Source organism: Limanda limanda, chromosome 11 (assembly GCF_963576545.1).
Source record: "Limanda limanda chromosome 11, fLimLim1.1, whole genome shotgun sequence".
NCBI lineage: Eukaryota > Metazoa > Chordata > Actinopteri > Pleuronectiformes > Pleuronectidae > Limanda > Limanda limanda.
The window spans coordinates 2,988,604-3,060,692 of record NC_083646.1 but is presented as its reverse complement, the minus strand read 5'-3'; the positions used below and the strand labels follow the sequence as shown (position 1 = coordinate 3,060,692).

At 42.0% G+C, this 72,089-nt stretch overlaps 3 protein-coding genes across 5 annotated transcripts; 1 reads left to right on the top strand and 2 right to left on the bottom strand.

Annotated features, from left to right (window-relative positions):
* Positions 1-33,668: 33,668 nt before the first annotated feature.
* On the top strand, positions 33,669-43,770 carry tbx20 (T-box transcription factor 20). Of its 2 annotated transcripts, none has more exons than XM_061081690.1 (8): positions 33,669-33,828; positions 34,874-35,111; positions 35,896-36,060; positions 36,753-36,861; positions 38,917-39,075; positions 39,725-39,801; positions 41,976-42,088; positions 43,085-43,770. In XM_061081690.1, the coding sequence occupies exons 1-8, from the start codon at positions 33,699-33,701 to the stop codon at positions 43,411-43,413; spliced, it is 1,320 nt and encodes a 439-aa protein (XP_060937673.1). In that variant the 5' UTR covers positions 33,669-33,698; the 3' UTR covers positions 43,414-43,770. The 2 variants fall into 2 exon arrangements, with proteins under 2 accessions (XP_060937673.1, XP_060937672.1); XM_061081689.1 differs by having other exon boundaries at positions 39,725-39,808; positions 41,953-42,088.
* Positions 43,771-53,260: 9,490 nt separating this feature from the next.
* Positions 53,261-61,669, bottom strand: herpud2 (HERPUD family member 2). 2 transcript variants are annotated; one of them, XM_061080931.1, is made up of 10 exons: positions 61,583-61,669; positions 60,190-60,289; positions 59,944-60,101; positions 57,919-57,996; positions 57,548-57,655; positions 56,682-56,878; positions 56,379-56,504; positions 55,468-55,803; positions 54,555-54,666; positions 53,261-54,082 (listed from the first exon to the last, which is right to left on the bottom strand). In XM_061080931.1, exons 3-10 carry the CDS (start codon positions 60,088-60,090, stop codon positions 53,867-53,869), a joined length of 1,320 nt encoding a protein of 439 aa, XP_060936914.1. In that variant the 5' UTR covers positions 60,091-60,101; positions 60,190-60,289; positions 61,583-61,669; the 3' UTR covers positions 53,261-53,866. The 2 variants fall into 2 exon arrangements, with proteins under 2 accessions (XP_060936914.1, XP_060936913.1); XM_061080930.1 differs by having other exon boundaries at positions 59,944-60,289.
* A 2,141-nt stretch (positions 61,670-63,810) lies between these two features.
* pkdc (protein kinase-like domain containing) lies at positions 63,811-67,050 on the bottom strand. The gene is made up of 3 exons (XM_061081717.1): positions 67,013-67,050; positions 65,594-65,978; positions 63,811-64,563 (listed from the first exon to the last, which is right to left on the bottom strand). The coding sequence occupies exons 2-3, from the start codon at positions 65,962-65,964 to the stop codon at positions 63,921-63,923; spliced, it is 1,014 nt and encodes a 337-aa protein (XP_060937700.1). The 5' UTR covers positions 65,965-65,978; positions 67,013-67,050; the 3' UTR covers positions 63,811-63,920.
* Between the last annotated feature and the right edge of the window lie 5,039 nt (positions 67,051-72,089).

Below are 72,089 nucleotides of genomic sequence, written 5' to 3'. Positions count from 1 at the left end.
CTTTAAATATCATCTAAAACTAAGAGATCTTTATTTTATAGTGGGATAATTTCCCACATTTCATTCATATGTATTTGGTGAATAAAACAATAAAAATTTCCTTTGTCTTTTTAGAGCTCATTCCAGACACTCCAGCTGGGGCTAAATCCAAAAGTAAATGTCATCATAGTAAGAGAAGGTCCAGCAGTGAAGACATTTCACCAGATGAGGAGACAGGGAAGATCTGTGAGACTGAGGTGGAAACACAAACTGGTGAGTAGATCAGATCCTCAGTTCAGCCACGTCCTGAACAGAACCCTGATTTATTGGTAGTTTGGTGAAACTTGGTTGTCTCACCAGTGTCAAGCTTTTTCAGTGTGTTCATTATTTGGTGAATAAAAACAATAAAATTGTCCTTTTTCTTTTATAGTGTTGCTTCCAGACACTCCAGTTGAGGATCCATTCAGAAGTGATGATAATCCTAGGAAGAGAAAGTCCAGGACTGAAGATATTTGTTTACCAGATGGGAAGAGGAGGAGAATGGACGAGACTGAGGTGGACGGTGAGTACATCTGTGCCTCTCAGCTCAAGGTTGTGAAGAATTGAACTTCAGTTATATATAATATGCATTTAAACACTTCCTGTACATTTGTTGCTATGATAATGATACCTATATGAAATTACAATATAGCCATGAATTGTAAAAACATCCACAAACATCTCTGGAAACTTTCTATAGTTGGTTTATGTTAAATCAGTTTAGTGGATGAAATCTTAACATCTAATATAAAAATCAGGAGATAATGTTTTTACTAGTGTTACTCTTTGTCGGTGCGATTTCACTTTGTCTTTATCGTGTTGCTTGCAGACTCTACAGATGAGGATTATCATCCTAGGAAGAGAAAGTTCAGGACTGGAGACTATTGTTTACCAGATGCAAAAAGGAGGAGGATGTACGAGATGGATGAGGACGGTGAGTACATCAGCGGCTCTCAGTTTATTTGCCGGTCCATCCGTCCAATTCTCGTAAATGTGATATCTCAAGACTTTTGATCAGTTGTCACTTGGACTCAAAGATCAAGTGATTAGATTTCAGTCTTCAATGTTAAAGGTCATATTATGTGAATCTGTTTATTTTATAGATTTCCTCGACAATGTTCCAGCTGTCGCTTCATGCAGCCACGACAGACCTATGGCAAGAACACCTCGAAGAGGAAGGTCGAGGTATAGGAAGATAAGGAGGAGGAGGAGACCAAGGAGAGTTCCTGAGGAGACAGACACAGAAACAGAGACTCTCCCCAGCCAACCCCAGTGTCCATGGTCTGATGTAACGTAAGTATTCTTTAATATCAATGTCTTGATTTGATGATACTTGTAGTATTCAAGACACTAAAAGGATATTTGTCGTGTGCAGATGTGTAGAATGCGTGTCTGCAATATCCAGGAGAGACAGGAAACGGCTCCGTCTCAAGAAAAAAAAGAAAAGGAGAAAGAGGCAAAGGTGGGAAAGAAGAGGTAGATGGGACAGGTTTTCCGAATCGTCCTCAACTGACGAGATGGAATCATTTACAGATAGAGACCTGTGGGATGCTTTCTGAACTGGGTGTCCGATCACCACGGTTAACAGGCAGGACCAGCGCGTGCACTTCTGCCGCTCTAGGCGAAAATCAATGTTACCGCCCCTCTTTGGGCAACGTAGCATACCAGTCAAAAAACACAGACGCCAATACGCCCCACACATAAAGTGCTAGGGAAACGCTATTGTGCTCAAAGTGCCGACAGTATTAAAGTATGCTTGAGGCAGTATGCATTTTGCGGATTACATTTCATGAGTCATGACAGCACATGTCCAAAGGCTGTCTTATCACCAGACCATCATAAGGGTAGGTGCACACCTGTAGCGGGAACGAGCGCTAAGGACAGGAGCGCGACAAGTGGAGTTCGGGAAGTTTGTGACGGAGGATGAATTAGCAGCAACGCGTGAAGGAGAGGACCAGAGAGGCACAGAAGAGAGAGACGTCTGTCAGCCAGGGACAGATGTCCGTCGTGCGCGTGCATCCTCGAGACCTGACCACGCACGAACACGCACGACCACGCACGACCACGCACGACCATGCACGAGAGCCCGGGGCAGGAGGCATCAGAGGCAGCTGCAGGTGCCACAGTTCCACCCTTGGCTAATCAACGAGTTCGCCTACATGGACGCGCCGGAGGTCTTCTCAGCTCAACCGTTTCCATACCAGGTAAGAACAGATCACTACTCTACAAATTGTTATTGGTTGGGGTTTTTTCGCCGGGAGACTCCGGTTTTCCCCATTCCAAAAACGTTCACCCAAAAACCTTAAATTGGAAATTTGATTGATGAAAGACTCAGACTAAAAGTAAGTATTCTTTAATATCAGTTTCTTGATTGTATGATACTTGTAGGATTTAAGTCACTCAAACAATATTTGTTGTGTGCTCTTTAAGAAACGTTCAAACCAAAGGGCATTCCACTTCGGCCACAGCTGAGCAGAGACACTGGTGGAATGTTTTGGGGTTTTCGCCGGGAGCTCCGGTTTTCCCCATTCCACCAATAAAATTTTGAATTTGATTCTTGATTCCTGAAAGACTTCTTCTTATTATGTTATTGTGCTATTGTGGCCCCGGCTTCATAGATGTGATTCCCCTCCAGATAAATCCAGATATCTCAGCAGTCACTCAAATACCAAACTTTCTGGAGGTTGTGCTGACTGATTATAAACACACACACTCACTCAGTTAACTACACACACCCCTGATGCCTCCTCCACTTTACCTTCACACCACAAGGTTGTGAGGGCAACAAGCTGGGTAAGTAGCTAGCTAATTAGCTAATAACCTGCTAATCAAATTGGCAGCCACCGGCTCGCGGACGGTCCATTACCTCTGGCGACTGTCATCAGAGCTCTGATCCGTCCAATATTCAACCAAAGAGCTCAACATTTCTCATCCAAGGTTTCACCTTCATCCATTCACAACCTCCACTGATAACGGCCGTCCTGTCTGAAATCAAACGCCCCCTGAATGTCTGGCTTTACAGTAAATGACCGTCGGCTGTGTGTAAACACACACACACACACATACTCACACACACTCACAACGCCTCGCACAGCGCTGAGCTCTCCTCGCCTCCACAATTAGGCCTCTAATTTGGCTAATGGAGCATTAATGGAGAAAGAGGCTGCTGAAGACCCGAGCTCAGCACAATGTCTTCCAAACTACACACACACACACACACACACACACACACACACACACACACACACACACACACACACACACACACACACACACACACACACACACACACCCTTCCACCCCCAACCCAATACAACACATAGAGATTAGATTTCACTAACAATAGTATCAGAATGCTCCTCTCTGGAGACACACACACACAGATAGGCTTGGCATCATTTTAATAAATTCACACACACACACATACACCAAACTTACAGAAACACACTGGCCGGGCCGGGAGGTAAACAAGAAGTAAGTTAATCTTGTACAATCGTGCAGACATTTCCCCCAGAACCAAAGTTTCTATCGTAAAACACCTTCCACAGAGTCAAGCCACAAAGTGCTCCACAAAAGTAGAATTAAATTAAAACAATAAATCCAACAAACAATAAAACACACATTTGGAAAACTGCACAGAAGATTAAACAAAGGCCAGTTTGATTAAATGAGCTTTCTGCTGCTTTTTGAAGGCGTCAACAGAGACTTAGCCACTTAGCTTAAAATCTCTTTCACACACACACACACTAACACACACACACGCGTGCACAAACACCAAAAACACTCTCATTAAAGATGTGGACAGCATGGGAAATACTGCAGGGCTGCAGAGAGGAGGATGAACATGGCGCCATCACCCTTCTCCTTATCACACACACACACACACACACACACACACACACACACACACACACACACACAGATGGTCATGTACTGTATATGTACATAACCTCGTGTGATACTCTAAACATGTATGACCTGTCTAGTGGGGCTCTGCTCTGATCTGTCACACGAAAATGAAAATTGAGCAGAGATTTTTACGCGAATAATGATATAAAATTCAAACCCACATAATTTCTCTTGGTTCCTCTTAATCTGAAGCATTCGGCCACAGTGAGGTCATCACCCGCGAACCACGTTTCAGCAGCACTAGTGAATATTGGGGCTGTGTTGCGATAAGACTCCCATGGTGCCTTGTTGGGTTGTGTTGGAGTTTCCAAGCCATGACGGCGCTGGCGACAGCCGTATCTGACGCTCTGACCCTTTTCAAGGCAGCCGCCAGCACTTCAATCTCTCTCTCTGTTGCTCACACACACACACACACACACAGACACACACACACACACACACATCCTCCCCACATCTGTAGATAGTGTCGCTGCTCCAGTCTCCAGGCCTTCGATAAGGGGACCCCCTTAAAAAGAGGAGGGGAGCAGCGAGCGTTCATGCTGAGCCGTCTGGGAGGAGAGAGAGAAGTGTATGCAGTCATCCTAATCTCCCGCCCGGCTCCATAAACACTGCCGTGGCCTCGCGGAGCCTGAGCAGCTCTGCAGCTCCAAGTCTGATGCAACGCTTCACACCGCCGCCGCCACCGCTGCTGCTGCTGCTCGCCGACAACAAGCCCTGATTGGCTCGGGCCCTTCCTAATGATGTCATCAAATGCTGTTTCTGGAAACGGAGGGAAAAGTCAAACCCTGCACGACTGAGTTGCAAGAATCTGAGTTGGATGCAGAGTCAGAACTGAAAACTCAGCCTAGGGCAAAGATTTTTAATGTACAATAATCTAAATATAAGAACTCACTGTGCTCTATTTGTGGCTGTCAGGGTTACTCAGCAAAAACCAGCACAATGACCAATCAAAACTAGCCCAACGACAACAATGATTAATAACGATTCAATCACCAAAATCATAATTGCTGCTAAAACCTTTATCTTGATGATGTTCTCCTATACTATATATATCTATTGCACTTGTGTCCGTCCTGGGAGACGGATCCTCACATGTGTCTCTCTGAGGTTTCTACGTATTTTTACCTGTTAAAAGGGTTTTTAGTAGTTGTTGAAGCCCTATGAGACAAATTGTGATTTGTGAATATGGGCTTTACAAATAAAATTTGATTGATTGATGAAAATGATCTGCCAGGACACATGTTATACGCTGGAGGCTGCCGCTTGTCGACCTCTCGTAGTTGACAAAATAACGCAGAAGAAGACGACTCAGTGCACAGACTGTTAAGATTAAGATACAATTATTTATCCCACACACATGCACAAGCACACTCATGTAAGGGGAAATTTAACCTCTGCTTTTAACCCATCTGGTGCAGGACACACAGAGCAGTGAGCAGCCATGTACGGCGCCCGGGGAGCAGATGTTGTGGGAGTAAGGTGCCTTGCTCAGGGGCACTAGACAGGGTAGGGAGAATCCTCTTGGATTTTTGGACAGATCAATCCAGGTTCGTCTTGTTGTTGTTTCTCCGTGGAGTCGAACCAGAGTCGAACCAGAGACCTCTTCTGCCCAGAGTCCAAGTTTCTGCCACTAGTCCACCGCCTCAAGCAGCGTGAGGAATGCTCACGCTGGCAAGCTGGCCCCGCCCCCACCGACTGCCACAGAGCACCTGATTCAATTTGTATTCATATTGAATATCCTAGCATTAATCTGCACAAATATTTAACAGGTTCTTACTTGGCCCCATCCCTCCACAATGTTTGGTGGAAATGGGTTCAGTAGTTGTTGCGATTTTTAATTTTTGTACATTTTTCCTGGTAGACTTCAGCTGCAGCTTTATGTTTTATGTGTCCTGTGATATTTCAAGATGCCGATGTACTCAAGGCGACAGTGTGTTTGTATCCTCACTGTTCTCATCTTATCACAAGCTACATTCTTCTGAACATATTATTGTCTACACATGATTTCACGTTCACACAAAAAAAACAGATGATTCCTCCCGATCCGTCGCCGATTGGCTCACTCAGCGTCTGGAGAGTCTGCGCCAGGCTGTGATTGGTCGAACTCGGAGAACAAAGTTAGGTTGCGAGAATCGGGAACAGATAAGAGCCAGAGCCAGACCAAATAAAGAGCAGCGGTCTGTTAGCATTCCTCACGCTGCTCGATACCCCCCCCACCCTACCACACACAGAGACATTCCTCTGACGTCTCAGGAAAGTCACAAATACACCGTCTGTGTTTTTGTTTTCCCAACGTGAATTATAAATGAACAGTGTTGTGTGTTTTACGTTGCTTTGCCACAATTTGATTGGCTGGAACATGTTGAGAGCTCATTGGTGATCTAATAAAGAACAGTAATTCATCAGAGGGGGGGGGGGGACGGTGCACAGCTCATAGACGAGCAGCGGTATCACAAATATGCACAGAAAATAACAGAGAGTAATGTTAAACACAGATAACGCACACAATAACACATGAAACAGAACAGTCTGCATCATGGTTGGAAACGTAAATACAAAATAGCCTCAAATGAGTTTTGATGTTTCAAATATTTCTTTTTGCTATTGTTTTTATCAACACGTTTTTTCCATCACTCTGGGATTTGCTCAGCAGCTTTAAGATAAATCTGAGAAAAGTGTCGACCTCATGGTGGCTCCAGCAGAAAATTATCAGTGTCACATAAGTCATTTGGATTCATCCTCTGGAAATTGTGAATGTCTTTGTCAAATATCAGTAGCCAATTCAATGTGATCCCTGGAGCCAAGTTAGAAATTATATTCATATGCTTCATAAAAGTAATTTTACTTATAACAAGGAAGAAACAAAGAATATCAACTTTCCCTTTTGCCTGCTGGTGTTCACAGACTGGTTCCTATCTTTGGTTCATTCCAACAGGAAGCGGTTCATCAATGTTTCCTGTGTGAAGCGGTTTTGTTGCCTCACAACTGGCCTCGACTTTTAGGACCAGATGAATGATAAGCTGCCGAGTTCAGGACAAAAGCTCTGGACTTCCATCACCTCGACGTTTCCATCATCTTGAGACGCGGTACTGACTGGACTGAAACTTTCTCTTCCTAAACAAAACACCAGGAGTCAAAGCACAACAACCGGTCGCTGTTAAACGCCATCGAGCAGCGACGGCGACGCCCTCTCGCGCTTCGGCTCATTCATGCCGAGGGAAGTAGGATGCCGTCCGTTACCAGCGGTTGTTTGGCTTGTGTCAGCTTTTACGAGTGAAAGAGGAGAAGTTGACTTCCTGTTCCTCGCGACGGAGACCACCCTGTCTCTAAAATGTGCCTTTTAAAAATGGCCTGGTAGCTTTCTTTCTTTTAAGCATTTTCTCATATATGACTATGTTAGAAATAACCCTGAATCTCATCTAAGAAGTACTTGTATTCTGTTTACTTATTGTTTGTGTATTTATACTAAGAAGTTTGATTTCCTGGTTGGTTCTCATCAGTCACAACTGGACTACCAGCGTCTTCATCAGTCCCAAAAAAGAAATCCCTGCTCTTTCGTATCATCATAGCTTTTCCTTGTTTGTAGTTTTTTCTGTAAATTAATAAACAACTGCAGATCGACAGTTTTCCTCCTACATGGATTCATCCTGGTATATTCATTTTCAGGTGTGTTGGCATTACTGGAGATCATTTCCGATAAGGAGCTAAAACAGTTGTGAAGACGGAGATCCTGTTTGAAACTCAAATATATTAGTTTGGCTGTTGCCTTAATTGATCCCAATTATTGTGACACATCTTCGACAGTGATTTCAAACATCTCTACAAATCAAAGGAAGGAAACATTTGGCTTAATTACAGAAATTGGTACATAGTTCTTTCTTTCTTTTTTTGCAGACTCCATCTCATTGATTGAATGGTTAAGCAAAAGGGATTTGCATTGCATTACTTAAGTGCTCCTTGATTAACACTTGAAGATTTCCTCAGGTATGTCAATGCAACAGGACGTGTTTAAGTGTATAATGATGCGTCTGTTCGCTGAGGTCACTGACGAGCCGCGACTTAAACCACTTGACAGTCGCTTCACCTTTGATCTCCCAGGTTTTACCTCAGCGTTCGCACCTCGTCTGGGAGCGAGCGCCCGTGGACGGGGTGTTAACAGACGAGACGGCCCGCTGGCATCGGATGATCCCTCACTTCAAAGACGCACAAACACGTCGGTTATATTTGTGCCACAAATTGCCGTCTGTCCCGTTTCGGTATTCATCTGTTCGAAATCCAAGCGGCGCGACCGACAGCACAACAGTACCTGTGTTGTTGAGGGTGTGACTGCAACCACGGCCCCGAGGGAATCCGCTGGCTGAGAGCCTCAAAGCCACACAAGAGGAGCTAAGCCCCGGTGAAGAGAGGCTGTCATCTTCCCTCGGCTGCACCTGTGCAGACTGGCCTGCCTCTCCACGGGCCCAGCCGGGGAAGAGAGGGGAGATTTGGGAGGATTTGGGTGAGAATAGGAACCCACTTTGCACCTTGACACTGTAAATGCCTTTGAAAGGGCTGACGGCCTCTGGTATCAGCCCCGAGGCGAAGGAACGGAGCTGATTCTGGAGGTTGTTCCTGTTGGTTTCATCCTGTCTGGTGTTTATGATTCCACTTTACTTACTGAAAGAGTTTGACTTGTTTTCATGGGAACAACTTTGTAGAGGGCCGCGTTTGTTGCTTCATTTACTAGTAAGACAATGAGGTACAACCAGGGAAGTGCAGTCGAAGGAATTCATGTGCTTAAAAAAGTGTTTTGGACGCCAGATCACATCATAGAGATTTGAAATACCCTCCGACAGGATTCTTACATCTCTGGGACGTTATCACAGTGGCAAAAGGTTTATCTTTCATAACAATGTGGAGGTAAGCAGCAGAAATACAAAGTAATCCATGAGGAATGCACACTTACATGTGTGTGATCAGCCAACACAGCGTCAGATGACATCATGTTGCATTGCAGCTGAAGTTTTGTCACACCTTGCCTGTGCAAAAAGGCAAAACACAGTGATAGTGACACCAGGACATGGCAGCACAACACATCAAATGACCAGAGAACATGGACATTTCCTCCTTTGATCACAACCGCCAAACCTCAGTGATGTGTCTCTGATGTTTTGTCCCATAGAAGAATCATCGTTAGCATCGTGATAGCAATCAAATCAAACTTCTACTTCTCCAGACCGGTCAGGAGAGTTGGAATGAAACAACACTTCTATTTGTTCCCAGCTGAGCTGATCAAAGAGGAGCATCACCTCCTGCATCGGAACACCCTGCTCAATACAGGATGTCGTCATGGTAACCGAAGTTGCGTAGTAGTTTTATTATTCCTTTTCTCATACGTTAAAAGTCCTGAAAGACAGATATATGTGGCACTAAACCTGCTCGGTTTCCCCGACTCCCTCCGTCCACAGGAGAGCGTTTCACAGTCTGGTACTGCAGACGTGTTTACACACACTTAAGCCTCACTGTATTTATTACTGACAGAATTCCCAGGAAACTTATAGAGTCAAACCAACGTCCAAAAAAACACAAAAACACCCACACACACACACACACATGCAGGAATATCATGAAAACTGCACTTTGCAATCACGCATTTTTCTTCCCTGGACGAGCTCCTCCGATGCTCACGAGTACTTAACGCATTAGAGAAACAAAACAGATCTACCTCTCAGCACACACTTTAATCCTCAGGCATCCAGCTCTGGGATGGAGCGAGAGAGTCGGAGGTTGAGCTCTGTGCGTCCCAGCCGGTGCTGCGCTGACAGAGAGAGCTCCCTGCAGAAGGATAGGTCACCGGGTCATGTGACCTATCTTTGGGCGAACGACGAGCAGACACGAGATCCGAGCCGCTAATCCACCCGGACGTATTGATGGCATTGCTATCGAGCCTTGTAAGCGAAAAACTGGAAGAACGCAAATAAAAACTGTTCAAAAGTCATGGAAAATCTAAATTGCAATCCAAATATACCAAAAACATTTCAGCAGTAATAAAATAGCTCGGCCACGGGACAAGGTCAAGTACAAACCACCGTTAAGGTCGGATTCTGAGACGAGCTTCCTCGTGTCCAACGTGTTTTTTGAAAAAGACATATTCAGAGTATTTTGAAATATATTAAACTAAAGCAATTATGTTCTTTCTTTTTCAGTTAAATGGAGAAAACTCTGACAAACTTCTCATTCTGTGATCAGATAGTTGAGAAATAAGCTGCTAAAGAACATTTTCAACAAAGGTTTTGCACTTTAAAAAACATTTTATTTCAATATTTTCCAATTTTCTTGAATAAAAGGCTGCTGCCTTTAACAAATCAGTAATGAACCAGAGAGCAAAGACTGTATAATGTGGAGTTTTGTTGTTCAGTCGTCGTTCTCGGACTGTTTCTTGCGCTCGCCGCTAATCCACCAGGACGTATTGATGGTACTGCTATCGAGCCTTGTAAGCAAAAACTGGAAGAACGCAAATAAAAACTATTCAAAAGTCATTGAAAATCTAAATTGCAATCCAAATATACCAAAAACATTTCAGCAGTAATAAAATAGCTCTGCCACGGGACAAGGTCAAGTTCAAACCACCGCTCAGTTTTGGATTGTGAGACGAGCTTCCTCGTGTCCAACGTGTTTTTGAGAAAGACATTTTCAGATGTCAAACAACATTTGACATTAGTAAACTGAGATATCGTCAATCCGAAAAGAAGTAGACAATATTCTTTGTTTTAGACTTTTCTCTCGTGAAAACAGGATGTACAGTGGATAAGTTAAAACACATATTAGTTTATCTTGTCTATCACTTTCTCTCCTGAACATATGTTAATCTCTTTTCGGTAACAGCCACAATTCTTGGTTGTTTTACAGATGTTTTCCCTGGTTTATACGAGTAAGCAACAAAATAAAACAGGATATATTTAGGGCTGGGCAAGTTAACTCGTTTTAATCGAGTTAACTCAAGTGATGAGTTAACTCGATTGTTTATCCGCCAATTATTTTCTTTTTTTCTGTTCTGCAGCAGTCAGCAACAGACTTTCACAAAATAAAAGCCTGACTTTCACAATAAAACAATAAATAATCAAACCTGAGTTAATGCGAGATAAAATAATTAATCGAGTTAACTCATCACTTGAGTTAACTCGATTGAAACAAGTTAACTTGCCCAGCCCTAGATATATTACATCACAGTTTTGTTTAAGCTTAGTTCCCAGATATGGAAGTACAGTTGTTAACTTCATCCATATGTGGCTGAACAATGAGTGAAAACATTACACTCTGTTCACCACGTAGAGACGTTTGCTGCAACAAGTGGATGTGGACAGCTTGAGCAATGAGGGCGTTCACAGTGTGTGCGGGAACAAATGGAGGGCTGAGCGAGTGCTAGCAAAGTACACGATCGATCACGGGGCGCGAGGGGAGGGCCGAGGACGGAGGGAGCGTCTGGGCGAGAGTCGGAGACGCAGAGAGAGAGGGAGTGAGGGAGTCGGGGGGCCGGGGGGCCGGTGGGTGGGTGCAGATAAAGCCGAGCTCTGGAGGATTAACTTGTCTTGAGTGTGTTTCAGAGCCGACGTGGTTGAGGGACAGGCACTCTGCTCCGGGGCTCTGGAAGATCTCAGCAGCGTCCAGACGCCCTGTCTGCGCTCTGCCGTTCACACACAGCAGCAACACACACTGACACACACACTGACACACACACACAGAAACAAGCAAGTGGCATCCAAGAAAACAAAAAAACATCTAAATAAAGACGTGCACACATTCACAGCGCTCAGACAGAAAAGGACAAGTTCTTACCCAGATTTGGCCGACACTCATCCAGCCGTGAAATGATGGAACTTGGTCCGCTCCTGTTTTTCCAGATGTCGGCCGCAAGTAAACCATAGCAACACCGCACGTCAACCAATTGATCCAAAGGTGGTCCACAGTTGTTTTGGGATATTTGGGCAACATTTGCTCTTTTACCAGTGGGCAACTTGAGGCTCACGTCCATTTTGTTTGGGCCACAAGACGATTTGAAGTGGTCCACATCCTTAGGCTGTCTGGAAACTACAAGAAAATAACTCAAGAAACAGAAATTACAGGAAAAGTCGAACTTCAGTCATCAGTTATTCTACAATCAACCCAGGAGGCTCGATCTCGTACTCTTCCAGCATCTAGGTCTCCAGTATTCATCATTAGGATAATGAAACAAGATTATGTCACGCTTCTTCACACCTCGAGTGAAAAGTCAGTTTCATAAATTAAATGGATTTGTATGAGCTGGAGGAGATTTGTTTGTTTCTGTCTCCAACATCATCAGAAGCATGAAATGCTGCAATTTGGCATCACCAGCGTTCGGTGCCCTTGAGCAAGGCACTGCTCCAGTGAAGCTCTGTGTGTCTGTTAGTATTGTTAAGGTGTGAATGTGTTGGTTTAACACCTGATTCCAAGCAAGTTTCATGTGTTAGTTCCATTGTTTCATTTGATCTGGTTAGTTTTGGTTTAACTTGGTAATTTATGATTTTGTCTGTCATCACCTGCGTCTGCCTATGCTTGACTCTGATTGGTTTGCAGAGGGGCTACTATGATAATTTGGTTCAGTTTGATCTGGACAAGATTTTGGTCTGAATTGTGATAATAATCAGACGATTTCCCTTACACTCAAAAACATCTATTTCCTTTCAGCGGTTTGCTTGATGAAAGCTTGATGGTTATTAATCAATTGATGGATTTTTTCCCTCTTCGGTTCCCTGATTGTTTCGGCTTCCTTTAATCAACTGGCTGATTTTCACACCGTGACGCTCTGGGCTCTGGCGGCTCCGCTGGTGTCGGCTGAGGAAGGTGACAGGAGCCGGTGTGAAAGCACTGATAGCAGCCGGGCTTTTCCAGAACGTTCCCACACGGAGCGTCTCCAGAGCCGAGGACTCTGACAGCACGACGGGTGACAAGCGTGCCTGCTGTCACTCATCCAGGTCTCAGCTGCTGAAGGACATGAGCAGCGCTGAAGAGATCGGTGAGCTAATCGATCATCACGTCAGGTTTAATAATCAATACTTATATTTAAAGTTACAGTAAGAATCACGTATGATATGTTGGTTCCCGGTGATTAGGAGAGTTTAAAAGATTATCTCACCTTTAATGAGCAGAGAAAATTCTTCGACTTCTTATGATAAATTAACCGTTTTTCTATCCTACAATGAAATAATAAGAGGCTAAAAAGTATAGATTAATAAATAAGAAGATTTGCAACCTTAACAACCAATAACATATTTTTTAAGTTGTTTGACTTTTGTCTGAAGCCATTGTTTTGTTTTTGTTACATTTTTACAAACTCATTTGTTCAATTATCGATAATATAACTAATCATTAATCAATATCTGCCTCATGTTAAGTTTGTATTTGAACCAATGTCCTGATTTTAGAAATAAAATCATTTGGTTTATATCCATTTGAAAGTTTTGCTTTATATCAATTTATCATCAATAATTCAAGCAACTGAGAGTTATAAGTTAATTTGAGTAGATACAGCACGAAATCCACACACACACACACACACACACACACACACACACACACACACACACTCATGAACAGCAGATGTTCAAATGACATAATCCAGGCAGCAGGTAACTGTGTGATTGTGTAAATGCATTTGCATCATGTATGATTGTGTGTATTTGTGTGTGTGTGTGTGTGTGTGTGTGTGTGTGTGTGTGTGTGTGTGTGTGTGTGTGTAGTTTGGACGTCATGATTACCGTCATGTTGACAGTAGGACACACACGTAGTGCTGAGTGGGGGGTGTGTGAGGAGCCTCAGGGTGTGTGTCAGCGGTGGTGACTTAATTGAGTCTTTACTCTGATTAGAACCTGCTGTCTCTGCTGTGTGTGTGTGTGTGTGTGTGTGTGTGTGTGTGTGTGTGTGTGTGTGTGTGTGTGTGTGTGTGTGTGTGTGTGTGTGTGTGTGTGTTACATGGTGTTCAATGATGCGTTGAGGTCAACATTGAATTTTGAAGGAAAAATTCTCCCCAATAATTGAATTGATGTTATTGTAAATTCACATATTATTTTGTTCTTTCTGAAAAACAAAATAACAACAACTAAACATAATAGAGACATTAAGGTTTTTCCTGAATATTCTGCAGGAAATATATAATACATAACATTTAAAATAACAAATGAAACAAAAATTCCCTAAACAAATCTAAAACTGATATTTCAATCTTTCAGTCTTTGCTTTATACTCTTATTATAGTGTATTTGTGTGAGATCTGCAGAACATCATTTTAATATTACAGTTCCATTTTTCCTTAAGTAAATATAAATTCGATAATAAAAGGCCACATTAAAAAAACTATTTTTAAACATATCGTAAATGTTCTATAGGTTAAAAAACGTTGACACAAATATTAATGAATTTATCCTTTTATTGTGAATATCATTTTACATTTTGAGGCACTTCTTCGTCTTTGTCTTCAGAGTATTTTGCAATCTTTTCAACTAAAGCAACTAAAGCAGTTCTTTCTTTTTCAGTTAAATGGAGAAAACTCTGACAAACTTCTCAATCTTATTCAGATATTTGAGGAATAAGTTGCTAAAGAACATTTTCAGCAAAGGTTTTTCACTTTTATAAAATATCTAAATTTTCTTGAATAAAAGGCTGCTGCCTTTAACAAATCAGTGATAAACCAGAGAGCAAAGACTGTATTAATGTGCAGTTTTGTTGAGTCGTCATTCTCGGTCTGTTTCTTGCTCTCCGCTGTTGGAGAAGTGAATGAATTTGCTGCGTCTTCGTTCAGCGGTTGTTGGTTTGTTCTATTGTGCGACTGATTTGTCGTCTTCTCTTGTGCATCAGTAAAACTTGGCCGGAGGACAGCGGCCTTTGTGTCGTCCTGGTGTTGAGCTCTGGTGAAAGGGCAACAGAGACCAGCCAATGAGCTAAGTGATGTTTAGCTCTTTGCCTGGCTCGAACCAGCACACACACACTGTAACACACACACACACACACACACACACACACACACACGACCACAAAGACACACACAAGGATTAAAGTATCACACATGCCGAAAAACCAAAGAAAAAAGCAAAGAAGTAATGTCAATACATTCGGCAGCCTTCTACGCTGCCTCCCAACCTCCACACAATCACACACACACACACACACACACACACACACACACACACACACACACACACACACACACACACACACACACACAAACACACACACAGAGGAAAACACACATCCTCTGTCAGGCTGGAGTTGACGTTGACAGGCCGCTCTTTTGTCCATCATTCACCCGCAGACGAGAGCACAAACAAGAGAGAGCGGGAGAGATAAAAGCCCTCCCCCCTGCCCGCCGTAATCCAATTACAGGCCTGCAAATTTGATTGGCGCCCCAGGAGTGTGCCTTCAGCTGTCCGTCATTAGCGACTAGAGAATAGGGGGGGGGGGCGGCTTGCTGAGGGTGCTGTTAGGGTGTGTGTGTGTGTGTGTGTGTGTGTGTGAGCCAGAGCAGGACTTGCACTTTATCTCCATTGGCTCAAAGACGTCTCCTCCGTCTTCATGTGCCAATGTTCGATGTACACCTCCCATTAGCGGCCATTGGAGAAAAAAAAAATGTAGCCCCACTGAAAAATGCCTTTATTAAACATTTGTCAGATTATCAAATGCGCAGCGGATTCCTGTGCCAGGCCTCCGGCTCCTCTCATGAGTCATGTGATCGCGGCGAGAGGGAATAAAAAGGTGAAAATCGTTTTTAATAACACAATCTCAAACATCCTGGTGATCTGGTTCCACGGAGATTTCAGAGGAAAGTAAGAGCGGAAGTGTCAGAGATCTGGATTCTGATTGGCTGAGCCGGTAGAGTGATGGAGAGACGAGCCGCTGGTAAAAGCTTCTGCTGCCGTCCGACATCTTATAACGACAAATTCACTCTTATTTACAGTTGTCTGGATCAGTGTGTGTGTGAGTATTTGTGTACGTATATATTTGTGAGGACCATTTTGAGAATAGACCCTATGGAGTGAGGACATTTCTGGACTTGCTTTTAAGGTTAGGGTTGGAATTAGGTTAGGGTGATGATGGTGAGGGGCCGGCAAATGCATTACGCCGATGAGTGTCCTCACTGAAGCCGTCTTCAGACATGACCTACGGGTAAAATCTGGAGAATTGAACTCAGCAAGAGGTTTCTTCTTCTGCACAGACGTGTTCACAGCAGCGTCAAATCCTCAGGATCACAGGAAGTGACGTATTAACTCCTCTGCAGAGATCACGTGTTTCCATCACTCCCCCGACACCGGCGTCCGCTCTTATCTCCACAAACTGTCTTGACATCTTCCTCGGTGTCTTCTACGTGGGTTTGACTCACTTTTCGTCTGGACTTTATTTGTTTTCTTTAAATGTTTACGTCCATCGTGTGTACTCCTCAATTTTAAAGACGTCATACTCGGAGGCCGGATGGATAAAGTTTGTAGAAACTGTGGAGTGTCTCAGAATCAGAATCAGAAAGGATTTATTGCCAAGTAGGTTTACAGCTACCTGGAATTTTCTTTGGTAAATAGGTGCATACATTGAACATAAAGCATAAAAACACAATAAGTACTTCACATAAGAAAGAAATAACTGCATATAAAACAGAAACAAAAATATACACAAGATATAAAAAGTTAAAGAAAAAGTAAAATGCAAAGCAGGAGAGAAATGTGGATGTGCAATATGCAATATGCACATGTCTCACTCTGATATTTGAGTTCACACATGCATCTTCTCCAGAGAAACTACAGGAACAACTGGAGAGTTCAGTGCATAGACATATATAAAGACTAGATGTCTCGTCTGCGTTGCCGGCCAACGGAGCCGGACGTCACCACATGGCGGCCATCTTGCTAGGGGGAAGCTCGCTCACCCATAACATTGTGTTGGTAGTGGTAAATAACCATAACTTACTCAATTTTCAACCGATTTTGACACGATTTTGACATTCATGACACTGCATAAATTATTATTTTTTTTAGAAAATAACATAATTATTCATAAGTATGCAGTGTCATAACTACATCTCTGACGTTTATAACAAACCAGACCGTTTCAAAATCGGTTGAAAATTGAGCAAGTTATGTTTGTTTACCAACACAATGTTATGGGTGAGCGAGCTGCCCCGTAGCAAGATGGCCGCCATGTGGTGACGTCCGGCTCCGTCGAACGAGACGTCTAGTCTTTATATATGTCTATGGTTCAGTGCAGATCTGAAGGCAGCTTGAGATACAAGTACAAGAATGTGTGCGTCTCGGAATGAAGCTCATCAACACCACCGCAGGTCAACTGTCAACCGGGGTCGACAGGAACAGGAAGTGAAGAAACCCGAAGCCGCTACTGAACAGTAAATGGTTTAATAAATGATGAATCCGTGCACTTGAGACCACGGCGGCGTTGGGCCTAATGGAGCCGTCGGGTTCCTCGGTGGAGGCCGGCGAGACGCCAGGCGTATCAGCCGCGGTGCCTCGTATCTGCCGAAGGAAGATCAGTGAGGAAGTCACAGACGTGCCCCGGCTCTTATCTTTTATTGGCTGGCTCCTCCGTCAAGCTTATCTTTATTGGCTGGCTCCTCCTGAGGACAGCCTGTAAGCTGTGCAGGGCCGAGGTGGAGGTGGAGGGGGGGGACGGGGGTCGGGGGGGGTGGGAGGCGCTGCCAGGATGACTGGGACCGACACAGATAGCTCTATCTCCAGTGTGGGAAAACTACACAAGCCTGTTTCCACCTTCAGCACAGAGTCACTAGTCTCTCCTTCTCCCTTCGTCTCCTTCCTCCCTCCTTCCTCTCCTTCATCCCTACTTCCTCTCCCTCCTCCTTCCTTCCTCTCCGTCCTCACTCCTTCACCACTCATTGTTTTGATCTTACGACCTATTTTACGTGTTAAAAATCACTAAAATAAATGTTGCTCCTGGCTGAAATGTAAGCTGCCGTTTTACCAGGAAAATAAAAAAACATTCTGATCTATATGGAAACATGAGTGAGGTTTAAAAAACTTTATTTTAATTTTAATATTGTGTAAAGTGCGAGAACACACCAGTGCACACAAACACATTCTGAAAACCTGGCTTCACGGGTTCTTATTCTAAAAACAGTAAATAAAGTATATTTATAAAGAATTCCTTTAAACTAGTGAGATTTTATTTCCTTTATTTTCCGAATATTCAATCTAAGTTTGGTTACATTTTTATTTTAATTAGAAAAAGAAAAGTCCACAGACACAGAATAAAACAAGAAATCTCTTTTTTTATTCTACTTTCTCTCCTTTGTGTATTATTTTTTGAATTAGTGTCCTAGACTCACCACAGACTCTGTTTTCAATCAGCCTCCTCATGGCATCACCCTGTGTGTGTGTGTGTGTGTGTGTGTGTGTGTGTGTGTGTGTGTGTGTGTGTGTGTGTGTGTGTGTGCGTGTGCTTGTGTGAGTTTATTGTTTAAGATTTGGGTTTAGAGAAATTATTAGAATTAGGTTCAAATCACAATTAGGATTAGCTTATAAGAGGCTAGGGAATGCTTTACATCAATGAATGTTCCAACTAAAATAGAAGTGCAAGAGTGTGCGTGCATGTGTGTGCGTGTGTAGGTCTCTGTGTGTGTGTGTGTTGGTCTGTGTGTGTGTGTGTTGGTCTGTGTGTGTGTCAGTGCTGTTCTCAACACTTGCTTCCTGGAGTCTGTCCTATCAGTGAGATAAACAGCAGATCTCCTCCTTCGGCAGGTTTGAAACAGGAACAGGTTTGTTCACAGGCGTTACACGGTTTTATCAAACCACATCCAGAGGAAAGCTGATAGCTGAGCTCTGCAGACCCCGACTCAGCGTTAACAATAATTAGCTTTTTTTTAAGGGTCTGACACCAGATATCCAGGAAGCAGACACCTGCACTTACGAAACAGGACAAGAATAACTTCTTGCACTGAAAGCAACACAATGTGAGTGAACATGTTTGTAAACACACACGTGGGTCCAGTGGGGCCAATTTAGGTATCTTGTTTTTAATATTACAAAAATGCGATATAACATGCAATGCTAAAGGAGAGTGAATAGAGAATAAACTCTTCAACTTGACTCAAACCAGGTTCTCCAGCTGTTTCTGCTTCTTCTCTCCATCTTCATTCTGACGTCTGATGTAATTTTGACTCAACTCATATAAACAACATGATCTGAGTAATGTCTCATTCAGAATGAGGTCAAATGTCAGAATGGGCATCGTCAGTTTTTATATTAAAGGGGACATATTGTGAAAATTCCACTTTTGTAGTACTTCTACACGTTAATTCAAAACAGGTCAATCTAAAAAGGTGCTGTTTTAAATGATCCTTGTGGTATTTTGACCAAAATATGTTACAGACATTTCATTAAGACCCCAAGGAACCATATCAACTTGTGGTAAAATGGGCATAATATGTCCCCTTTAACATTTGAGTTCTCATGAGACAACCAATGACCCAGATGCTCCTCTCACTGTCTGTAGGTAGAGAGGGGCGGAGCCATCTCACCTGGTGGAGGATAGATTGAAGTAATTAAAGTTATTAAATCGCCCGTGTCCTGCCGTGGCCCTCGTCTGTCTCCATGTCTTCAATGACATCACTCAGACCATCGGGGGGGGGGGAGTGTGTCTGGAGATGGAGCGGTGTCATAGCGTTGCTGTGACAACCGCATCGTCCATCCCAAGGGAGGAGAACAGGAGGCTTATCACTCTGAAAAGCTTTTAAAACTGGAAAAAAAGCCAAACAGTTGCAGAGCCTGATGGGTAAATAAGTTAACCAGCATCCATCTCCGCCATTTAAGACCAGTTCCCGTATTTCCTAATTGCCGAGCGAATAGAGTGTGAGTGTGTGTGTGTGTTTGTGTGTGTTTGCAAGGTCTGTAACTTTTCATTAGAAATACAACAAGGCTTCTGCCGATGTTTGAGTGATTTGACCCGAAAAACTATTGTGAACGCTTGGACCTGGTTTGTGGAATTAACCGACTGGAGGCCGTTAAGGTCGAGTGTGTAAGATTCAGGTGAAAGGATCTATTTACAGATATTTAATATAAAATAATCATAGTGATGTTTTCAATATAAACTCTACAAATCATTGTTTTCTTTACCCTAGAATGGGCCTTTTATATTCAAATACTTTATATTTAAATACTTTATATTTACAGTAGCCCAGACTGGACAAACTAAACACTTTTTGAGTTGTTATGACGACTGAATGTCATAGGTTCTCTGTCTTGTTTCGAAGGGAGGGTGAGGTGAAGGGTGTTCAGCTGCAATATGCAACTTCACCACTAGATGTCACTAAATTCTACAAGCAGAACCTTTAATTTAATGATTTCTTGTAGCTGCAGTCGGCTCCTTGGCTGCAGCTTGACACATTTACCATGTGAAAATATGGAAACAGCATCCCAGTCATCCCAGTATCAACCAGTCACACACACACACACATGCAAAAAGTGAGAATTGTATTTAAATACTTAATAAGTAATCGCCAATTTTGTCCAATATCAAAAATACACACACACACATGAGCTTTACAAACACGCACAGAAGTTCAGCTTTCTCTTTCCAGGCTAAATGTTCAGACCCTTTCACTCTCAGCCAATAAAGCACAATCACACACACGTACACACACACACAGACACACACACACACAGACCTCCTCCGCCCCTCCTCCCTGGGAAAGGCTGAGAGGACAGCAGGCCGTCACTGTTAGCGTTACATGGCACTCAGAGCTGGCTCAGATAAGACAAGCAGAGGAGCCGGGTCCTTCAAAAAAGACCAGGACCAGATCCTGACCCAGCTGCTGGAGACACGACAGGGACCAGCGTCTGAATACTTTCCTACTGCACACGTGTGTTGGAATTCCAGGCCTGATTGCTTGTTTGTCAACATACACAAAAACTACCAGGTTTCCATAAAACCTGGTGGAAGGATGAGAAAGGGGCGGGTCCAGCAGACATTTCCAATCTGTTCATTTCAGTTTATCACAATATGCACAAGGCCTGAGGTTCAAATCCCAGATGTTTCATTAATATGAACTCTCTGTGTGTGGCTGAGTACTTGAACAAAACGTTGCCTCAACAACATACATGCAAACAGTATCTAGTGGTTATTTTCGGAGGCGACTGTGGCTCAGGAGATAGAGCGGGCCATCCACTCACCAGAGGCTCGGGGGTTCGATCCCAATATTTTGTTTTTTTTTATTTTACAGACGAATGCAGCAGTGTGGGGTCGAGCAGAGAGAGATGTGGGCTGATAGAGGTAAGAGGAGGTGTTGTGTTCACTTGTTCACTAATTGAAGTGCTTCTCTAATTGTGGCTCACTAATGGACTGTGGAGCTGCTGATAGGATCCGTCAGATAGTTTATCTGTGAACAGACACGCACAGGAAACACTAAAACCACAAGGACACACAGGGCACTTTGAAAAGAAGTCTGTAAATAAAGATTGAATCATCAATTTCTTGTTTTAAAGACCTCATGAAATAACTGAGATTCACACTTGCGTGCAATTAAGAGAATACAATGCTGGAAGCTACAAAGCAAATTAAATGAACAAAAGAGAAATAATGAAAAATAGATGAATCTTGCAGGAGGAGTTGAGCAGAGAAACTGGGGATGTTTTGATTTGATCTCAGAAAACATGGATAATACAAAAGAATAGATTCATATTGATAAAGCTCACAGCAGGTGATGTGCATGAGGAAAAGGTTTTAGTGGAGAGCTTGGTGCTGGTAAGATTCAGAGACGTTAGAGTACTTTTGGATCGGAACAAGTTTTTAGTAATAGTAGGAATAGATATATTTTTAAATAATAGTCCGATAAGTTCAAAGGAAACCGAGCTAAATTGTGATGTTTCATTGGATCACCTGCTGAAGTGGGTTCATTTAAAACCTTGAGAGAGTGAATTCATTTCATTTTCAAAGTAATATCGATTTTTATCAATTTGAACATGAGTCAAATCAAGAAACTCGGCAGACCCAGTTTCCCATAGGAGCTGGTTTTGTACCAAACAGCTGTTTTCTGCAAACATCTCTAAACTGACCATCACAGCCTCAGTGTCCAGATACTCACAGAACAGAGTTTAAGAGGCTCAGTAATGAACTGGTGCTTCAGTCTGAATCTCTGACTCTGAAATCTCTCTGGTGATCCAGCTGTGTGGAGCTCTGAGAGTTTATCATGGTCCGTGCAGGGAGTGAGTGGGGGGGTCAGCAGGTCACAGTGGGAGTCCTGAAGGTTCAGGGACAGGCTGTCTGTCTGTCTGTGGGCTAATCCTCAACACACACACACACACACACACACACTTAGACATGACCCCTGGAACAACAACTGTATCTGTCCTCGTCCCACTCGAGCTTTAAAACACATATTTCACTGCGGCCGTGCGGCGGCGTCCATCACTGTAGCTGCAGCCATCAGACTCCTACAGACGGGGGGGCAACGCCCGGGGTCAGAGGTCACAGAGAAACAGAAGCCGCTGGTCACATCTCTCTATCATCACTCCATCGTTCTGCACCTCCTTTTTTCTCCTGAGCAGTGTGAAGGCGAAGTATCGACAGAGTTATCAACACGTGATTTATGGAAAAATGACGTTAGTTCATTTGTTTACGTCTCAGCAACAAACTCATATCACACATTCCAGCTCAGTGAAGATGTGTGAAGGTTTATTCGTCCTCTCGGCTTTAGAGAAGTTTCTGTTTCCTCTGAGTGGATCGATGATTATTAAAACGATAAGAATAAGATATAACAGGCCTTGAATAAACAGGTGGAAGAATCAGTTCACTGCATTTGTTGAATATAAGACACATCTGGACCAAAACAAATTTGCTATGTGTGATAGGAGTGAATCAGGAGGTAAATTATACATTAAGGGAATTATTATTCAACTTTAAAAACAATCTTACACTTATCATTACAAGGGGAATCAGGAGAAATCAGTCATGCAACTTTTAAAACCAGATACAACATGATTTTTATGTACTTTATTGATTTTTATTCCTTACAGTTTCTATTTGTGTCGGGAGATGACGTGTGCGACCGTGTGTACGTGTTATCAATTTGATTTCTACAAAACTTGGTGGAAAGATGCGAACATTACATTATTAACACACTGAGGTTTTTAGACATTTGTGGATCTTAATCAAAAAACTAATCTGGCATTTACAGGAGTGACTGGGACTTTAAAAACCTGGATCTATTTGATATAAATGGTTTTGGGGACAGTAACACTTCACCATTGGCCGAGTGTTGTTGTATTTACACAATGTGTGTTGCCTCTTTCCGTGCACTGGTGCTCACAGTGATCTTCGGGGTCGCTCTCTGGGGACAGAGCGGTTCTTAGCGGCTGCTCGGTGTTTATGTGACACCTCCTCCTGGGGTGCTAATGCTGGAGAGACGTTTAACAGGGAAACAGTAATGGATGGTTGGATAGTGACTGAGCGGGAGAGGGAGGGGGGGGAGGAAGGGTGAGGGAAAATGTTGTTATGAGGAAGAGGAGGAGGGAGGGGAGGAGGGGGGGGTTCCTTGTCCCGATCCCATGGCGGCTCCCCTGCTGCGCTGGATGAAAGCTCCCCGACCAGCCGTCGTCGCGGTAACTAATTTGCTGAGATTTTCTGCTCGACTGGAGGCACGAGGAAGAGGCCCCCCCCACCCACCCTCCCAACTCCACCTCCACCTCCCTTCCCCGTCCGACCATCAACTTCCCCTCATCCCTCCCTCAACACTCTCACACAATCTCTCCATCTCTGCTCCTCCGACTCGAGGGAAAGTTCTGATTCAACTTCCAAAGAAAAGTGCGATCGATTCCAGAGCGGTTAGAGAAATCATGGACGTGGAATCATCTCTAAAAATAAACTTAACAGGAACTAGACTCTCACCTCCCCCCCCCTTTCTGTGCCACAGCCACGTCATCTTGATAATATTCCCTAATCACCGCCACGGCACCCTCAGCAGAGGTCAAACGGGTCATTGGCAAAACGGCATAATCCTGCTCTTGAACTCTGACGGACATTTTTTAATGGGGTCAAATACTGGAAGCGGATCACATCCTAACCTCCACCGCAAGGTCTGACGTGTTCGGCTGCAGGACGCGGGAGGACCAGGGCCCTTTGTGGTTCTCTCACACTCCAGGAACCCGGCAGGTAGGAGGAGCAGGGAATCGAACGCACGGAGGTTTTGATGATGTTGCCGTGGACGCAGCGGGAGAAAGGCGATCGCTCACCGTGGCTTCATGTAGCCGATCTCCAGGGAGGCAACACGTGCATGTGTTTATAGATTGTTAACAAATGCATGGGAACTGTGTGAAAACTGCAATGAAAAAAAAAACCCCTGTGTGTGTCTGACAATGTCGTGTTTGTGTGTGCACAAGTGTCTACGTGTGTGTGTGTGTGTGTGTGTGTGTGTGTGTGTGTGTGCATGTATGTGTGTGCATTATGGTGTAACTATAATCGCAGATAATTCCGGGCAATAACAACACTTGGAACACAATAGACCTTTTCTCTGGGCGGTTTGGCTCCGCTCCAGTTTCCTCCGTGTTATTTTAGCACTGACGCTAATCCCACTTCTCACAGCGTTCAGGCTGCACGGCGGCCAAGGCCAACACCAGATTACAGCTTATAGACGGTTCTTTCTGTCGCGGCACCCACATGTAAACCATACGAGTGTGTGTCCCACTGGCGTCTGCAGATGTGGACGCTCCAGAAACTGAAGAGTGTGCAGCAGAGTTTGATTTCTCTTCTCATCTCTGTCTCTTGTTTCCTCTGACTCTGACCTGTTTTGTTTTCGGATGCTACAAGATATTTCCTCTTTCATATAAACTTTTGGGATTAAGAAAATAAGATATTCCTTTGTTACTAAGTAAACATGCAATATAAACATTTAAAATCAGATTGCATATTGAAAAATAAAGATGTGACTCATTAGCCTTGTTTCTTTATGATTTCCTGGTGTGTGTTTTTGTGTTTTGCTTGTTGTGGAATCCTGGAATTCCTGTTTTCACTCCATCAGCTCACCTGTCTCCAGTGTCCTCATCGTCCTGAAGTCACGACTGAAACCAGCTCCATGTCAAACTGTCTCTATATGTTCCTGTGTCTTTCTATGAGTCTGATACATCGTGTGTAGTTCTACCGGTTCTACTCATCCACACGTTACTTCATTTTGTCATGAAAAGTTTCTTGGTTCTATATCCTGGGGGGGGGGGGGAGATAATTATGTTTAAAAACAGGCACCAAATTTATGTGAGTGGGAAAAACGTCTTTAATCTTTCTAAGGAGAAGAGAAGTTGGAGAGGAGGAGTTAGTGGGTTTACTTTAGGTTGTTGGGTCGTACAGTTAATTCAAGTGAATAAAGTTAATTCTAACAACAGAGAGATTACTGAATTTAACAGCATAAAGAAATTATTTGGAAAATCAATCTACACGTAACACAAAATATGTTTTTTCATTAAGATTCAAGATTTATTCCCAACATCTTGTCTCACAATGTAAAAGAAAAGGTTAAAATCCTGATCCAGAACTGCACTTAAATTGAATGGGCTGTTTTGTGACCCACAATGGATCCTTCCACCAAGTTTCATTAAAATCAGTTGAGTTGTTTTTGTGTTATCATGCTCTAAAACCAACCAACAAGCGTCAGAAAATAGTGAAAACATAAAACAGAAGTTAAATCCTGCTTCTGATATTTTCCTACGATGATGGATTCAAATATCTTGAAAAACATACAAGGCAAAATCACGTGTGTCTATACATATGAAGACCACTGAGAAGTGGATCTGAACATGGATATAAAGTTAATTCTAATAACAGAAAGAGAGAGATTACTTCATTTCCAACATCTTATCTCACAATGTTAAAGAAAGGGTTAAAATCGTGATCCAGAACTGCACCTAATGGGCTGTTTTGTGACCCACAATGGATCCTTCCACCCAGTTTTATTAAATTTCAGTTGAGTTGTTATTGTTTAATCTTGCCCTTAAAGAAACCAACCTGCAAACCCCCTAACCCAGAAAACGATGAAAACAAAAAACCAAACAGCCTCTAAAGCATTTTTTAAAATAACTGAGAAATGAAATCCTGTGACATCTGACATTTTCCTGCAATGATGGATTCAAATATCCTGAAAAACATACAAGACAAGATCACATGTGTCTATAAATATGAAGACCACTGAGAAGTGGATCTGAACACGGATATAAAGTTGTTTAATAACCTTTTGACCTTTACTCTAACTTTCCAGCTTCAGTGTGAAGCCTCCTCCGAGCACAACTGCTCTTCTTGCCAAAGTGAAAATCTGTGGAGCTGAAGTGTGGAGTTCTGAAATCGAGGTCAAACTAATAAAAGGACACGGAGGTGAAGTCCACAGTCTAACATGCAGCGCTGACTCCCCCATCGGCCCGGCCATATTTAGAGATGTGACTCTTGGCACATCTCGGGAACAGGCTCCCCGGGGGGGTCATCGGGGTCGATTCGGTCTGCAGAGTCACCACGCAATTACAGCACTCCTCCTTAAAGACATGTCCAAAGAGGCCGAGGGCTGCAGGAGTGTGCTCCTCGGATCCCTGTGTTAGCTTTTAGCACCACGCCCCTGCCGCTAAAATCTCACGGTTTGTCCGTGCTATGCTGCGAAAAGGGTTCCAGTGTTCTGAGCCTCTCGCCGTCGGTGTCTGTCGCACTCTCTCACACTCTGGAGGACACGCAGCAATCAGATGTGCAACAATCTGTCTGTTTTTTACACCACTCAATTATTCAGCAGCCTGGTGGAGTCAAACATTCCCATTTAAAGATCTAACACTTGTTTGACCAGCTGAATGTCCGATAGTCGTGTAGAGAGCAGATGGGTGAGGGGTGAGGGGTGAGGGGGAGGGGGAGGGACACGATGCTCTTAGGCTCAGAGACGTTCAGTGTGTGTGTTCAGAAAAACACACAAAGACATAAGAAGCTCCTCAAAAAACAACACAAACAATTTTTTAGTAAAATAAAACAAATATATAATAATACAGAAGATGAGCTTCAACTAAAACATGCTGGTAGATTTTATAAACATAAATAGACAGATTGAAGAGCTGGTTCACAAAGGGCTGAACACACAGAAACCGTAGTAATAGTATATATTTTTCACTTTAATAATAAACACCCCTGTTGAAATTGTATGTGCCATTCATTTGTGTCTGCCTCGGACTGTAAAACTATCCGGACAGTGAGGCTGCTCCACTTCAGAAAAAACGCACAAAGACAAAATAAACTAATAATATAGAAGAATAACTTCAACTAAAACATGCTTTTAGATTGTAGGAACATAAAGAGACAGATTGAGGAGCTAGTTCAGGTCATGACTGCAGGATGATGAGGAAACTTGGAACATGTGTGTGTAGCTGATGATCAGCTGATGCAGCTCAGGTTTGCAGGTGAGTCCTGATGATGAAGTCCTGCATTGTTGAAAAATACATTTCTCGAGGTCTCTCTGCATCCGACCCTGAAAAGTAATCATATGATATAAATGATGGCATAATGATTTCACCATGACGTCATTAAAAGACAACCTCAACATTTTTATTTTCTGCTTCGCACCATTAATGTTCTATATCATGTAGTGTGAACTTGTTATTACTACCAGCTATATGAGCCATGCTTAGTTTGTGATTCACAAAAGGCTGAACACACAGAAACCGTAGTAATAGTATATATTTTTCAATTTAATTATAAACACCCCTGTTCAACTTTTATATGCACTTCATTTGTCTCTGCCTCGGACTGTAAAACTATCCGGACAGTGAGGCTGCTCCACTTTCCTGTAACTGGCAGCATAAGAGCTGGATCATGGAGAAAGTTTCTTTGACTGTGGTTTATGCTCTGTCTGACTATTTCATAAACGTTGTTCAGTTAACATAAAAATACAGAAAAGCAGCATCAGGATGACGAGGTTTTTAACAATGTTGGGATTAAATTAACTTTTTCATTAGAACTTTCAGCCTCAGCTGCTTTGAGACGTTGTGACGAATCTGTTTGTCAAAGTTCCTGGTGGAGGTAGATGAGGAGAGAGAGAGAGAGTCAGGGGGAGAGAGAGCTGATGGTGGGGGTTGTGTGTCTGTGCGAGTGTGTGTGTGTGTGTGGTGGGGGGTTAGTGGAGACGTCGGTCCTGCATTTGAACTTAACCTGACTGTGGCCTGGGACTGACGCAGCAATTAGCACCAGGGATCAGCATCAAAAGGAACGGCGCAGTGTGAAGCTGGTCTAATTAGTCATATGAACGGAGGCAACAGACCGACCACTGCATGCCTCAGCTTTCGTGGAGTGTGTGTCTGAGTGTGTGTCTGAGTGTGTGAGTGTGTGTGTGTGTGTGGGTGTGTGTGTGTGTGTCTGACGTGCCTCAGATCAAAGCAGCTAACCTGTGATCTGATATGATCTGTTTCTGAGATCAAATCAAAACATCCCAACAGTTTTCTCTGCTCCACTCCTCCTGCAGGATTCACCTATTTTTCATTATTACTCTTTTTGTTCATTCCATTTGCTTTGTAGCTTCCAGCAAGAATTCATATCGTGGAGCTTTTCTCACGAGGTGATGCAACAAATAACAAGAAGAAAAGAGTTAAACCCTGTCACCTGATTACAACAGCGATATCCAAACTTAGAGATATTGTTTGTTGACTTATTTATTTCTTTTAACGGATGTTTCTTTCGTCTTTACTATCTACCATCCCCTTCGGCAAACTTTCCTTTGGCTTCGGTTAATATTCAAAAAGTGGTTTAGTATCAAAGAAAACCAGACCTTATTTGCAAACTTATATTGGCATTAGTAACGTAGATGTTAGGTGAAGAACTTGACCTGCTGATGGCGCTAGATGAAAAAGGTAAGTTGATCATCAAAGTCTTTCAAAGTCTTTCTCTGGGACCAATGATCGTCTGTAGAAAATTTCTTGGCGATCCATTTAATATCCATCTGGCTACTAATATTTTAGCTCATCTATGGAGACATAAGAATATACAGTGACCTCTGACCTCTGCCTGAGTTTCCGTGTTAACGATCCAGGTTTGTATTCCAGCTTGTATTGCATTTCCACCTGTTTAGAGCTGGAGTTGAGCAACTCACCCCCCCGCTGTGGCCCCATCAGCCCTGCAGGTGAACGCTTTCATGTAATATTCAGAAGTACCTGTGATAATGGGGATTTACATTGACAAAACAAACCTATGCACATATATTAAATGGGTTCCTGTAGGCAAATAGTCGCCCCGGCCGCCTGCTCTGTAATCTGGTAACAAATCACTGGCGAGGTGAGCGGGTCGGGTCACGACAACAGCCATTTCATTACTGTGGCTCAAATGTCCCCGGATCCAATTCAATCACAGGGCGATTATTTTTCCTCAGATTCCACTCTGCGGGGAATTGGCTGTCGTTTGTTGCTGACCTTTTCACGCCGCGGCCATTTATCTGGGGGAATAATTGTTCAGATGGTTTCACCGTCATATCCCTGAGTGCTGCAGCTCGTAGGGTGTCGGTGTGGTGAGGCGTCACCTATCCTGTTATCTGCCACCACGGAGAAACACTGATGTGAGGGAGGAAGAGCAAAACGTCTCTGCTGCAAAACGTCTCCGCTGCAACAAGTTCAATATGCTCGGAAAGGAAATCATCTTTTTCTTTAAACATGTGAAGGAAACAAAGGGAACAAAAGATTTCAGTGGTTTTCAAAGTAAAAGGTCTGAATATAACATTTTTTACAGTGCAGGCAGCAGTCACATCTGCCCAGAGGTTACACTATAAAAAGACAACTGGGAATGAGTCCAGCTTTTATCACTGATGATTCTGAATGAAATGATTTCTCCCTCGAATATACTAAGAATCTGAATTTCGTTGATTTCAGTGTTTTATCCCCGACACTAACACAAATATTACTTCATTCTACAGCGTCAATTTCTTATTAAACAAGTTATTTTAACTAACGAATTCTTCTACTTCTATTCAAGAATATTAATATTATGGTAAAGATTGTAAAGGTGAATGTCAGAGGAGAGGTGAGAATATGATCGAGAACCTCTAAATTTCTTTGAGAAGACATCTCATTGTTGAAAAAGCTAAAATCCCATATTTTGTTACTCTACATACATTTATGTAATTATAAAATTTTGATTTACTAATAGTAGAAGTAGATAACCAGTTCAAAGTAATACGTGGGGCTTTCAGGAGAAAGTTTTTAATATGAATCATTCATATTTTCTGGCGTATTTGGACTTTTATTCAGAAAAGTCCCAGAAACCAGTTGGGATGAGATCACCACATGTGAAGAGACTTTATCACAGATATGACTCAGTGTGTTTTGTGTGTTTAACTAATGAAAGAAACTTTTTACAACTTTTATCTGTTCAGTAATGATATTTTGGCTGATTATCACTGAAGATTTGTTTGTTTTATGACAGACTGGGTCCTTTTGTTGTATTTAGGGGATTCTGGCAGCTTTGCTAAATTCAATTAAGTCATGAATCAGACTTGTAACTGGGTTTGGGCTGGAAACAAAAAGAACACCATGCATGTGAGTTAACGACAGAGACACAGTCATTCATGGAAGAGCAGCAGATAAAGCTGTGGATGATTCATGCCGGGGGAAAACTAAAACGATAATAGTCGGTTTGGATGTTATAAAAGCATAAATTTCCTCCATAAAAATCCATCCATCCTCCATCTTTTTGGGCTTCGAAACCATCAACGATTTATCGACCAACACAGAAAACAACCTCTTCCCTGTTTTCCATGTGACTCATCCTCCAACCACCATCTGTCTTCTTTCCTTCTCCTTCTCCTTCTTCCAGGTCGTGTGTTTCTCCAAAGCTGCTCCGGCCCCTCGGAGTGTGAATAATATTCCGTAAGGAGTAAACGCTTAAGTGGGAAAGCTTTTAGCACATTATCCACTGGCAATTGGGAGGTAATCTGGTTTTTGCCCGCACAGGTCTCTTATTAAATATCTGCAGCAGCGGATTTGCATTCAGGAGTCGCCTAATGGGTTTAGCTGGATCTCTGGCTCGGGGTTTTGTGTGAGGGAGGAGAGAGAGAGTGACATTGAGGAGGAGAGGTGATCCTACACACACATGTACACACACACACACACAAACACACACCTTTGGAGAACATCTACAGTCAGCATTTAGGAGGCAATTCCTCCTCGTGAGCTTCAAATGTGATTTTTTTCCACCATCAGACATTTTGACTTCTCAAAAAATCACGTCTAACTCGCGATCGCCTCTGTGGTGAAAGCGTCTCGTCTCTGATTGGCTGTTGCAGGCCGAGCGCTGCCTATCAGCTGTATCCAGGAAGAAAAAACATGGTGCCGTGTGATAACGACTCATGCACCCCCGAGGTGACGTCTAGACCGGATTCGGTCCCTATCAAGTTAAAAGCAAGGGAAATCAAAAATAAAAAAAGATTTCTTTAATCCGTCTTGAAAGCTTTCTTCTTTGATATGGAATTGAATGAGTGAGTCAGGACAGTGATGAGATCAGAGCAGTGGAGAGGCCGAGTCTGGAAACCTGCAGCACGGACTGGATAAACGTAATAGACTGCTCTGTTGTCACCATTAAAACCATCGGAGCTGGTCCTACTGTTACAAGTGGGCCTTAAGAATAATGTGCATTTCCTGTTGTCACGTGAAAGTGTGTGTGAGTGTGTGTGTGTGTCTGTGTGTGTGTGTGTGTGAAAGATTAGGGGCTCACTGATGTGTGTCATAGTACGGATTAACCCAAGACTGCTGCTCCTGCACTCAATAAGGTTCCTGTGTGTGTGTGTGTGTGTGTGTGTGTGTGTGTGTGTGTGTGTGTGTGTGTGTGTGTGTGTGTGTGTGTGTGTGTGTGTGTGTGTGTGTGTGTGTGTGTGTGTGTGTGTGAGAGGCTTCTGTCGTAGGCTACCTTTGGGGACACATTTCAAAAACCAGTTAATTGGGGACAGAAGCAGCATCAGTGTTTCATAATGTGTGGGTCAGTGGTGAAGGTTCAAGTTTACATTCTAGGTTTGAAGCTGAGGGTCAGTGTGGTTATTCCTACGTTTACAGGCAAGTTTTCATTAATGAAGATGGAAAATACAAAAATCTGCAACACTTTAATAAGACATAAAATTTAAAAAACTCCCACTTACTTACATACGTACATTCACGTTTTTTGTGCCCTGCTCTGAATACTGTAGTAGTAGTTGTTTCTGTGTATTTTTGAATCTGGGTGTTGTGTTGTTGGTGTTTTAACGTCTGTTGAACTTTACTGAAAACTTCCCTCAATGTACGACACGTATTCTGACTTTATAAATGATGCTTATCAATTTAACGTAACAATACAAACAGCCTGTGGTGGAGAATATAAACGTCTTCACTCGAACACTGCTTTAAGGAACCCGTTGAAGTATTTTATGCTACTTCCATAAATCGTCTCGGCCTCTATACCCCACATGCATTTATTCTTTGAAATGCATCAGTTATTTTTCTGATAATATTTTGCTTCTCGCTTTAACACTTACGTCAAGTTGCGTTAATTATTTAATGTTTAACCTGTCATGGAGTATTTTTACAACATAGTATTTCCATTTTTACTTCAATAAAATGTGTGAATGTATTTCAGACAACACCTACATAAAGAAAGAAAATGAAAATGCAGCAGCAGCAGAAGTTCCATCTGTTGTTACACAAAATATTAAATGAAATGTGTGTTTATTACAGACAGTGTTCTTTCCATACTGTTTGGTGTGAGTCTGAGAGGTGATCGCTTGTGTTTGAGTACAGATTGTGTGTTTGTGGAAATGGAAAACCTCCGTTAATTTGACTAATCCATTTAAATTTTACACAACTTTGAATTTCTTTCCCACTCATGTGAAGCTACTGACAGAAGGGGTTTGTGGTTTTCTGTGTGTATACGGGAGAACGCATGCAAAAAATATGAAAAGCCCATAAGTGGAAAGCTGCCATCAACTTCTCTCTGCTGCCATTAATTATCACGTTTCCTATATTGCAGCATCTCAGCCACACGTCTGCAGCCAGATCTCCCTCGTTGACAGTCTGGGTTTGTGGTTCCCAGCATGTGGTCCCAGTTCCTCCGAGGGCCACAATCATAAAGTAAAACCTCACCTCTAACTCCAGTCTTCAATATCGAGCAATTCCAGCAAATAATCACATTTTCCTGCTCATGTATTTGTCATCTCCCTGTGTCATCACCTCCTATAGCTCAGTGTGAAGCCATGAGACATTCCATACTCGTTTCCAATACTCTCTGTGTGTGTCTGTGTGGGTGTGTGTGTGTGTGTATCTGGGGGTTTTAGGCACTGAGAAGAAAAACAGCCTGACAGCTTGAGGTGATTTAATTGGCTGCTCGGTATCAGAGCTGCTGTGGGCCGGTGGGTGTGTGACGTGGAGGCAGAGCCAGCGATTGGAGGGCAGGCTGGAATTATAAGGGGAGGGAGAGGACTGAGGACTGAAGCTTCATCCAAGGCTGCAGCCGGCCACAGATCTGGCTCCGCAGGACACACACACGTCTCCGGTATACTCGGTCCTCCTCCTCTTCCTCTTCCTCCTCTTCCTCCTCGCATCATGCATCCACAGAGACAGAGCTCCACCGGCCAGTGACCGAGCTTAAACCCACCAGGTCCAGGAGACGTTCTTCTCCCACCGCTGGAAGCCAAAGAACAGGCGCGGTTCGAAAGTTTCTGGAGGATTTTTTCTTTTTTTTTAAACTATAATTATAACTATAATTATTTAAAGAGGAATATTTGTGGTTCCCCAGCCGCTTTTTTCACCAAGGACATGGAGTACACGTCATCCCCGAAACCGCAGCTGTCATCCCGGGCGAATGCTTTTTCCATAGCGGCCCTGATGTCCAGCGGGAAGCCGAGCAAGGACAAGGAGACGGAGGAGAGCACCATCAAGCCCCTGGGTAAGGATGGAGGAGGAGTGGAGAGTCTGAAGTTTAATTTGTGCGTAAAAAATACACCTGTTATATGTGTTTTACGCACAAAATTTTAATCCAGAGTTTATGAAGGATTCAAGAGGAAAGAAAGAAGACAAACTGATAAATGTAAAGTACAGTAAGAGGCCTGACAAGAGAAGAACATATATATATATATATATATATATATATATACAAGATGAGGAATTATAATTAAACCAGGATGAAGTGAGGATGACAGTGAAGTAAAAAGTGAATCTTATGTGAACCTTTATTATTCATGGGTAAATAAATAAAAGAGGTGAAACAATTCTGACAAATGACTTCAGCCTATCTGTGCGTAAATTCACATGTAAATGATCTAATATAAAACTGACAGCTACAAATGGGCTGTTAATACGTTTTGTTAAATATACAATGAACATGTTTATTTTGTTCCAAGAGAAATGAACGTGACTGAATCCATGTCTGACTCAGAGTCATGAGTTTTAGAGAATAAATAAATTAAATGTCTCACTTCACTTGGGGGGACGTTGGAACAAAAGATATAAGAAAATTATTTTTAATTAATTAATTTTAAGTCAGGTGTCATTTGCAGCTTCTATTTTACAGAGAGAAATCCGGACGAGATGGGTTGATTTGTTAATTTGTCTCTTCCCATTCTGAAAAACAAGTTGTCAGACAGATTTTCGTTTATTTTATCATTTATATAAAATTGTAAAATGGATTTAGCTTTTGTTTTAGGATAAAACAGCTAAATTATATTCGTGATATGATATTTCCACTTGCATACAACTATAATCTGACACACAACTTCAGTTATTATTTTAATATTTAGATTCTCACTTCTCCTGTCATAGGTATAACGATAAAATAAAATAAAACGGAATAGCATTTTGTTATTATAGCCTTCATGTTTATATAAGCTCATGTTGACTTTAATTAAATAAAGATTCTAATCTCACTCTGCTGTTTCTGTCACATGAATGAAAATAAAGCTCATTTCTTTTAATAATACTTTTTAAAATAACAGAGCAGTTCGTGGAGAAGTCCTCTTGCAACCAGGCTCTGGCGGACCTGTCCTCCATGGACGCGCACGGAGGCGACTTCAGCGGGAGCGCGCCCTCGGTGTGCACGGAGCCCCTCATCCCGACCAACCCGGGGGTCCCCAGCGAGGAGATGGCCAAGATCTCCTGCACCCTGGAGACCAAGGAGCTGTGGGACAAGTTCCACGAGCTGGGAACCGAGATGATCATCACCAAGTCCGGAAGGTCTGCGTTTATTAAAAAATATATATATGAATTACTATATAGTCTAATGTTATAATGCAACAGTAATACTACTACTAATAATACATTAACATGCAATAATGCTAAGTTTTGTTATAACATCTCCCAAATATACGAAAAACCTTTGAGCATTTATACTTTTTTCTTTATAAATACAAAATTAAAAGTAAAAGGTTATAATATAAAGTTCCCTGTGGTTTATTTCCCACGCAGAGCATCAGGTCCTTTAGATCAAGCTCCACACTCCTGACCTGCAAAGTTCATATAATAATCATACATATATATATACATGATAAGTCACTTTATGACTGACCCTGGTGTGTGTCAGGGTTAGGGTGTGTGTGTGTGTGTGTGTGTGTTTCACTCTGCACAACGTGGCCTGTGTGTGTTAATGCTCAGTAGAAGCTGGACAATGAGGTGAGTGTTAGTGACCTGAGGCTGTTTGGAATCTGCAGCTGAACACGTCGCCCTCATGAGGAGCTGTTTCACTGCCTCGTTAGCTGCAAGGGTGTCAATAATAAATAAGAATAATCATCAGAAGTTATTTACAATCAATTCAACTAGAAAAAAGTGCAAAACCCAACAAATATAGAGATTTGACAGAAATTTCGTTGCATCTAAAATGAGCTCAGTATTAAAAAAACCTGCAAGACAGTGGATTACGTTGTTTATATATGAATCATATAATATTTATTAGAAATGTAGTGATGCATGTATAGTCGTATTAATAGTATAATAACTGACTGACGTGTCTGCTGCTCACCAGGAGGATGTTCCCCACCATCCGGGTCTCTTTCTCCGGGGTGGACCAGGACTCCAAGTACATCGTGTTGATGGACATCGTCCCGGTGGACAACAAGCGGTACCGGTACGCGTACCACCGGTCCTCCTGGCTGGTGGCCGGCAAGGCCGACCCCCCCCTGCCCGCCAGGTAGCGAGACCCCCCGGGGACACTCACCCTCTGTCCTCCGGGAAAACTCACACACATGAACCGACGCTGCTTTCTGACAGTGTTAATCACATTATAGCCTTATTTTTAATTTCTTTCTTTTCAATAAATTGAAATGATATAAAACACACTTGCATAACGAACTGTATTAAGCAATTTTAAACATGAAGAAGGAATCATTTGTTTAGGCATCAGTCGCTGAAAGTCATGAATTCACATTAAATGAAAACATTTTTTAAAAAATTGCATGAACAATAAAAGACCAATAATTATTTTGACAGTTGCTATAGTGACGTCTGTTTGAGTTGGTTTATTTGCTGAAAAATTACCGTAAATCACCGGTACACGTGGACTCAAGATGTCCCGTATTTAATTAATTTATGTTTCTAATTTATTATTATTTTTAATTCCTTGTATTTGCTTGTACATATTGGAAAAGCCCAATATATAAAAAATACACAACCAACGTAACCCTAATAGAAATTAATGGTTGTAATAATAATAATAATCATTTAAATAATGATTATTTTACGGTGGAGATGGGACACCGTTGTTTATCGACCTGTAATTGGCCCGTTCACATGTGACCGTTGATTGGTTAATGTAGGATCTCAGCCAATCAGGTGTGAGCTCCAGATTAACGCATGTTCCCTCTCCTCCTCTCTCCGGTGCAGGTTGTACGTGCACCCGGACTCCCCGTTCACCGGAGAGCAGCTGATGAAGCAGATGGTTTCCTTCGAGAAGGTCAAGCTGACGAACAACGAGCTGGACCAGCACGGACATGTGAGTCTGCGCAGAAAATAAAACACACGTTAACTGAGCGAATTAAAGGACGTATCTGTTAGCTGCAGGCTTTAAACTAGCTGCTTCCGGTTCCAGATGAAGCTAATGTCCTTCAAAAAGTAAGATAACATATAAACATACTGACATGTAAATAACATTCAATTTGACACATCTGCATTTGAAAGGACTCAATATAAAATGTGTGCAGGACTTTGTTTCTGGACCTGGTTCTGTGCAGGTTGCATGTAAAATATATCAAAAAAATGTATTCCATATATGTGTGTGTATATATATTAATTGCATATATGTAGTTTGCATGAAGAAGCTTCGTCTCTGTCAGGTTTAAAGGCCAAAGTGTGAGATGATAATTACTCGTCTGACTGGAGCAAATTGCTCCTTTAATCCTGCTTTCACTGACAAGAACAAACAGGCAACAGATTGTGTGTTAACTTCAGGTGTGTGTGTGTGTGTGTGTGTGTGTGTGTGTGTGTGTGTGTGTGTGTGTGTGTGTGTGTGTGTGTGTGTGTGTGTGTGTCTGTCTGTCTGTGTGTGTGTCTGTCTGTCTGTGTGTGTGTGTGTGGGTGTTTCAGTCCAAAAATAACTTACTGAGATTATTTACAAAGCTGTAACCAAAGCACCAAAACTGAACTGTCCTTTATAAACTATTGCAGTTTTACTTTATAAGTCACAAACATATTTTATATATTTGTAATCCTTAACTTTTAAAGCAGACCTGTAATTGACATGGTTTTAAAACATAAAAAATACATTAAATAGCTAAAATTACATCTAAGCTGTTTGTTTTAAGACTGATATTGTATTATTACTAAAAAGACACTTCAAAAAAGACCTGTATTTTTCTACTAAATTAATATTGGCATTGTAAAAAACACAAATTCCTGTTTTCATTTATCATTTAGAAAAACAGGTAAAAAAAATCATTGATAAAGATAAAGGGCAGTAACATTTATTTTTATAAAATAAAACATGATCTTATTATTACTCATTATTTTGTAGTGTAATGCTGCACACACACACACACACACACACACACACACACACACACACACACACACACACACACAGATCAGCCGCAGCATTAAAACAGCTGGATTTAGTTTTGTGGCTGATCTGTGTGTGTGTGTGTGTGTGTGTGTGTGTGTGTGTGTGTGTGTGTGTGTGTGCTTGTGTGTGTGTGTGTGTGTAACATCTGTATTTTACTCATTTTCCTTTAACTCAGTGGCCGAGGAAGATAAATTTGAAGTTTCTGGGCTGCAGCCAAACAGCAACAGTCACGGAGGGAAATTCTCACAGCTGCTGTGTTAACAACTTTATCTCTCCACGCTCGGTCTTTTTTTATTCTTTTGTTTTTACTCTCATCTCTTTATTACTCGTCTGTCTGCACCGACTCTCTGTTTCTCTCCGTCGTTATGTTTTTCTTTGTGCGTCTCCACCTCGGTCGGCACTCCCTCTCTCTTTTTAATCTGATAAATCTGGAGGATTTTAATTTCCAAAATAAACACAGAGCTTCACAATGTGAGAAGCAGCTGAGAGAGGAGACATCACTTTGACAGGCTCAGTGTAAAACCTCTGTGATTAACCACCTTGGAAAGGTGCCAGTGTAATTGCTCTATACTTATTTAGATATTAATTTATATTGTAATAATTATGACTTTGTTTTTATATGCCCTTTGTTAATTGACAACATTTAAGAAAATACAAAAGAAATAACTTGATTTTCATCAGCTTTTACACAAATCTACACATCTCATCCATATTTGATTAAAAGCAGATATTAAAAGTTGATCTCAACATTATAACTGATTTATAAACAGCTTTGTAGAAGCTACAATGGTCCCCAGTGAGTTTAACTTTAATTCCAATAATTATTTTGATAGATAAATTGGACCCAGCTTTAGAATGTTTTCCATAATTACACTTAAGATTATTGTACTAATTTCCACTCCAGACAGAAAAACCTTCATTTCTAGTCCCTTTGTTTTGCCTCTTTTACCATTTCCCTCCCTCACTGATTGTCATCGTTGTGTTTTGCAGATCATCCTGAACTCGATGCACAAGTACCAGCCCCGAGTCCACATCATCAAGAAGAAGGACCACACGGCCTCGCTGCTCAACCTCAAGTCCGAGGAGTTCCGCACCTTCGTCTTCGTGGAAACCGTCTTCACGGCCGTCACAGCCTATCAGAACCAGCTGGTGAGTGATGGACAGCTGACGAGCACCAGTGTTCCTCCTCTGGACTTTAAACAAACTGCTGGACTGAATCACCAGAAGCACCAGTTAGTGGCTGTTGTGCAGCTTTTGATTGTCCCACAAATATATTAGTTATCTATATTTAAAATTTCTTAGGAATACAGCATCTGAGGGAAGAAGTTAAAGTTGAATCAACTTGAATTTGACAAGATCAAGAAGCACATTGAGATTTAAAATGATCTTTAATCACAATAGTCTCATGTGTTATGTTGAATGTTCCCTTGAGGCCTCACTCAGCGTCTCACAGCCCCTGAAGACTTCACACCATCATTTAATATCTGAGACGAAAGCAAAAAATAAAGTTCCAGTCCCAGTTCAGAAACTAAAGTAGATTTAAATCTAAATTTAAACATTCAGTATCTTATCTGTTTAATTAGGACTTTATCGCTTTCGTAAGAGTGAGGTTGAGAAAAGGATTTGTCTCCCAGGCAGTCTGCAGCACAGGAGGAGGAATAATTAACTAATTAGAGTAATTAATAGACTATTAACAGCTTTGAAGCCCGAAGAAAAGCAGCTGTGAAATAAGAGAAAGTGAAATATGATAGAGAGGGATGAATTTAACTCTTTTATTCTTTTCTTTTTTTTTTACCAGATAACCAAACTGAAGATTGACAGCAACCCGTTCGCTAAAGGTTTCCGGGACTCGTCGCGGCTGACGGACATGGAGAGGTACAGGGGATTCTGGGGATTCTGGGTCCTGCACTGTTTGTTTACCTCCGATAAGATACACAGTGAGGGAGGAGTGTGTGTCTGTGTGTGTGTGTGTGTGTGTGTGTCTATGTGTGTGTGTGTGTTGTTCATTAGTAAACCCAGAAGCTTCACTGTTTATTTATCTCTGCTTGTGTCAATATGAAAACAGATAATCTTCGTCCCATGTAACAAGATTCATTATCTGTTTTCTCTTTCATTCTTTTTCTTCTTTCTTCTCATTTCTAATTTTCCTTTCTACCCTTTCTTTCATTCATCTCCCTTTTCGTATTCCTTGTCTTTCTCTTTTCCGGTCTTTCCTTGTTTTCTCTTTCTAGTTTTTCTTGGTAAGTAATTTCCGTTCTTATTTCGTAATTTCTTTTTTCTTTTTATAATTTCTTCTTTACTTGTCTCTCCTTCCTCTTTTTTTAATCTTTGATTTTAGTTCTTGTCGTGTGTTTTTCATACTTTCCTTCTCACTTTTCTTGTCTTCGATTCAATCTTTTCTGTTTTTCTATATTTTTCTCTGTAGTCGTTCCTTTTATATTCCTTATTACTTCATTTTTCTTTTATTGTACCTACCCCTTGTTTTTCTTTCTATATTTCTTTGTTATTTATTCTATTCTTTATTTTACCTTTTTCTTTCCCTCCTTCCTTATCACTAACTTTCTCGTCTTCTCGAGATTTCACATGATTCATGCTTTTCATTGTTCTCTCTTGTTTTCTTCTTCCTTTCATTTATTTCTCCGTCCTCGTTCCTTCTCTTCATCTCCTTCTCTCGCCTCCGTCGTCTTTTCTTCTCGTTTCATTCTCTATTTGAATGTACTGTTTTGTGCATGAAGGAGACGAGTCAGTGCAAGTTCATTCACACACACACAGACAGACAGACACACACACACACACACACACACACACACACACACACACAGACACTCACACACAGACACACACACTCTTACAGTTACGAAGCCTCCTCCAGAGGATTTTAATGGACGCTGCCAAAACACACACTTCTCTTAATCCCTGATTCCGGCACAACGGCCAAAATCAGCTGACAAAATCAAACCATCTGCTCATTTCACTCAATCAAACATCTCGAACACAGACCGCTGACCCCCCCCAACACACACACACACACACTCTCTCTCTCCTCCCTCCTTCTCCTCCTCTGTCTTTCTCTTTTTGAGGGCTGTGAATTAGACCTGATCAATTGATCTTCAGGGAGCTGCAGAAATCACATTAGTCTGGAGTCGGCCACTGCACTAAAACACACTGTAATTCAATTGGCTGCAGTTACTGATTGAAACCAGCATGCCCCGCCCCCCCCGTCTCCCCCCCACCTCCCCTGCCCCCCGGCTCCCTGCAGCCCTGCTGTGCATTGTGGGAGTTTGCTGTGGCCTCTGTGCCGGGGGTGGGGGGGGGGCCGACGCTGATAAAAACACACACATTTGTACTCCTCTGCTGACAGATATTGCACTTTCCTAACCTAATTGGAGGGTGGGGGCCGCGGAGGGGGGGCTGCTAATGTGGACGCATGGCTCTCATGATGCAGACCACTTGCCTGTCCGCCCAAACACACACACACACACACACACACACACACACACACTTGTGCACAACAACTGCCCCACAACAATTTGTGTCACTGTGTTTGAGAAGTGCTGTCTGACAAGACTCAAATGAGCTAATGCACTTTGTGGGAGAGACCACACACACACACGACAAAATGTACATGTACCATCAACACAAACAGGAGAAGAAGAATAGACACAGTGGACGCACACATACACTCATGAACACAACATTAATGTATAGACACAGAGACACACAGTAAATGACTCTTATAGTAAATGGTGTTATAGTGAAATCTGTCTGACTTGCCAGATTCAGAAATATACAAGTTATTGTCACAACTTTCAAAATATGGGATCCTGAGAAAAATCCTGAGTGTGTGTTAGATGTAAAATGTTGAATGTCTGAAATATGTTTTTAAGAAAGATGTGGTCACAATATTTGCTTCTAAAATATGTGACCTTCACACATGAATTCCTAACCAGTGTGTTGTTAGATTCAGGTGAGATTTCCCTAAAGCAGAATTCACAGTGGGAAACAAAGGAGATTTATTTTGGGGGCTCTCTCTTCGGTTTCTGCTGCAGGGAAAGTGTTGAGAACCTGATCCACAAGCACTCGTACGCCCGGTCGCCGATCCGGACCTACACCGGGGACGAGGACACCCTGGGTGAGGACATCCACTCCGCACACGCCAGAGGTGAGACGCCGTCACAGACACACACATCATGTCAGCGTGTTGCTCAGAACCTCCTGACGTCCCTGTTTTCAAGATTCAAAATTCAAGATTTTTATTGTCAAATGCACAGAGATTATGGAGGAGTCGCTGGCAATGAAATACTTGAGTCACAGGCTCTTTAGACCAGCTTCTTCCCGACTGCAGTGGGCCTTATCAACAAGGCCCGGGACCCCCACCTGACTCGGACCCCACACCTCTAGGATGTGTTAAATTAACACATTATATCATATCATATTATATTATACTGCATTCCATTGCACATTGCAATCTGACACTGTTCACTGTTTTGCATTTAGCATTTCACTTTTTACTTCACTTTTTATATCTTTTATATATTTTTATTCAGAAATGTTTATGTCAAAATAAATGTTACTTTGTATAAATATTGGTAAAAAGTGAGTAAATAAGAAGTAAACAGTGAGTAAATATATACTGGTTTCCTATTTTTTATTGCTCTCCTATGTGTGTTGTATTTATTGCGTTTTTATGTTTCTATTATCATCGCATGCACCAATAACCAGAGCAAATTCCTTGTATGTGTAAACGTACTCGGCAATAAAATACTTCTGATTCTGATTAAGCAATGCTCAGTAATTTCAACCAAAAAAAAAAAAAAAAAAGAAATAGTATAAAATAGAAAAAAAATAGAATATCAATAAAATAGAGTAAAATAGAATATCAAAAATTTAAAATAGAAAATAAAATATATATAACTAAATATATATCTTTACAGGTGAAAAGAAAAATATAACAACAATAGTTAAATTTGTGTAGTAGTGCAAATATTCAAATATGCTTATTACGGTGCTGGTGCATTAGCCAGGGTGCTGGTTTGGTGGAGTAACTGTAGTTCAGAGGAGTTTAAAAGTCTTATGGCCTTTCCATCATAAATCAAACAGCTGATTGACACTATGTAGGACAGTTGGTCATGTGTCCTGTCCCGTGTTCCTCCTGCAGGTTCAGCGTTCTCCGCCTCAGACAACCTGTCTCTCAGCTCCTGGGTCACCACCACATCGGGCTTCTCTGGCTTCCAGCACCCACAGTCCCTGTCGGCCATGAGCGCCGGCGCCGGCTCCCTGCCCCACCCCATCCAGGGCTCCCTCCCCCCCTACAGCCGGCTGGGCATGCCGCTGACGCCCGGGGCGCTGGCCGGCTCCATGCAGGGCAGCGGGCCGGCCTTCCCGTCCTTCCACATGCCGCGCTACCACCACTACTTCCAGCAGGGGCCCTACGCCGCCATCCAGGGACTGCGCCACTCCTCCACGGTCATGACGCCCTTCGTATGACTCCGCCCTGGGGAGGAGGCGGCCGGAACCTCACCCTAGCGTTCACCCCCGAGTCCAGTGCAACAAGCTCCTCCTCCACGCCGGCTCATCACTCCTCATCCAGTTTGTATCTTTCCTCCGGTGTTTTGTAAATAGTTCACGGCAGCGGGCGAGCGGGCGGAGACACTACGAAGAGGGCGTGGCTTCCTGAAGGAGAATCCAGAAGAAGAGAAAAGGACTGAAGGAACCCTGAGGAAACACCAGCAGGTTCCAGGGTTTCTATGACAACTACAACATCTCACACAAAGGGAGCATGTTTGATCTTGGCCCTTGAACCTTGAACAGTGGATCCTCAATTCAAACCAAAATCTAACAATATCTAGAAGACCACATCTTCCTCTAAAGATTCAACGTGGGTCTCCACCGGGCTTCCCACCCGGCAGGTTGCGGTGAACGGTGCAGCCGACACGTCACTTCCTGGAGAGACTCGTATCTGACGCTGCAGCACGATGGACAGCGGAGCTCAGGCTGGGAACACGTCAGCCAATCAGAGAGGCCAGCTCAGCTTCTCTGTGTTTTCTAGAAAGCAGCCATATGTACAGTACAAAGTTAAACACCCCCCACGCTCTGTTTGAAAATACTGTTGGAAAAAACACACGTTAAATACACATTGTACAAAGGTGAAAATACTGCATTTACTCATAGGAAAATTCTCACTGTAGAGTGCAAAAAAAAAAGATGAAAAACCATAGGACGCATGCTGACGCAGTAGACAACCACACTGGGTGAACTTTATATGGAATATTATGGGATGAATATGTTCACTTGCAACTGAGGGAAAGGAATTTTATTTACTTTCAAGCTTCAGTCAAACCAGCTTTTAAACGTTCTGCAGAAATTGGATCAATTGTTTAGATTTTTTTTTACAGGGGCAATTTCACACTATTACCAACAAAAAACAATATTCTGCACTGAAAGCAAAGCCTCCAAAATAAATACAAAAACAATTCATGTGGGTAATTAGCTCCATAAACATTTATTCTTCTCCTTTTCGATCATTCTTGAACAAAAATGTTCAATTGTTTAATCCTGACAAGAAAATGTTAACAGGACGTAAAAAGAAAACAAGAGATAATACAAAGATTGCTGGAAGTTAGCCGTTAGCTCACAGCCACAGAAGTTGAACACACACACACACACACACAAACACACACACACACACACACACACACACACACACACACACACACACACACACACACACCTACAACAGGACTGAAGGATTTTTATTTCCTTTAAAGTTCGAAATCAAGGCAGCAAACGACTTAGAAACAAGGAAATTAATTCATTTCAATCGATTAGATTCTTCAAAATTTGCCATTATTTGCATCTCGCTTGTGAAACTTCGCCCCGTTAACCAACATCGTGATCTGAGAACAACAAGATGGAAGAAACTATTTATTGATTAAAAATGTTAGAGTAAAAAAAGAAAACTAAACCAAACGAGAGGAGCTTCTTTGACTGTTTCCCTAAATCAACCAGTTCTCTATTTAGTGAAGTGATGGATTTCATTGTTCCACTCTCTGTTGTGACTGAAAGTAAATTCAAGTTCAACTTCAATTTACCTCTTTTTTTTTCACATTTTATACAATATTTCAAGAAACGGCCCCTGAATGTTTTCACTCTGTTTCCACTGGAAACAAACAGGCACTGAAATCTCTTCACGTCTGAACACAGAAACATTTGAAGTGTGGTTTGTAATCAGCTTCTTCTCCTAACTCTGTGGACCGCTGCCTGGTAGCAGGCGCCTCCGAGCTGATGCATGGCGGCGTCGCAGTGAGTCGACAGGGCGTCCACACCTGGAACTAATGGCTCTGTGTAGTTTGTTTTCAAACGGGAGGCGGAGTCGACTCTCACACTCTAGAGCTGCAGCTGAGTTTCAATGTAGAACTGATTAGAGGGATTTATTTAGAAATACATGAGAAAGTAAAACAGGCAGATGGTCCTTGAAACTGGAAAAAGTTTATGGCCAAAATGTTAATTTAAAAAACCATTAAGATTATTTTTCAACTTTAATAAAGATCTATAGTAATTATTATATTCGATTTGATTGTTAAATTAATAATTTTGTCCCCATATGACAGAAATACACAAAAATTTCCTGGAGCTCAAACCAGATTTATACAGACTTGTTTTATTGAACTATCCACGATGCAAAATAACAATACTTCTACATCACTATTAATATTATTTATATAAGTAAAACAGAAAACACTGAAACACACATTGGAGAAGCTGGACCCACTGAACTTTGGGCATTTTTAGTGTAAAATTTTAATATAGAAAAATTCTTGATTTTGAAAATTTCAAGAATCAAAAGATAATCAAATAAGCTTTTGATTCTTTTGCTGTGGATCAAATAATGGATCAGATGTTGAAGGAACCATATCAAAACTCTTTATCTTATATATTTATTGATATTTGATATTTCAAAATCAAATAAATATCATTATCGGCCTAAAGAATCCAGTTTGGTTTGAGCTGAACCAAAAAACATGAACAAAATTACAGTCGGACTCATTCAACCTGTTCAAGTAATTATCGTCTATTCAGGAGTCGTTTACTTCTGCAGTTCTGTTAAGTTTAAGAAACTGAAATAATGAAATAATTCAACGTTTCTGTTTCAAAAGGAGATTGTTTTTCATGTTTATGTATAAATTCCTAAAGACCACCTCTGTAACCGTGGAAACAGCAGCGTCGGGTTCAGTCAGAGACGTGTGTGCAATGAACAAAGATGTTTTCAGTGCTCGGACAGAATCTCACTCTGTGTAAAAGCTGGTTTCACAAACACTGTAAATGTTCCTGTTTGACTTTTGCCATAATTTCACATCACAAGACGCCTGTTTGTGTAGAAAATGGACATGAATGTTCTTTGAGTTTCATTATAACTTGGAAACAGTTGATTTGTGTTTATCTGTGAGTTGAGAAAGAAGAACTTGGATCCTTCTCTCCAGTAGTTTCCATCTTTCCACTTGTACAACACAACAACACACTTTTAAGCAAATGCACATTCCCGATTTACCACTGAGAATATTCTCTCTTTCTTTCCTCTTATTTTTTTTAAGTTTGTTTCCTTTTGTATTCCATAATCTGAATACGACACCGGACGAGATTGTGTTTTTGATGATTTTAATTTTACGTGCAATATATTTATTTTGCTCTCTGGAAATAATGTGTAATGTACCATATGCCGCATTAAAAAAAAGTAGTTATTTGTAAACCTTGAGAAATATATATCACCACTCAAACACTTTGAGTTCTTTTTCTTTTTGGGGATGTCGTGTTCGTTTCTCCTTCACAGTGAATCACAGGTTGTCAGAAATAAATGAAATCATGAGATGATTTAAAACCTGCAGATGAAACACAGATATTTATTTAGATTTCAACCTTTTCATGGAGCCGGGTTCTAAGTCTCTGTGATAAAACACTTGTTTATTCTTCATTTAATTTTCTGTATCTTCTAGTTTACGGGATAAAATATTATTAAACACGACAGAGGCCGGAACAGAAATCAATTTTCATTATTTTATCATTTTCTGTTTCTACAGCTTCTTCATGTTTTAACTGCCTTAAAATCAAATCATACAGCACCACCTAGTGGTCAGCTTTCACATTGCACTGAAATACTCTGCATTGGCTGGTAACTGCATTATATCTAGTTTATTTAGATATATATGTAAACTTTCACATCTTTTCTTGATGCAATTTATTACATTGTTGTAGATATTAATCTGAAACTATAAACACGACATCAGATGCACAATGATTCTGAATAGTAATAAATCATTTTTTTGGTGCAAAATCTAATGGGGTCAATTAAATAAAAAAATTTCAGGATTCTGTAAAAGCTCAATCTCTCTGCCAATATTAAACAAGGTATGTTAATGTTTATGGCACATTTAAAAAAAATAATTTTTACGAGGATTGTCATGAAATCCTTTAAAAGCAGCATAATACAATACAAAAAGATGACTAAAGAAAGACATTACATATGAATTAAAAAGTTAAATAGATATTTAAAAACTAAACAAATAGCAACAGTGTGAGACGCTTCTAGTCTCCAGCTTTGGTTTTAAAGACGTGAGCTGCAGCTGAACCTGTACTTCTCATGTGAGCAGAATAAAAACTGAACACTGCTTCTTCATGTTTAGTTTTTTCTCGGGGGACAGAAAACAGACTCGTCCAGACGACCCGAGGGTTGGACGGCTCATGACGAAAACATAAAAACATAAAAACAGTAAAACACAAAATCATCTCAACCCTAAATCATTGAGTGCATCATAAAACAAGTAGTATTTTGATTTGTTTCTCAGACAGGAAGAGGAAAGACCAGACAGCCGGACTGACGTGATCCACATGTTGTTGTGTGTGACACTGGGATACAGAAAAACTCAAGTTCCTTTAAAATTAAATGAATTTTTACATAATAAAATTAATATTCGCTACTTTCATTGAATTTGGGTTTTTTCTTGAAATTAAAGCAGCAAGACAAAAGTCGACAGGGACACGAAACGAGGGTTGAATTTAAAATGAAAAGTCACAAATCATTCAAGGTGGAAAAACACAATGATGAAGCCGATCAGTCAACTTTCAAACTTTTCCCTTAAAACCAGACACAGAAGTTTTTAACAGAACATTCACTTGATGATCCAACTGACGTCATCGGCACAAGATGGCCGCCTTCACATCTCCGTATATTTTGGCTTCATTTCTGGAGACTGGGAGGAAGTGGAGACGTGGCGTCCATCTTTTTTTTTGTATTAATGACGCCATTCATCCATTTACACACACACACGGGTCATTTTCTGGTTCAGTATCTTTCCCAGTGACGCACTGCGTAGAAAGGGGGGGACTGGGATCGAACTACATTAGTGGACAACCCGGTGTAACCCCTGAGCCACAAGACAATGGTGTGTCATCATGGCTAAATGTGTCTTGGAGAAATCTACTGTGGTTGGCAGTTATCTGTCTGTCTGTGGACATGAAACCTCAACCAACAAGAAAGAGGTTGTCACAAAACATTAAACTTTACAGCTGCCTTGTTGAATAGTTCTGAGTTCTCATGTAATAATGTAATAAAGTTCAACATGATAATAAAATAAAAGTTTTCTGTGTTTCCTCTGGATTTGCTGACCTCATGCTTTTATTAAAGAATCCTGATGAAGCAGCAAAAAAGTTAGAGAAGGTTAATGATGACGAAACAAGTGATTTTTCCACCAAACACTCTGCAGCCCTGAGGAGTTGGTGAATTATTAAAAGCTCTTCCCAGGATGCACCTCTGCATTAGAATCCATCATGTATCATAACATTCTGTAAATTAAAGCTGTGAGCGATGTGCGGAGAAATGAGAGCAGCGACGTTTCACATTTACATTTCAGACGCTTTTATCAGCAGCTGATGAATATTTGAACGAATCAAAGAATCTGGAATTTTTTAAAAGGAAACATGACGTCAGACTCAGCACGCACACACACACACACACACACACACACACACACACACACACACGTACAGTATCGGCCGTGTGGACTTGACTACATGAAAACCCACTCGTGCGTCTAAACACAGACACGCTCGTCTATCAGCAGGAGCATCACACGCCACCACAGACCAACTGACGGATCGATGGCTGGACGTTAGTCACCGTTTCACCAGGAAGAAGGACCCACTTCGGCCCTGATAAGAATCGGTTACATCCTTCGAAAATAAATAAATAAACAAATAAATAACATCCATTGCGGCCGTGATTGGATTAAAGCGAGAAGGGAAGGGCAAGACGAGCCCGTGTGAGGTATGGCCCAACAAATTGGAGCTAACAGTCGGGCCAGAGAGTCCATTTTGGGGCATAATTTACACGCTGAGGAGCATGAGCTGAATCTAATGTCATTTCCATCAATTTTGCATTTTGGCCCTTTTTGCCTCCCCCCCCTCTGGGCTTTTAGCGGTCGTTTGACTCGTCTGGCGGAGGACAGCGGGCGAGCATTACAATGTCGGGGACGACATTTCTCGCGGCAGCAGAGTGAGAGGTGCTTCTTTATGGCGTGGTGACTGGCTGCAGGACGGACCCGTGATGCACTGTCCCGCAAATGGCCAAGAATATGCTAATGGTCAGAGAGCACGGAATTGCCCCAGACAAGCCACTTAATGGATGTTTTATCTGCAGGTCGAGAGTCTCATCTGCTGCGATCCGTCCTGACAAGACGTGCCAAGTCAAATTTAGCGATAAGGCACTTTTAACAAACAGGCCACAAAGTGCTTCGGGGAGGACAAAGGACAGGGACACACACACGGGAGTTTGTGGTGAAATGAGAAACCTGTTGGCAAACAATGGGAAATCGTTTTAGCGGAAATACGCCCTGAAAGCAAAGTTGCCCGAGGACGAACGGAGACGACAGGACTTCTTGACGGAGATCGGAATCATTTCACGTGCTGCCCGCAAACCTTTGGATTTCTGCTCGTGTGCAAATCTGCAGAAAGTTTCTAAAGCCAGGTCGGACGTGAAGGCAGCGGTTCACATTCTGATATTTATGAACGTTTTCATAATAATAATGAAAATATGATAAACCCTGAAATCAGTGGTGAAAGTAACTAAATATATTATTGAAATACAAGAATGGAGCATTCGTATTTAATAAATCTACTCTGATGAAAGATGGACGACATGTCGGCTTCCAAGAGAGACGCCAAGTCATCTCAGTCGCCCCCTGGTGGCTGGCTGCAGTAGAGATCCTAAACCCTCCTCTATGTTAGCAGATGGGACATGGACCAAACTAAAAAAAAACATGGTTCCTGTCATTCAGTTCTTATCAGACTGATGTTTGTTCACGTCTTCATGTTTCTGATAAGTGAAACATCATGATTGACAGCTGAGACATGACAGAGTTCAATCATGTATTGATAAGTCACTTGTAGTTAAGTGAAGCCTCTCGAACATCATTAACTGTATACAGTATATTTTATATTCTTACATTTTAATTCAAGAATAAAACAGACCCTGCAGGTGATGCTACTGAAAACACATTAATCTGTTGAATCCATTTGCTGCGTCTGCAGGGGGCGGAGTCTAATGTTACCTGCCTGCTCTGATGGGATCAGTTGACTCCTCTCCTTGTTGAAAAACTTTTAAAATACGAAACACAATATGGCTGGGGAATAAAAAGCACAAATATTTGTCGATATATGTAGTGGAGTAAAAGTACTTGAACCTGAAAATACGGTACAGATACGTCAGAAATGTACTTAAAGAAGTGAATACTTTGTAATATACTGATGATACATGAGTGATGAGCTAAACACTAACATCTGTAACAGTTCTTATATTTTCCTGATCTTTGACCTGTAGCTCCGCCCCTGATTCTCCCCGTCAGTCATCATCGACCTGCACCTGAGACCTGAGTCTCCATGAAGCTGCTGAGCACCAGGATCGAGGAGAAGGTCCCACTGGGGAGATGTGATGGTTTGTGTTTTGTTCTGGTCGTTTCCAGTGGTTCCAGTGGTTCCAGTCGGTTCCAGTGGTTCCAGTGGTTTCCAGTGGTTCCAGTCGTTTCCAGTGGTTCCAGTGGTTTCCAGTCGTTTCCAGTGGTTCCAGTGGTTCCAGTCGTTTCCAGTGGTTCCAGTAGTTCCAGTGGTTCCAGTAGTTTCCAGTGGTTTCTAGTGGTTTCCAGTGGTTCCAGTGGTTCCAGTGGTTTCCAGTGGTTCCAGTGGTTCCAGTGGTTTCCAGTGGTTCAAGTGGTTCCAGTGGTTCCAGTGGTTCCAGTGGTTCCACTGGTTTCCAGTTGTTTCCAGTCGGTTACAGTGGTTTCCAGTGGTTCAAGTGGTTGCAGTGGTTCCAGTCGTTTCCAGTTGTTCCAGTGGTTCCAGTCGTTTCCAATGGTTCCAGTGGTTCAAGTGGTTCCAGTGGTTTCCAGTGGTTTCCAGTTGTTCCAGTGGTTCCAGTCGGTTCCAGTGGTTCAAGTGGTTCCAGTGGTTCCAGTCGTTTCCAGTTGTTCCAGTGGTTCCAATGGTTCCAGTAGTTCCAGTGGTTCCAGTCGTTTCCAGTTGTTCCAGTGGTTCCAGTGGTTCCAGTCGTTTCCAGTGGTTCCAGTGGTTCCAGTGGTTTTCAGTGGTTCCAGTGGTTCCAGTGGTTTCCCGCGGTTCCAGTTGTTTCCAGTGGTTCCAGTGGTTTTCAGTGGTTCCAGTGGTTCCAGTGGTTCCAGTGGTTCCAGTCGTTTCCAGTGGTTCCAGTGGTTCCAGTGGTTTTCAGTGGTTCCAGTGGTTCCAGTGGTTCCAGTGGTTTCCAGCGGTTCCAGTTGTTTCCAGTGGTTCCACTGGTTCCAGTGGTTTCAGTCGTTTCTAGTCGGTTCCAGTAGTTCCAGTGGTTTCTTGTGGTTCCAGTAGTTCCAGTGGTTTCTTGTGGTTCCAGTGGTTCCAGTGGTTCCTGAGTTCTCCAGGCTCTTTGTGATGGAGCAGTAACAACCGGTACTGCAGTGCATCAGGTGTCACTCGCTCCATCTCCTCCCTGCTCCCCCCCCCCCCTCTGGCCTCGGTGGCAGGTGTCCAGCCCAACTCCAACCCCCCCCCCCCCCGGCAGCATAACAAGAACTTATTATGATGATGAAATGTCCTACAAGGGCTCAAACACCCTCTTAGAGAAATCTCTCCCACAGATAAGGGGGGGGGCCAACCTCGCCCCAGAGCCGCGGGAAAAATTGAGGGGTGGTGGGGGCCACAGGGGGGTGGGTGGGGGGATCCTAACCTGATTGGATGGGTGGCTCGGAGGGGGCGCCCGTAACGAAATCAAATGGCCGTCAAGCCGCTGTCATGCATAATTAATTGGGCCTTCTACCAGCAACTACACAGAAATCCATGGTCATTGGATTAGAGGGTTCGGAGGACTCTCTGAAGTGCATCGCTGTCTGAGCCGCTTCCTTCGCTCACCTCCAGATCTGTGAGGACAGCGACGCAGCTCCAACCCAACACGGCTCGGACTGCAGCCTCCAACCCAAGGACACGTCGACTCCAGAGACCTGAGAAGATCTGCTGACAGAGACTGAAACCTGCAAGATCTCAGCAGGTGAAGAAAACACATGGTCCCGTCCCCCTGGTCCACCAAACAGCTGCACCCCACCGAGACACTGTCCTTCCTGTTTGTCCCCCCGGAGCCAATCATGAGCCTGTACTACATTTCTGATATGATTAAGATTCCATTTGTTTTAACAGAGACATAAATGACTGGAAGTTTGATTTATTTTACTTGTAAAGCGTCAAATCATGAAACAGAGACCTTACAAAATGATGGAGAACCCCAACAGTTCCGACAACGAGCAAACGCAATTCATAATTTTTAAGATAAGATTAATAGAGAATATAAAAACAGGGATGATATTTCATGACTCACAAGATACCACCACCCATATCCAGGAGGTTTGGGCCTTTTAGTTCAGTGGGAGGAGGTGGAGATGTGACGTCTTATCTGCAAACTATGAGCACAGGTTTTAAAATAGTAAACAGTGTATTTCCTTTTTTAATTACAATATAATAACGTTTTATTTATTTACTTTAATTTGACTTGAGTTGTTTTTTAGTCTATTTTAATATAGGATATTAAAATGTCATTATATGAAACATTCTGTAACTCGTTTTTAGTAAAACTGATTTTCTTAGTATTAATGCTATGATAATTGAATAATTAAATAAGAAAACAATGTTTAAATCCTTCACACACACAATAAGTTACCAAGCTGAAGGAACTGTAACATGTGAGGGAATGGCGCCGCCTGCAGGACATTAGACAAACTACAGCACAGGAAGTAAAACACGACAAACAAAGTTTAAACTGCAGCAAGATTTTTTATTCAAAAAGCATATATTGAGGAATTAAAGACGCATATACTTACATGTGTAAATATATTAAGTGGGAAAACAATGTGCTTCAGTAGCTGCAATGTCTATAAGCACATCGAGTGCATACATGAAAATGTCTTTAAGAGATGTGGTTTCACGATTTATTAAAGACAAACATCTCCCCACGGTTTAAAATGGAAGACATCTCCCTCCAGCGTCTCTCTCCATCATCACGTCGCAATCAACTCATGATCAATGACAGAAAAGAAAAACTGAAGCATTTAGTCCGAAAAACACAGCTTGATATTTCATGTTTTAAATGTTCACGTGTTCCACTAAACTCCCGCAGAGCTCACACAGCTTCCGCTCGTCAGAGTCGTGGTTCTTAAGGATCCGTCCGGGTGTCGGCAGCAGGTAGAAGGTTTGTAGTCGAGCAGCTGGAGTCGTGTCAGGTGTCCGGGGACAGAAGGGTGTGTAACCGCTTTCAACCACTAGGGTGTTTTTGAGGAAACGGGACATTGAGGACCATAGAGGAGAAGGTGGGAGCTGCTGTAGAGCGACACCTGCTGGCAGGAGGAGGAGGAGGGTCTACCTAGTTGGCCGGTTGGGGCCGTCCCTCCGGGATGAGAGAGGTGAAGAAGGTGCTGATGAAGGACCACATGGTGGTGAGGAAGCATGGCTCAGGGAGAGCAGCGGCAGCGGCAGCTTCGTCACCGGCAGCGGCAGCGGCAGCGGCCTGGTCCTCAGGGCCGCCGCCTCCTTCCTCACCGCTGTCATCGTTCTCCACGCCCTCGTCCATCTGACGTTCCTGGGACACACGTGGACAGAGAGAGGCGAGGTTACAGAGACACACACACTTTTTACAACTTCTTAGCACTGCTTGATTGTGTGTTTTTTGTTGTACTTTAAAGTTTAGTCTGACACTGATTCCTCAAGTAATGTGTTAGTTCTGTTGTTTGATTGTCTCAGTGCAGACTCAAGTCATTCTATCCTCAAAGCACAGGAGGTAAATATAGTAGCACAGGATTAAACTGCAGTAACTAGGTGTCCTGTCTATTCTGTATAAGATGTGCAGATAAATCAAAGACAAAACTGACACTGGATCACAGCTAAAATAATATTTCGATGAATACGTGTGTTGCAGCAAAGTTTTCTCAGACAAATCTTTGAAAAATTTACACTGATTTGATTAAATAAACATATTTTCTAGTTGTGTAAATATTCAAAACCTTATTCGTTTTGAAGATGAGTTTAAAACCTGCCAACATTCTCCAACTCACCAATTCCTGAAGGTCCGCATTTCTCTCAGCTTCCTGGGGAGGAGCCTCCGGCCGGTCTCCTCCTCCCAGGTTCTGCTGCTCCGGCCTGAAGGGAAACCAACCGGCCTGGTGCCTAAACAACACACAACAACACACACCAGGGTTCAGTAAAGAGACAACTTTACTTTGGTAAAGACTAGGGTTGCAAAGGGGCGGAAAGTTTCCGGTAAATTTCCGGAAACTTTTCGGAAACTCTCCACGGGAATATTAAGCTCGGGAATTTGGGAAATTTTGGAAAAAAAAAACTATGCAAATGAAATGCTGAGCAATAAAAACATCATTCAAAACTCTATTTTAAAGATGTATGGAACGTTGAGTTTCAACCCTCCACTGGTCATTCTTCCATCACATGCACAGATAACTCCCAGCATCCTTCACTCTACAGCAGGGCTATTGAGGCCTGCTGTAGTGTGCAGGACTAGTCAGGTAAGTTTCCATGATATTACTGGGGAAAATATATTAGCATGCTGATTGAGGATTGTTCATCTGTTCATCTAGACTATTTCCATACATTTATCCTTCAATTGACATTTCACCCCATCCAATGTAGAAGGAAAGGCTGTGTACATTAGCAAATGCTGTGCAAAGACCTATGTTAAGAATGACACAACGATGCAGAAGCATATATTCAAGTGCCCAAAGTTTCCTCAGGGCTCAAATCAGCCTATGACAAAACAAAATGTTTATATTTATGTCTGTATGTGACAAGGTAAATAAAGTTAGTATAAATTACCCACAACATTTCCTGTTTATTCCCGTTTAATTCCCGTTAATTCCCATATATTTCCGTTAATTCCCATAGAAAGTTTCCAACTTTGAATATTCCCGGAATTTTGCAACCCTAGTAAAGACACAGAACCCGGCGCAGACTCACAGGTAGACCAGCAGCATGGCGCCGATCACCATGACGAAGCGGCTAAACGACGAGTAGAAGTAGACGATGCTGAGCAGGACGCCGGCGCGGGACACGGTGTACAACCAGTCCAGCCAATCACGGTTCAGCTCGTCATCGTTTAACACCGGGCCGCCCTGCGCGTTCATCTGGATGTTGGGGTTGGCTGGCTGGTTCTCCGGTAACGGGTTGGGGGCGGGGTTAGCTCCCAGCGGCGCCTGCACGGCCTCGTTGGGCTGAGCGGCCGGGTGGGGGACGGACGAGGGGGAGGGGGGAGGGGGGTCGGTGGGGGGCTGAGAGGCAGCGACGGCCGCTTGGCTGAGAAGAAGAAGAAGAGACAGAACAGAGAAAAGGTGAAAAACTGCTGCAATTTCAATGTTGCCTTTTTTGTAGTTATTGGATGTATATAATGTTAACCCCTGTGTTCTTAATAAACAGATTCTTTATATAATTTTGCTGTTATTATTGAATTTCCACAACAGTATGAATAGAGTAAACTTGAGTTAGCTCAACTGATGGGCAGCAAAGTTGAGTTAACTTAGCATTTCAAGTTTAAGCTTAAGTTCTCTCGACTGAAACTATCCAGTTCTGTTGATGTTTGCTTTCAAATCATTAGCATGCATATAATCTAGTATTCCTAACTTGTAGATTTGAGCAGCTCTGAAAGGAGATGTTAAGTTAGTCTAACAGAACATCACCATTCAGAGCTACTCTATATAACATGTTGAGTGAACTTAATTATTTAATTTGACACAACTCACAAGCCCTTAAGTTAGGTCAACTCAAAAAAGCGTTGCAGCTGGTTGCTTTACTTTTTTAAGTTGAGTCAACTTTTCTTTTTTTACAGTGTGGGATTTAAAGGGAATCTTTCAACATTCATCTTCATAACTTACTACTGCATGTAGTACTGGCGAGCGTACATCTGCTGCCACCACAGCACCTGCATGGGCATGTACATCGGGTGGGGGGGCATGTTGGCAGGGAAGCCTCCTTGTAAAGGGACCTGAGCTCCTTCTGGCCTGGAGGAGAACAGCAATAATAAACAAGATGCACAAACAACAACAACAACAGCAGTGACAACAACTTACCACCACTATGACCACAGCTCCTTTACTTTAAATTAAATCTAAACTCTGACTGAAACATTAAATTGTTATGATGTCTTACATATCTGCTGTTGTCAGAGAGTGTCTTACCACTGAGGGACACCGGGGGGGCCCTGAGGGTTGAACTGGGGGGGGGCCTGAGGGTTGAACTGGGGGAAGCCGCCGCGATACCTCAGTCCGTCATCACTTCCAGGGGGAGGGGGGAAGGAGGAGGAGGAGGGGGCTGGCTGGCTGTCCTGATTGGGCGTGGTGGTGGCGGAGGAGGCGGAGCCGGCACTTTCTAAATTCTGAGTGACGAGATAGATAAAAAAAACAAGAACCATCACCAGCATGTGGGAAACAGAATACTTTATAATATATAATAATTTTTTTTTTTTTTTTATATTTTTATTAGGAGGTAAGTCACAGTAGAACAGGAATCAATGTCAAATTTACATTGAGTATCACATAATCTCTGTACAACAATTAACAATATATAGAGATATTGACACCATAAAAACACTGTGCATCACGATGGGTTAAGAGTAAGATATACAGTCTAACTCCTAGGATGTTTTTCTTAATTTATGGACCACATGAACTTGGTCATGTGGATATATAATAATTTTGATTAACAGCTATTAAAAATACATTTTATGGTTAAAATGGAAAATATTAAACCTTAATGACATTTATTTGTCACAAGGGTTTGATAAAGACATCTTAGAAGGTTTTAAAAACTCCATATTGTTCAGGCTCTCCTCTTTATTGTGTCTTCTTCAGGGTTTAGTTGTGAATAAACGCTGATGTCACTAAATATGAACAGCTTCATCCTCAGCAGCTCGAACAAAGAAGCAGTTCAGTGTGTTTCCAGCCTCCGTGCGTCCTGTAATGAGGCTCAACTCCAAACAACGGATCTGTCACACACACACAGACTGTTGGAGTCCCTTTATGAAAGAGGAGGAGGATCTACTCACGCTGGAGTCAGGAGCAGGAGAGCTGGCCGTGGGGGGGCTCCAAGGCCTGGGCGAGCCGGGGGGACTGTAGGAGGCGCACACCAGGTGCATCATGTGGTGGCCCTCCTGCTGTGGGTCGAGAGGTTCAGGACACGAGGAAGAGGAGGAGGTGAGGGCAGAGAGACAAAACCAGAGCAGAGAGGGAGAGAGGGTTAGTGTGGAAATCACCAGAACTCAGACACACAGCCGCCCCTTTGTTGAATGTGGATCAGCTTTTGTTTCCCTGCTCCAGCTCCTGAACATTAGCACAGACACAGAGAAGCGATTTCCAGGGTTCGGCCAAACTAAACTGTATCTGTGTGAAAGGTTCTGCATCATCGGTCGGTCGTCACCTTTCTGAGCACGTCTCGGAGCTGCAGGTGGTCATGGAGGAGTCGTCCTGAGTACACCAGCCGCTGGTCCTTGGACAGCTGCAACACAAACAGCAACACATGGAGGGACATGAGCAGTGGGAAGACAAATGTGTCCTCATTGAATCATTAAAACAACACAAACAGCAACACACGGAGGGACATCAGAATCAGAATCAGAAAGGATTTATTGCCAAGTAGGTGCCAACATTCAGTACCTGGAATTTCCTTTGGTAAATGAGGTGCATACATTTAACATAAAGCATAAAAACTAGGGCTGGGCAAGTTAACTCGTTTGAATCGAGTTAACTCAAGTGATGAGTTAACTCGATTAATTATTTTATCTCGCATTAACTCAGGTTTGATTATTTATTGTTTTATTGTGAAAGTCAGGCTTTTATTTTGTGAAAGTCTGTTGCTGACTGCTGCAGAACAGGAAAAAAGAAAATAATTGGCGGATAAACAATCGAGTTAACTCATCACTTGAGTTAACTCGATTAAAACAAGTTAACTTGCCCAGCCCTAATAAAAACACAATAAAATAAATAAATACATATTATTTGTAAGGCACTCTTCATCCGAGAATCTCAGAGTGCCACAGTAGTGCCAATAAGTACTTCATATAAGAAATAAATAACTGTATATAAAACAAAACAAAAATATAATATACAAGATATAAAAAGTTAAATAAAGAGCAAAAGCAAAACAAATACATTATATTGAAAGAAGCAGTGGTAAACAAGTGTGTCCTCATTGAAGCATTAAAACAACACAAACAGCAACAACAACAAGGTGCTTTCAGGTGTCTCTGCCTTTTCTTTACCGTGACTTTATAAATATAAACTGTCTTTCTATGTGAAGTTTTAAATATGATATGTAATCCAATAGCTCTTGGTCAGACGTAAACATAAACACCGGGTGGAAGTGATACTGCCCCGGGCCCGGGAGCAAACCAGGGTCTGGAGCTAAAATTAACCCCTGAAATCCTTGGAAGTGTTTATCTGGTTTTCACCTGAGAGGAGTTCAATCTGTCCCTGAACCGGTTTCACCCTCGTCCCAGCGGCTCGGCTCGTTGTTGTTAATGTGAGACCGGATTAATATCATCATCCAATTTCACATTTATCTAGAATATCCACAGCCACTGAGGAAACACCCTGTGCTGATGAGGATTATGTGACAGTGACTATTTCCTCAACAGCTGCTTTCCAGGTCAAGAATGTTGAACCTCAACAACAAACATGTTTGGAGGAAACACAGCTCGCAGCAGAAACTCCTTCATATGCAAATCCTCTCGTGTTAGATATCTCCAGCTAGAGCTACAGGGGAGGAGGACTTTGTTTTATTGTGTGAAATCTAATGTAATTTCACACCTTTTGGATTAGATTGGATTATATTGATTCGATTTCTTGTGGTTATGTTTGAAATTTGAGGAGTAGAAACAAACACATGAACTTAATATCCTATCTTTAAATGTGCAGCACCATCTATTTTATATGGAAAATGTAAGAGGGTGCAGCTGCTTGTGAACTAACCAACACAATGAACCTGTTAACGTGTAATTACACAGGATGAAGACTTCTATGTTGAAACTGACATAACTTTAGTCCATAAAAAGTCCAACACTAGGGATGAATTATCACTGCTCAAAAAATTATTATTCAATGTGTCATGTTGGGTTTATTGTTCTATAAAAAGTTCAGTTGAATTCTAACTGAATATTTCAATCGTTTAGAAAACTGTCAGGGTTGAGTAATTATTAAAGCAATAATTAGAAGATTTGCATATATCAGCTTCATAAATGTGACTTTTCTTTATAAATTTGCAAAGGGACAACTCTTTGTTTGTCTTTTGGTAAACTTTAGTCAAAGGCTGAATATTCTGACCTATTTCTGACACCAACTTAACATCATCATAATCATCATGAGTGATTTTAAACGGCTTTTAAAGTAAATTCATCCTCAAATCTGAACAGACACCAGAGGAAACGATGAGGAGCCCGGGACTCACCGGCCTGCTGGGGTACACGTTGGCGATGTGGCTCTTCAGACGCTCCACGGTCCAGTTGAGGAAGCAGTTTATGGTCTGGTCTCCACATTTCTGGTTGGGGGCCTTGAGGACCAGGGTCACAGGACTATCAACTGCCCCAGGGTCCATGGCTCATATTACTAGCAGGGTGGAGGAGAAAATGTCCCTCAAATCTTCTCCATTCTGGTCCCAGAAATATAATAACAACTACAACAGTCCCTATCGTACCTGAGGGGCGGAGTTCCCCCTCTACAAGCTCTGCTCCATCCGCAGATCTGTGCCGGTTTTAAATTCAATCAAAGCTTCTGTGGCCACAGCTCCTGGATTCCTGGAGGAAAAAGAAGAAGAAGGTTAATATGTATTTATATTAAGTACTATGTTGTAGCAAAGTAAATGAAATGAAAAATAGAAACCACAATTATTGTGTCATAACAAATGATTATGGTTATTTTCCACATTTTTCTATTGTGACAAACAGTCATGTGATCAATTGACAATTTTTTCCCATTTTAAAGCAAACACGTCAAATGTTGATGTTTTTTTTTACTTTAATTCCAGTCTTATGCTGTCATAAACAGAATATAGACCTATATAAGTTGGAAAACAATTTGTAGGGCTCAGATAAATCATCATAGTTATTTTCCACTATTTTGACAAATCAAATAACTTATTGATTCATCGTTTTTTGCCCAATTTGGAAGAAAAATATCAAACAATTGTAAATATTTTCTTCCAGTCTTACACAGTAATAAACAGAATATAAACATGTATAAGTTTGAAAACAATTTGTAAGGCTCAGAGAAATTATCAGGCTCATTTCCCACTATTTTGAAAAATCAAAATACTTATTGATTCATCGTTTTTTGCCCATTTTGGAGGAAAAATAAAAAACATTTGTAAATATTTTCTTCCAGTCTTACACAGTAATAAACAGAATATATACATGTATAAGTTTGAAAACAATTTGTAAGGCTCAGAGAAATTATCAGGCTCATTTCCCACTATTTTGAAAAATCAAAATACTTATTGATTAATTTTTTTTTTGCACATTTTGGAGGAAAAATACCAAACATTTGTAAATCTCTTCTTACACAGTAATAAACAGAATAGATTGTGGCATGGAAAATATAATATACTTTATATTTACTGTTAAACCTCAAGGGTTAGGCTTAGGGTTAATTAATATGATTAATAATTAATATGCAACTTTGATGATGAGTGGAAGGTGGAGGCAGCAGCTGAGGTCCTGACCCCCCCCCTGTTGCATCATGTTCACAGTTAACCACCAAAACAACTAACTACCTCCACATCACCACGAGTCAGGCTAAACCAGCACGCTTCACTGGTAACTAGGCTAACCAGTCCCGTTCACCAGCACCAGTCCCCGTGTTCCCACACCGACACACCCACCGTGTCCAGCCCGGGTTACAGGCAGCTCCCCCCCGGGTCTGTTTATACTCTGACCCCGGTCATGGAGCCAGGGTAGCACAGCTAGCTCCTCGGCTAACGCTAGCTAGCTTCCACAGAGGGTCGCTGAGCCCATGTCCGGACAGACGGAACATGTCCGCGGTGACAACACGTCCACCGGCCGGACCGAGCGGACCGACCCCGGGTTCCTCACCTGTGGTTCGGGTTCGATCTGCTGCTGAGCCGGTGTCACTCTGGTCCCGTCGGTCCGCTGCTGCTCGGCTCCTCCGTCCTGTTGTTGTAGCTGTCGGGCAGTGAGGGCAGCAGCAAGTAGAGGCACTTCCGGTGTCTACAGCAGCTGCCACTGGTGTGTAAAGGAAGCTGCCTTTACACACCAGTGGCAGCTGCCTTTGTTGTCACACTGTTCAGTAAGGCCGCAGAGGTAGCTGCCTTACAACAGAGTGGCACTAGAGGCAGCTGCCTTAAAACAGAGTGGCACTAGAGGCAGCTACCTCCAAACAGTGTGGCACTAGAGGCAACTGCCTTAAAACAGAGGGGCATCAGAGGCAGATTCCTCCAAACAGTGTGGCACTAGAGGCAACTGCCTCAAAACAGTGTGGCACTAGAGGCAGTTGCCTTAAAACAGTGTGGCATGAGAGGCAGCTGCCTCCAAACAGTGTGGCACTAGAGGCAAGTGCCTTAAAACAGAGGGGCATCAGAGGCAGATTCCTCCAAACAGAGTGGCACTAGAGGCAGCTGCCTTAAAACAGTATGGCACTAGAGGCAGCTACCTCCAAACAGTGTGGCACTAGAGGCATCTGCCTTAAAACAGAGAGGCATCAGGGGCAGCTGCCTTAAAACAGAGTGGCACTAGAGGCAGCTGCCTTAAAACAGAGGGGCATTAGGGGCAGCTGCCTCCAAACAGTGTGGCACTAGAGGCAACTGCCTTAAAACAGTGTGGCACTAGAGGCAGCTGCCTTAAAACAGAGAGGCATCAGGGGCAGATTCCTCCAATCAGAGGCAGATGCGTCCAAACAGTGTGGCATGACAGGCAACTGCCTCCAAACAGAGTGGCACAAGATGCAACTGCCTTAAAACAGAGAGCCATCGGGGGCAGATTCCTCCAATCAGAGTGGCATGAGAGGCAGTTGCCTTAAAACAGTGTGGCACTAGAGGCAGTTGCCTCCAAACAGTGTGGCACTAGAGGCAGTTGCCTTAAAACAGTGTGGCACTAGAGGCAGTTGCCTCCAAACAGTGTGGCACTAGAGGCAGCTGCCTTAAAACAGAGAGACATCGGGGGCAGATTCCTCCAATCACAGTGGCATGAGAGGCAGTTGTCTTAAAATAGAGGCAGCGGCAGGTGTCCCCTAATGCAGAAGGCAACAGTGTGATTTCAATCTTCAGTTCAATAACACAAAACAAAGGCAAAGCATTTACAGCATCTAAGCAGAATCAGTTATACTTGGTGCTCAGAACAGTAACACGCTGATAAATATTTATAAAACTACGTATAAATCTCAGTTAATAAGTCACAAGAAGCGGTAGTTGGCCTCAAATAGCAGCAGCTGCCTTTACAGATCAGTGGCAGTTGCTCTTGCCACCGGAAGTGCCTCTACGAGCTGCCGCTGCCACGGTTTGAGCTCATGTCGGGTGTGATACCGGAAACACGTCATCGTCCTCCCCAAAACAGCTGATCAGATAAATAAATAAAGCAAAACATGTTTTTATTAATATTTATATAATAAAAAGGTTCAATCTGTTTTCAACCTTTAAATAGTGTTCTAAAATCATTAAGTAAAGGTTATTGTTATGAAGTATTTAGAAAACCCTCAGGTAACATTCTTTGAGGGTACTCTTGTGAAAAAGACTTTAAAAACATTAATTTCCCCTTAAATGATTACATCTTTTGAAATGTTTGTAATGTTTTTAAAGCATTTTATTGACGTTTTTTATGAAACGTTCTGAAAATCGTCAAGTTATGTTCTCCGAAGTTTATTTTGTGAAACGTATAGGACCATTACTTTAAAAAAGATAAACCAATCCCTCAAGCTGTTGTCAAAACACCTACATTTATATACTTATGTTATTTCTCACTGTACTAATTTTTAAATCTAAAGTTGTATTACTTATTCTTTGAGTCAACACCTGTTATTTTCAAATAAATGATAATTAACTTTATTTGATTGACTCTTGTTACTTAAATCCCTTTGTACTAAAAATATATAAAATCTGTAAATAATTTCTCTACCATCCGAGGTCTCAGTTACTGTAGCTACAGTATGGGTCCGTTTTTCAGGATATAGATGCATCCCAGTCACACTCTCATCCAGTTCTAAACATTGCTAATTCTAGGAAACATAAAACCATAAACAAACAAAACCAGTGGTCGCGAAAACAAATTATTTGAAGTTCATCAACTATAGACCAGGATAGACGAGAGCATTGCTTTTTAAAAACCTTTATTCATCCAGAAATGGTTTGATAACATTTTTTTAAATATGTGAGGAATTAAAGATGTGTATTTATTTGTCTATATACACATTTCCAGTTGATCACCTTTTAGCCTCACGCTTGCTCTTCTGTCTGGTGCTGGAACTTTCTGGCTCTGGTTTCAGTTTGTGTAAAACCTCTTTGGTCAGCTGGTGACTGTAGCGGTTGATCTTCCAGCTTCCAGGCATCCAGCCCAACAGGAAACGGTGGAAATCTGTCCATGCAAACACAAACATCTCCCTCCACTCTGTCTCCAGGGCGGCAAAGTCCACATCTTCCTTCACAGCGAGCTTCAGCTCTGTGAAGTAGAAGTCCAGTAATCCTTGCGCCCTCCGTTCACACTCCTTCTCGTTCATGCAGCTTCCTAAAAAATAAACCACGTCCTTCATGCCACAGCCTCCACCGACATACTGGAAGTCCACAGCTGCCACGTCCTGTCCGCTCGGGGAAAAACAGAAGTTGGCCAGCTTGGCGTCTCCGTGAACGACGGTCTTGAAGCGACATTCGTTGAGTTTCCTGTCGATGTCGCCGGCGGCCGCTTTCAGCTTGGCGTCGCCCATGGCCTCCAGCTCGTCCGGCCGGGTCTCCAGGTGCCAGTAGGTCCCGACGGGCCACAGCCCCTCTGGTGCCGCACCCAGGAACAGAGCGTGGAAGTGGGCGAGCCAGCGGAGGCAAGCCCGGATCTCTCCGTCCTTCACGCTGGTTCTGCAAAGGGAAAGAAACGCACAACATTTGGATTATTTATCATTTTTTACTCCGACACATTGAATTTTACATGTTAAAAAGTCCATAAGGTTGAACATGTGACTTTCTGTTTTATCCTGATGCTACTTATGTCCACATCTATTGACCAGAGGAGAAAGTTTTGCTATTTTAACACACAAGCCCAAAGGTTGAAAATACAATAATTTCTACATCTATTATTGAGGAAACAGAAAATACATGATTTTGTCATCGTACCTCCTCTGATCATAACCAACCGCGCTGGTTATGCAAAGGAAAACAAATGTATGCATTTATCCAGCCTGAAGTTGTATTTATTCTCCTATTCATCATATCTCGCTCTGGAGAAGCACATAGTGTATATGTAGGATGAAGAAAACAGACATTGGCACTTGCAGTTTCTTATTCTTTTGTTACAAACCTTTAGATTATGTATAACTTTTACTCCGGCACATTGAATTTTACATGTTAAAAAGTCCATAAGGTTGAACATGTGACTTTCTGTTTTATCCTGATGCTACGTATGTCCACATCTAATGACCAGAGGAGAACGTTTGGCTGTTTTAACACAGAAGCCCAAAGGTTGAAAATGCAATGACTTCTACATCTATTATTGAGGAAACAAAAAGTAAGTGGTTCTGCAAAGTAAAACAAATGCATTTATCCAGCCTGAAGTTTTATTTATTCTCCTATTCATCATGTCTCGCTCTGGAGAAGCACATAGTGTATATGTAGGATGAAGAAAACAGACATTGGCACTTGCAGTTTTATTCTTTTGTTACAAACCTTTAGATTATGTATAATTTTTACTCCGACACATTGAATTTTACATGTTAAAATGTCCATAATGTTGAACATCTGCCTTTTTGTTTTATTCTGATATTACTTATGTCCACATCTAATGACCAGAGGAGAAAGTTTGGCTGTTTTAACACAGAAGCCAAAAGGTTGAAAATGCAATGACTTCTAAATCTATTATTGAGGAAACAATAAATACATTTTGTCATCGTACCTCCTCTGATCATAACCAGCCACATCCAGATCCTCCAGCACGATCAGCATCTCGTCGCCATGGGAACAGGCAGCCAGGCAGGCCGGGATGCGACACTTCTGATTGGTGGAGTAGTTCTGGTACCAGTGCGTCTCCACCTGATAGGAGGTCACTTTCCGCCTGTGGGAGCGGTCTGTGTTCCAGCCGCCCGGGTGCTCCGCCTCCTCCGGGAACTTCACGTGTTTGACGACCACCGACGGCCGGTCGCAGCCGACCAGGTGCAGCCGCACGATCTCCCCATAGCCGCTCCACAGGGTCTGGATCCTGGCTCCGACTCGCAGAGAAGAGGCTCCACAGGCCTGCAGGATGAGATCCTGGTTCTCCTGGTTCATGTCCCCGGTCGGAGCTGAATGAAGAGGAAGAACCAGGTCAGTACAGGTCTGTAGAGAAGCTTGTTATAGTCGGTGTTTGGTTTAGAGCCCCAACCATTTATCTGTTTAGCCTCTTACAGACAAATTATGTTTCAATAAAATATAAATGATATTTTTATTCAATGATTATTCAGCGTTCATACACATTTTGACCAATGGATTTCCATGACTTTTCCATGACTTTTCAATAACTTTAAACCAAATTTCCATGACCGAACATATTGTGAAATCTCGGTGTATACACAAAAAGTGACAAAATGTAGTATTCAAACTAACAATGAGAATTCCAAGGCATACAGTATACCTTAAATGACACAAACCCAAGTATGCCTGCCTATATTTTGAGCGTATTTCTTTAAAAGCATATGAATTATTTAAAACTCAGCGTAAATTAACTAGGGATGAGCATTCGATTAAATTGTCTAAATTGATCGTCTATTAATTATGCCCATCCCTAAAATGAACGACATGAAACTATGAATATAACACATTTCCATGACTTTTCCAAAACTTTTAGAAGATTATTTTTTTCCATGACTTTTCCAGGCCTGGAAGAACACATTTTAAAATTCCATGACTTCTCCAGGTTTTCCATGACCGTACGAACCCTGATTATTGAAATGGTTCACCTATCTCTGCTTGTATATCTTCTTATATTACTGCTAATGTGTTTGTTTTGTATATGAATGACTTTTATATTATCTGTCAATAAAACCAACTATAGAACTATATTCCCTGTGAACATTCAGCTCTGTTTGTTTTGTTGTTATTTTATCTGTTTATCGTTACTTCCTGAGCGAAACTGAATGTTCAATGTGTATAAAGTGAAAACATCTGTTGACTAGATGTTATTATTAGTGTTTCTTTATAAAAGTAAAGATAAAAAGCTTCTTTCTCTCTCACACACACACAAATTCAATCACCTCTAATATAAGAGCCATTTAAACTGAATACTAACGTCACTACTCCACCAAATAAACCACAACGTGATATAAACACTCTACGTTACCTTCTGCTTCTGGTTGAATGTGTCTCTACCGACAGGAGAGAACCGGAAGTGTTGTCTCCAGCCCGCTGTGTGATGTGTAAAGATAGACTTGAAATATAGTATACTGCTCCCTGCTGGACTGTAGTGCACTTACAAGTGTTTTAGTTTAATTTTAGTTTTAGATTTTTTGTGATTAATGATTATGGCACAACAGTGAATTTACAATGTGCACTTTTATTGAAAGATGAGTTATTTACTGCATCTTGTTTCTGATGTTTGCACACACACACACACACACACACACACACACACACACACACACACACACACACACACACACACACACATATATATAGAACTTCTCTGGAGAAGAAGAAAAGCAGGTTTGAGCGTGAGCAGAGATCTTATTATTTTATTACACTCCCCTTTAGTTTTACCTTCGAAATGCTTTGGGATGAAGTTTGCATATATCTGGTTTCAGTCTGTCCTCGGTTTTACATATCGAGGACAGATGTGATGCTCATCCTGCTGGTTTCATCCTTCCTTTGTGTGTGTGTGTGTGTGTGTGTGTGTGTGTGTGTGTGTGTGTGTGTGTGTGTGTGTGTGTGTGTGTGTGTGTGTGTGTGTGTCCTCTCACATGAGTTTTCAAAAAATCTTGCCTTTTAATTTGAAAGGCTGTTATTCTGTGTTCTTCCTTTGGGTTCAAACACCTGCACAAATAACGTAAACCTGCATCAACACTTTCTAATTCAAGACTGGGTTTACTTTACACTGTAAAACCTATTTAATTTTGACTAGAGACACTAGATATTTAGGTTCAGTTACAATGATATGAAAAGTAACTGTCACGTGATCATTGCCCGTCTGGTTGAAAATATAGTTCAACAGAACTTTTTACAAAACATATTCGTTGGGTATAATCTCAACAGGGAATAAACATGTTTGATGGCATAAAATTACCAAGTTGCTCAAAGTGGATTTTTTTGTTGATTAAACACAAAAAACAAATTCAGTAGATCCTGCAGCTAGCTACACACACTCATAAATATCAGTCCCTTAAACATGACAGATTTTTCAGAAAGATCCATGAAGTCTTATCTCAAAATATAAAAGAAAGTTTAAAAAAAACGCAGGATCTGGCCCCTGCTCCATCTTAAGGTCACCATCCAAATTAATTAGCATAAAGTCTGTGTTTTTCATAGCATGTGATTTCCATGAGTTTTACATCTTGAGGAGACAAAGGATCTCAAAGCAAATCATTCAGTATCCGCTCGTCATTGCACCGTGACGTGAAATCAATAAGCTGAACTTATCATTGTTGGGACCTTCTGAAGAACTATCACACGAGTAAATCCTTGTTCCTCTGTTTTGAAGAACTTCATCACAGCGATGGAAAAGATTTTTCACGTCATCCTACTTCTTCAAGGTGAGTGTTACACCTCATATTTTGATATCAGCCTTCGTAATTTCTATTTATTGCAAACTCCGTTCATTTCCTTGTCTATAGCATAAGATCTTTTTTCAGAAGTTGTACAAATGGCAGCTTGTGTTTCTTGAAGATGTTTCTCTTCTTTTCCAAAAGGCTTCTTCAGTTCTTCCTGACCGATGAGAGGTTTTCAGGTGATACAGACCCACAGAGGTTAAATCCGTGCAAACCCCCATGAGTCAGTTAGAACTGAAGAAGCCTTTTGGATGAGAGTCCACTTGCCTTCACAGTAAACATAAAATGTCTCAACATTTCACCCACAGGGCTGTGCTCTCTGTGCACGTCTCTCCCTCGGCATCGATTCGTTTTGGTTCAAACCCCAAAAACCTGGCTTGAGGCTCAGAGCTACTGCAGGAGCAACTGTGTGGACCTGGCCACCATGGACGACCTGGGGGAGATGACCACGGTGCTGACAGCGGTCGAGGGCCGATACGATGACGCCGTGTGGATCGGGCTCAGCAAAGGAAACGTGAGGAAGTGGCACTGGTCCCTGTCGGACAAAGATTTCTACAAGGAAGGAGAAAGGGATTATTTGCAATGGGGCAGCACAACAGGCTACAACTGTGGTTCTCAAAAAAATGGGAATTTATTTCAAACGCCCTGTGGCACCCTGCTGTACTCGGTATGCTTTGATGGTGAGTCAGGGATGGATGAATGGAACGATACATTGATTGGGAAAGATGGATGAAAGGGTCTGGGGCGATGGATGGACAGACAGGTAGATAGAAGGATGGATGGATGGATACATAGGTAAAGATGGATAAAGGAATTTCAACATTGAACGTACACAAAACTGTTATTCTGTGTGTTTTTGTCTTCAGGAGAAAAACCCGTGGGAGAACAATACGTTCTCTCGACAGAGAAGTTGATGTGGATAGTTGCTCGAGATTATTGCAGGAGGCTACACACAGATCTCGCCAGTGTGAGGAACAGGGAGGAGAGCCAGAGGATCCAGGACCTGGTCTCTGGCTCTCAGGTGTGGATCGGCCTCTACAGAGATCCCTGGGTGTGGTCCGACAAGACCTACTCGTCGCTGAGATTCTGGAGCTCAGGCGTAAACGTTCATACATCTAATGTGAAAACATGTGTTGCTTTGTTAAAAAGCAAATCTGGTCGATGGGGAGAACAGTCATGTGACAGAGCACAGCCATTCCTCTGCAACTGTGAGGAAACTACATTTACATTATTTGTGCTTTTGTTTAAGATATCAGCTCATAGTAAAATGTGTGTGTGTCCTCTACAGGTCAAGGGGTTGTGAAGTCCATCTTTAAGGTGAGGATCACATCTCAGAGCTCAGAGCTGGAGCTCAACAAACCTGAGGTGCTGGACGAGATCTTGAAACAAGTGAGTCATATGTTCGACTCCCTCCTCAGAACCCTACGCTGCTTTCACACATGCACTGAATTTCAGGTTGTTTGTGAAAACACAAATGTCAAAGTTAGTTGCTTCAGACATTTTCTGGAACTTTTCCTGCCAGACGCCTGACCCAGATCATCTCCTGCTGCAGCTACTCCCAACAGAATCTCCTGACATGTCTAAAAACAGCACTAGTTGTTGTTTTAAATCGTTTTTTTGTTCTTCAATTGTAAATTTTTCGTAGAAATAAATGTACAATTTGGTATGTTTCCTTTTAATATGTTGATTTCCTGGTCTGCTCCTCAGATGAAGCTGGAGCTGGGGAGAATGAATGCGACTGAGGGTTTTTCAGTGAGATGGACCAAGCGTCCTGACGGAAGGGTTTTGATCAAGGAGCCTGACGGAGGCAGCTGAAGGCAGAAGAATCACAGACAGATTCTGTAACTCACAGCAGAAACTCGTCTGTTGTTTATGTTGATTTTATTTCTGTTTTGAATGAGCAAATATTTCTGTTATTGTCAATGTAATCCTCTGGCTTCCATAATGCTTGTTTGATGCTTTTAATGTGAAGTACTGTTGTTTTAGAATTGCTGTTTGAAAAACGTTTTACTTTACACTGGTGGAATAAAGAAACTCTTGCATGCAACTTACTGACTCAGAGACAATATCATTCAACTTTCATAAACTACTCCCTTAGACATTTAATATATATATATATATAACCAGGAGAATTTGTTGCATTAGCTTTACTTACTGCAAAATTAGTATATTTAAGGGAAATGCATTTATTAGGGCCCGAGCACTGAGAGGCACTGACAGACAATGGGGCCCTATTGAAATTGTAAGGATTATTATTATTATTATTCAGGCAAATGAATTGGCTTTTTGAGGGCTTTATCATGCTCAAATTCTTACCAAAATTTGCAGCAAGTTAGAAAGTGGTGAAAATGTATGTATTCTGGAGGAATTTTCATTTACTTATAGTTTCTACCATTGTTTTTGCAAAAAGTCTCATCTGTTGAAGTAAAGTCGCTCTACTATAACTTATTAATTCAATAATACTTTACAACAGAGATCTACAACAGGGGGTCCGCGACCCCTAGGGGGTCCGCGGAGGTACTGCGGGGGGTCGCGAAATCTTTGGTGGATTAGACAATTTTTTACATTTTTTATTATTTCTTTTATTATTTTTTTTCACGAATTTAAATGTCTTTCAATACACATTAACATGCATCCAACATATTGTGAGGCTGATTTGACCCTCTTCCTGACGACCTCCATCCATCTAAGATTAGACAAGTTGTGTGCTACCCATCAGGGTCCGACATCTCACTAATGTGGGAGTATTAGTGCCATCCACAGATGAGGATTCACTGTCTCTTCTACATGTATGTTTAAAATAAAAACATGAATCTGTGAATTACTCTAATAGCTCAGTGTTGTATGCAAGATGTACAGTGGGTACGGAAAGTATTCAGACCCCTTATTTATATAAGGGGTTATATTTCACTCTTTGTTTCATTTGCAGCAATTTGCAAAAATCAAAAAAGTTCATTTTATTTCTCATCAAGGAGGATCAGAAGAAATGGACAGCATGGAGTTAAATATGAGTGTCACAGCAAAGGGTCTGAATACTTATGACCATGTGATATTTCAGTTTTTCTTTTTTAATAAATTTGCAAAAATGTCTACATTTCTGTTTTTTTCTGTCAAGATGGGGTGCTGAGTGTACATTAATGAGAAATAAAATGAACTTTTTTGATTTTAGCAAATGGCTGCGATGAAACAGAGTGAAAAATTTAAAGGGGTCTGAATACTTTCCGTACCCATACACTGTATGTTTATAAATGGCAGTGGCATGGCCACCCTGTACCATGCACATGTTTAAATTAAAAACATGAATATATGAACCCGTGTAATATTTGAATAGCTTAGTATTGAATGCACAATATCAGGGTAGTTATGTTTATACATGGCACTGGGCCCAGTTAGATATAAAACACAATTTTATACAATATATATAGTAGGGGGTCCCTGCTCCATCTCTCCACCTGTTTGGGGGTCCTTGGCCTGAAAAACGTTGAAGACCCCTGGTCTAGACTGTCTGTCTGTCTGTCTGTCTGTCTGTCTGTCTGTCTGTCTGTCTGTCTGTCTGTCTGTCTGTCTGTCTGTCTGTCTGTCTGTCTGTCTGTCTGTCTGTCTGTCTGTCTGTCTGTCTGTCTGTCTGTCTGTCTGTCTGTCTGTCTGTCTGTCTGT

Coding starts and splice junctions, on each gene's coding strand:
- tbx20 (XM_061081689.1), top strand. CDS start 33,699: ATGGAGTACACGTCATCCCCGAAACCGCAGCTGTCATCCCGGGCGAAT. Junction 36,061..36,752: donor GACCCCCCCCTGCCCGCCAG/GTAGCGAGACCC, acceptor TCTCCGGTGCAG/GTTGTACGTGCACCCGGACT. Junction 39,809..41,952: donor CGGACATGGAGAGGTACAGG/GGATTCTGGGGA, acceptor TATTTTGGGGGC/TCTCTCTTCGGTTTCTGCTG.
- herpud2 (XM_061080930.1), bottom strand. CDS start 60,090: ATGGACCCTGGGGCAGTTGATAGTCCTGTGACCCTGGTCCTCAAGGCC. Junction 57,997..59,943: donor ACGTGTACCCCAGCAGGCCG/GTGAGTCCCGGG, acceptor TTTGTGTTGCAG/CTGTCCAAGGACCAGCGGCT. Junction 56,505..56,681: donor CCCCCCGGTGTCCCTCAGTG/GTAAGACACTCT, acceptor GTTCTCCTCCAG/GCCAGAAGGAGCTCAGGTCC.
- pkdc (XM_061081717.1), bottom strand. CDS start 65,964: ATGAACCAGGAGAACCAGGATCTCATCCTGCAGGCCTGTGGAGCCTCT. Junction 64,564..65,593: donor GCTGGTTATGATCAGAGGAG/GTACGATGACAA, acceptor TTCCCTTTGCAG/AACCAGCGTGAAGGACGGAG.